The sequence below is a fragment of the Helicoverpa zea genome, chromosome 5, assembly GCF_022581195.2.
Source record: "Helicoverpa zea isolate HzStark_Cry1AcR chromosome 5, ilHelZeax1.1, whole genome shotgun sequence".
In the NCBI taxonomy this organism is placed as follows: Eukaryota; Metazoa; Arthropoda; class Insecta; order Lepidoptera; family Noctuidae; genus Helicoverpa; species Helicoverpa zea.
The window spans coordinates 4,874,645-4,946,733 of NC_061456.1; the positions used below are offsets into that span (position 1 = coordinate 4,874,645).

Consider the following 72,089-nt stretch of genomic DNA (forward strand, 5'->3'; position numbering starts at 1 on the left):
AAGCCACGTATATAAGCTGTTCTCAAGAGTGATCACGAACCGACTTGCGCGAAGACTCGACGAATTCCAACCACCGGAGCAGGCTGGGTTTCGGAGCGGATACGGCACTATAGACCACATCCACACAGTGCGGCAGATTATACAGAAGACCGAAGAGTATAATCAGCCCCTGTGTCTAGCATTTGTGGACTATGAGAAGGCCTTTGACTCGGTTGAAATCTGGTCTGTTCTGGAGTCCCTGCAGCGTTGTCAAGTAGATTGGCGATACATCCAAGTGATGAGATGTCTCTACGAAGCCGCTACAATGTCCGTCCAAGTACAGAATCAGCAAACAAGGCCCATACCGTTGCATCGAGGAGTGAGACAAGGGGATGTTATTTCCCCGAAACTGTTCACTAATGCAATGGAGGATATGTTCAAAACGCTGAACTGGAAAGGACGCGGCATCAACATCAATGGCGAACACATCTCTCACTTGCGATTTGCTGACGATATCGTCATCATGGCGGAAACGCTGCAGGACCTACAACAGATGCTGAACGACCTGGCTGAATCTTCTCTACGCATCGGCCTACGGATGAACTTGGACAAAACCAAGGTCATGTTCAATGAACATGTTCTACCGGAACCGATTGCGATACACGGCGCCGTTCTCGAAGTTGTTCGGAAATATGTATACCTCGGGCAGACATTGCAGTTAGGTAGAAACAACTTTGAGGACGAGGTGAATAGGAGAATTCAGTTGGGTTGGGCTGCATTTGGGAAGCTACGTCGAGTCCTAACATCGTCGATCCCACAGTGCCTAAAGACAAAAGTCTTTAATCAGTGCGTCCTACCTGTCATGACTTACGGAGCCGAAACGTGGACACTGACGGTACGGCTGGTCCACAAGTTTAAAGTCGCTCAGCGGGCTATGGAAAGGGCTATGCTCGGCGTTTCTCTGAGGGATCGCATCAGAAATGAGGTAATCCGTCAGAGAACCAAGGTCATCGACATAGCCTATCGAATCAGCAAGCTGAAGTGGCAGTGGGCTGGCCATATTAGCCGAAGAACCGATAACCGTTGGGGTAAACGAGTTCTAGAGTGGAGACCGCGCCTCGGCAAACGTAGTGTAGGACGTCCTCAGGCACGGTGGAGTGATGACTTGCGCAAGACGGCTGGCAGGAGCTGGATGCGAGAAGCCGAAAATCGATCTCAGTGGCGTGCACTTGGAGAGGCCTATGTCCAGCAGTGGACTGCGATAGGCTGATGATGAACTTTTGTTTTCGATTATCGCTTGTAAGTTATGTAAATAATACCTATCAGATATTATTCGGTTTTTGGATGCCTGATAATTTGGTTTGTAATAAAACATCTTTTGTTACAAAACCTTTACTGAACAATAATTCTTTTTGTTTAAAAATGCTCAATTTTATATATCTTTGAATTCTAGTATCAAAGTACATATTTTTTCACTTTTAATTGAAATAGATTACATAGGTAAGCCATTGTATATCTTATCAAAGCGATAGGTTTTCTATTATAAATGACGAATGAAGAAAAGCTATCATGTAATTTATTTTATAAAGGCTGTCAAAAGGTAAGGTTTATTGCAAATTACTTTCCCTTAACTAATAAGTAACTCTTACCTCACAGATCATACATCAATATTATGTTTGTTTGAAAGGAGAAGTTAAGAAATGTTCGTTTTTACATCGTTTTCGCCATTTCAGGAAGTATCTATTTTTCAGTTGCTGTAATTGCTCGACCTGGTACTATTTACATTGAATGAAGAGGAGCTTGATTCCAAGTATATATTGCAGAACAAACTTAAAAACACTGTGGAGTTATAGGAAATAGGTGTACTTGAAGCTGTAATTTGTCATAGCCCGAGCATTCTCAGTTAAGGACATCAGTCAGAACAAAATCTTGACTTATTAAAGTGGTCTGCTTTCTGGTAAAAAATTAAAATTATGTATATATTATGGCAATTATTACGACAAACCTTTATAATATTGACAATAAAAATTAAACATTTAATTTCTCAGCATGTTTGGATTTATTTATTATGGCATGCTAAGACAGACCATAAGGGTCTAATTGTGTGCCTAGTTTATGGTAAAAGTGTAATTTTATATGTGAAAGAAACAAATAAAAAAAATAAAAAAATAATTTAAGTTCATAAATATTAATAAATCAAGTGATTTATAGACTCTTAGCTAATCGGTGAGTACTTAGAGTAAGGCCGACAGCACATCTTTCAATGTCGCATACGCAGGTGACTTTACTTATATGGTTAATTGATTAATATCACATCATAATTGAAAAGGCATTACAGCAATGCCTTAACATGTGTAAATGTACCTAATGAAAAACAAGCTCACCAATAATAATTAAACAAAAAAACCTGCCAAGTGCGAGTCGGACTCGCACATGAAGGGTTCCGTACCATTATTTACAAAACTGACAAAAAAATCACGTAATTTTTGTATGGGAGCCCCCCAAAATAATTCTAGTTTTCAGTTTATTTGTTGTTATAGCGGCAACCAAAATACATAATCTGTGAATAATTCAGCTCTCTAACTATCACGGTTCATGAGATACAGCCTGGTGATAGACGGACGGACGGATGGACGGACAGAGGAGCGAAAACAATAGGGTCCCGTTTTACCTTTTGGGTACGGAACCCTAAAAATGTAATAGGTGCACCTATAAAAAAAAAAAAAAAAAAATAATAATATTATAATGAATCGTTTCTCTTTACTTTCAGTGACAGGTGATGTCATAATGTAACTGTCAGATGTACAAAATCGGACGATTTGACGTAAGTGTGCAAGGTTTCATAAGATTCATGTAAGTTAATCATTTTCAAATTCGGTTATTTTCGCGAGTTTGGATAAATGACTGTTAAATCAAAGGTTTATTGCTATAACTTAATTGTGAACGACACATCCTGTATATAGAATTAAATCTTCTGATATTAATCTAATTAGTGTGTTTTTAATTCCCAAATAGTGCGTAATGGGAACTATCAGCACATACCCAATACATTAATAACACTGAAAGTAGTTTTATGTAACGTGGAGGTAATCGAATGGTCCGGCTTGATTTGAGACGTGATGGGGCGCTGCAACGGATGATATGTTTGTTGGTAATAGAAACAAGTGAAACAGTCGCCAATCAGCATCTTCATACATACCACCTGACATTCAAGTGCAGACGAGTACAGACTGACTATCTATACTAATATTATAAAGAGGAAAACTTTTTTTGTTTGTTTGGTTGTAATGAATAAACTCAAACACTACTGGACCGATTTTAAATATTCTTTCACCATTAGAAAGCTATATTATCTGCAAGTAACATAGGCTATATTTAGTGGCAGTAGCTAGGCAGTACCGCGGGAAAACGGCTAGTGAGTTATATTTTTCCCCCAATCACTGAGTTATAATTTATCTATGATGTCATTAAAAATAAGTAAACTGTAAAGGCCTAGAAACATTCGTATAGGAAATATTTTCGGCAAAAAGACCATTTTGTCCGAATTGAAACAGTAGAATAACATTTCCACCAGTAGGACCACTTTAACTAAATTCTTTTCCTTAATTTTCATTTAATATATGCATATAGCAACACTTACATATATCGGTCAATGTGTACCTACTACCTACTGTTTTATTTGGCCGAAGATTGAACATGTGTTATCGACATAGCTTGTGGACATACAAAAACTTATTAATTATTATTTTTGTTACATGTGTGCTTTGTATGCTAATTTGGCAGTTCAGTTTTTGTACCTACTGAGTCGACTGAGGTTTTTTAAGAATAATACACATACATAGTTATTATAATACCAGCCATATGAAGTAGGAATGTTATGTACGATGTTCAAAAACTGTATATGATGTGTACGAATAATTTTGTATATTTTAACACTTATGTAATTAAAACGAAGGCTGTACAACGACCATGGATAAATTAATATATTTTTTCGTTTTAGAATATCGTATTAGGTTGAACATATTAAAAAAGGTTGCTTGAGATGAGTCATCAGCCATCGGGTTTCCTATTTAAATAAGTATTTCTAGAAACGTTTAATTTCAATAAAAATAGTCAGTGTTGAATGTTAGAAAGTAACAAAATGAAGCTTGCATAATGTACTCATGGCGCACCCTATATATTCCCTTTACCAAGCAGTTGCACCAGTTGCAAATATTTACTATAATGACGGACACTATTCTTAGATAATTGGATCAACTACAAGCAAGAGAGATGTATAGGGAAGTTCAGGACCGATCAATCTGTGCTCAGAAGCTCATGCATCAGCCACTCGTTCCCAGATAACATTATCAATAATTATAAACGATTTACATAACATCGTATAGGGCACTAGTTTTCCGGTAAGGCTGTGGTTACACGTAATCATTATTTAATCTATGTTAAGTACGATTTATAGTTTCCCCGTGTAAACTGTTATTAAGCCGCTTGTAAGAACTCACGCACATGTTGGTGCACGAATTAGTTTATTTTTTTCATGTCTTTAATTGGTCGATGATATAATAATTGCTAGCTAATTAAAAGATGCTTTCTAATGTTTGGTACCTATGATTAAATGAGATGGTTGGGTCAAAGAGTATGATTTTAATTCAATGAGTCGGGCTGATGAATATTTCGACCCGATATTAGTCTTGTAGAAAATAAATATTGTAAGTATTATTTGAAAAGGTGTATGATCTGGCTGTCTTTGAATATCTTTCTAAGTCGTTACAGGTTAAGAAGCCAGTAAATCTGACACCCAGTCTTAGCAAGGAGTATTGGGCTGACCGAGTAGGTAACTAGGTTGAGGAGGTCAGAAGGGCAGTCATCATCATCATCATCTCAGCCATAGGACGTCCACTGCTGAACATAGGCCTCCCCCTTAGATCTCCACAGATACCTGTTGGAGGCGACCTGCATCCAGCGTCTTCCGACGACCTTTATAAGGTCGTCTGTCCAAGGGCAGTCGCTCTTTGTAAAACACTGTACTCAGCTGCATCTGGTTAGGCTGGAAGCCGACCCCAACATAGGGAAAGGCTCGGGAGATGATAATGATTTCAAAACAAAGGTAAGTGCACAATGAGTAGGCGTAACTTCGAATTGAAATTCATAATTGGAATAATTTGACGTCATTCTGATACCTATTGTCGAAGCTGATTCCATTTCGTGGTGCAGTCACCTTTTAAATTACAAATGTAAATAGCGCATTGAAAATGGGATTAGGCTAAATAGATAGATTATCTTTGTCGTACTGCCTGAACTAATTTAAAGTAGTTTTTTGTGAAGTTTATAGTGGCAAATTAGAGCTTGAATTACTTGATAAGTAAATCAATATCTATTAGTAGTATATTTTTTCGTATTTAAATTATAGCTGCATGTATGACCTCTGAATCAAAAAGAGCGGGCATTATTATGTCTGTAATAAACTCTTGAATTACAGTGACTTTAATACTGATTAATATGTATTAGTTAAATGGAGTGTGTACGTACTAATTTCGCGTAAATGCACGTCATACCTGATACATATAACATTCCTACGTAAGCAGCGAATGGTCTTGATATGTTGTCGTTTTTTACTTTTTATGGAGTACATAATATTTATGCTACAAAGTTTACAAAGATCGGGTGCATACTTTATCTTCTTATTTTTATATAAAAATGAACTGATTTCCGTAAACAAGGATCCAGTTTTATGAAAAAAATAAAACATAAATTATTCAGTTGGAACGTTACCCACCTACCTATTATGTGCATATGTACGGCATTGAATACAAGACTTTAAGCTATTTGGTATCATTGACAGAAAACATATATTTTTAATTCATATACCGGTGTATCATACTTCTGTATCACTCTTTACTACATCGTATAGGCTTGTCTTTCTTGTAAAGTGTCAGACTTGTTGTTGTTGTCTTGATAAGTGATGACAACCCATCATGTTCCTTCTGAAGCCCTTATGTAGGTACCAGGGCAGTGGAAAGTCTTTCGAACAATCGAGCTCTTAAGTTAAGTATCGGCAGAAATTCATGAAAAAAATGGACATTTGTGTGATTATAGCCTGACAGGGGACTTGTTTGAGGGCTAAGCAGTCTTTGAAAAGTAACTAACTAGTTTTGTGAAGTACACTGGCGTGACAGACAGTATACTGAAACGCCACTCACCTCAGTGCGTAAATAAAATAGAATCGGGAACATCTCCCATTAAGGAGTGCGTTATTGCCTCACTGCTTCACACTACGTGGCAGGTTACAGGTCAACTATAGGGCAAAAGCAGTGAAAGGTACCATCATTAATTCCGTGTTCAAATAGATTCACATTGCGACAGTTGAACATCGAACGGACCACACAAATCAAGTAGTCTGTTATGAAATAGTGTTTTTATTATACCTGAAATCGTCTAGTTTGTAATAAGTTGGCCTATAACGCCGTTTAGTATTTTATTTTTAATTAACACTCTGTTCTCAGTTTGTATTAGATAGAGATTATATGTAACTGTTAATTTTATAGTTGATAACACATTCTAACCTTTTAAAAGTTTATCTGCAAAGGACTGTATGTATATAGCAGAAGAGATCTTTTTTCGTTTTGATAAAACAGAGCATATTTTTCCATTCGCAATAACGAGAAATTCAAAATAATTAAGGAAAATCTGAATTATAATATGAATCATAAAACAGGCGCCATATAATATTTTTTATAGTCTGAGTCTTTAGTCAAAATTAAAACTATCAACATAAATGGTTGAAAACTTTTTATACGAGGCCAAATTAAATCACAACTCAAGTTGCTCAGTTTGACAGCTAAATTAGTGTGAAAGTAAATATATTACTTAAGCTAAAACAACGCTATCAGTTTACATCTAATGCTTACGAAAGTTCATTCAACAGGCCTAAAAACATTATAAAAAAAATCTTAAGAGTTACTGCTTGATTTCGACTCATAAGACATTCGGGGTCATAGTTCTATGGCTTGAGGGTTTTACAATCACCAGTTTGAATGAAATAGGTATAGGTTTTTCCTTAAATTAAATATTGGTTATAGTACGTATTCCCAAGTCCACTGACAACATAAATGTTCGTTTTTCTTAAAACGGTTACTACAACGGTTTACTCGGAAAATTGATTGTGAAAATTCATGGCAAAGAAATGACGATGATGTTGTCGGTGAATTTGGGACTTAGTATGACAAAAATATACAGAGAATTAGGCATTTTGTACAAAATATTTTAGATGCTTGATTTGCTTTATTTTCAGGACTCATTCAGTTATGAAATGGAAAGAAGGCAACAAAATTGTCCTTAGCTTTCATTTACCTGAAAACTCGCAAGTATGGCATATAATTGAATTCAGGTATCCCGAAAGATGGATTTAAATGGTATTTGTATGTCCCATTAACTTATGCAACTATTTTACTAGCCTTCCTAAAGCTCTCACGTATATTTTAAGCCCTTTCAACACGTTTATGGCCACAAAAGGTCGTAAAACGAATTTATTACAAAAACTTTCGTCACTGAAATCCCAATAAAACTGCACGGCTATTGAGCGATAGCGAAATTCACGATATGCATGATAAATTTCATATGCAATTGAATCAATAAGGATGAATCGATGATTGTTTCGAAAAAAAACAATGCGTATATTGTTAAAAAAATGATGTAAACTTGAGTATTTGAGAAGGTATTTAGCGGCAGTTTTTTGTCGTACATGTACTCAGTTTATCCGTGGTAGCTATCGGTTATCAGGCGAGGCTCGGAGTCGCGCGCGCGCAATCCAACAGTTGATGTTCGCGCGTCGAAAGGAAGACACATCCGCTAGCCGCCTAGTGCCCCTGTGTGACTTGTGATCGAAATACATCGCGTGGTGATTACTGATCTAACTCTAACGTGAAAGCCGGTCAAATATTTTGAAAGGGTGCGTGTGTTTTGTTATTTTTCCATTCAATATTATGGTGGTTTGTCCATATCTGGTACCTATGGTAGAGGCCTTGGAGTACGTATACTTAGTTTTAATGCATGCCAGTTTTAAGCTGAAACTCGAACATCTGCAGCGAGGATTACCATTTTAGTACGCGCCTACGTACGACAATTCATGTCCATAATCCGATTTTAATAGTACTTGCATCTGTTTTAAGTTGTAAACGATATGTTATTGTTTCATTCGTGCGGAGTTAATACTTTTATACTCTCTTGAACCGTCTTGCTGTGACATCTTAATATCGCATTCCAGCCTAAGCCGAAGTTTTTGTGAAAAATAAAAGAAAAACCATTTTTCGTTGACCAATTTTATTCAAAAATTATATAATTCACATTACGAGAGGGGTATAATAAGCTTTCTCTGTATAAGTATATAAAGACATAAAAACGAATGCAAAATCGTGGCCCGTGAAGAATATTTTATGCGAGACATCAGAATACTGTTATACATATCTACGTATGTGGTAACGCTATTAGAGGGGCACTGGACAATGTAATGTACGTACCAACAGAATTATAATACGAGTCAAATAAAGAAATTGTAATAACTCATACATATTTAAAACCTTTAGCAAGTAACTGCTCGTAATTTCATACTTCACGCAATATAAGTACACTTACAGAGTTTAACATTGAAGTGTATGGCAATTCTCGAAGGTGTCTAAGTATCATTGACCTTCATTACATTCAAGATACACCATAACTCCGCCGTGTAATCTTTAAACCTCATCGGATCGCGACTTTTTGCGCGAGAATGTCAATGCTCCACTCAATCGATTTATAGTAAAAAATAAAAAGGCGGCTCAAGGTTTTTCATATCAGAATTTGATTAGTTCAATCGAGAAAAAAAATCGAAATATATTTAATAATATAGTATGGAAGATGATTTTAAAATATGCATAATAATTTAGCATTTTTTATTGAGCGGCGTTTTGTTGATCAAAGGCAGGCAAAGGTCATGACCTCGCCAAACATTGCCATCTGCTTTTCTGATGGATCACGAAGACATTACGGTGGAAGTCACTAAGTACCTGTAATGACTTTGATATTATAATAAACACAATGTTTTGTGTGCATTAAAAAATAAGATACACGATTTTGCGAACTGATCTTTATTATGGAGAAGATCGCAAGAATCGATGATGGGGTATGGAAAAATGCTATTTAAAAAACGTAAAAACGAACAATGATAAACCCAAAAAAGTACCTAATATAGAAGCTGTGATAAAATTCCAAATTATATTCACATTTTCCATTTGTTTTTATATGGAAGCAATCATTCGCTTACTCCCCCGCAGCGATAAGTATTTCGGCAAGCCAGTCTCATTGTACGTAACATGAATATGATTTCAAGTCACTTTGATCTACAATTTTAATTGTTGAGTTATAATTATGTAAATTATTGCTAAGGCGGTACAAAAAAGTGAATAGCGTTGGCAAACAATGTTTGTGCAGTTACTTTTTTGGAGAGGACCAACTTTTTGTTCAAAATTCCACAAAAAATATTATAAACCTCTGTCTCATATGGACAGCATAAGATTACATGTGAATAGTTTTTTATTCAGAGGATTAAAATTCAATGCAAATTAATTCACTGTTGTTATTACAATGGGATAAGTCTGGTTTCTTAGAGCTAAATATTCATCATGAATTTAATTAGAAGGCAGACTGAGGAATTATTCTAAATTAATTGTAATAAGATACTGTAAATGCAATGTCATTGTCAAAGCAAATTAAGGCTGTAGAATCCTTTAAAGCGAATTATGCATGCCTTTAGCACGAGCCCTTAGTGTTAAGAGTTAAGACTATGGAAGATAAAACCTTAATTATACTCTTACTTTGTTATGTATATTTATTTAGGATGGTAAAACCAAAATTCACACCGCCTCAAGAGTGATTGTTTACAAAAATCACTCGAAATCGAAAAGTAGGTATGGCAGTTGAATGATATTTCTCAAAATGAGTCTATCAATTACTCATAAATTGGTAATTGAATGGCCTTATTCTTCATTAACTCTCTTTATAGAACAATAGTCATTAGTTCTTTATTGAATACGTTTAATTGTATTATTTACGCGACAACTGTATCGTTTTCTTTTATCCATTGTTTGCCTTATTTGTCACCCAGACTAAATATACAAAATTTTCGAAATCTAGGCTCACACACTGCACTTTTAAACTTAAACAAAATGAAAACGCCTTCCATAACACACCAAAAACGTTCTCCTAAATCTGATAAAAGCTATGCTGAAAACTTAATCAAAGTTGGTTCGGCTAATTGGGAGATAATCGCGTTCAAACATATAGGTACATACACACATACATACAGGTCTAGGTACCATGTGTTTGAAATTAATTGAGAGCCTATTTTTTGAAGTCAGTTATAAACTTTATTTATTTCAGCATTCAGAACAATGATTTATAGAAAAAATAATAAGAACCTTCGATAAAAACAAATATAACTTTTATAGAAGTGTTTACTTCTTGCTTATCAACTTCGTGCGTTACTGGCTTCCTCATTTCTTTCAATACGTTTTAATTCCATACAATGTGTGTTGTTTTTTCTGATTTTTACCTTCAATGCCTTTTCTTCATTAATCTTTATTTGTTTTGTTTGTATTCCATTTTATGATTGATTTATTGTTATGGATTGTTTGTCTGATTGCTTTTCAATGTTTTGGTTTTGTATTATTATTTAGAAACTGGCTCAGTACAGAAGCACTATTTTAAATTGGATTCAATCAATCAAAACTGTGCCTTAGGACAAAATAGACTTGAATCTTTAAATACAGACCTCAGTTTTTTTCCTAACTGATTTAATTACAGCTAAACTTTTAGCAGTGCACCATTTAATAATTTTTGATCTGTTATAAATATAATTATACAAACAGTATCTAGTACTAATAAACATGAAATAAATATCACTGACGTACAATTGCAGTGATTGATATTTGAATTATAGTGAAACCGTTATGTTCTGTAATTGCTACTCGAATTGAATTTAAACGTTCATTTGTTTTAGAACGGAACGTAATTTTTTACTCTCTACACTTTAATGAGCTGAAGAAACTATTAATTTGGTTTATTATGGGTACGGAGTGAAGAAAGATGAGCGGAGGTATCATAATGCAGGTAGGTCAGGCGCCTTCTTGTAGGTCAAATGCGTACGGTGGGCTTGACCAAACCGATCAATTACCCGTGAACTGAAGAGGCGTTCGTGTATTTTGAGACTATTTTCAACGACTTTCAGTATTACAAAAAATGACGTAAAATGTATAAGGTAAAAAGCAACTTATCCTCTGCTTTTTGGAGCGATAATGATGTCTTGAGAGATTTTCGGTTATGGCACCTCCGCTAGTCATTTTATTCTCTATGGTTACGAGCGTTCAAGTAGTTAAGCATCGTTGATCTTTCAGCAGGCTTTCCTTATAAAGGTGCAGCCGCTATGATTAATTCATAGCGAGTATTTACATATGCAATAGACGTATATCAATTGCACTACACTTCCTTATGTAGGAGAGATATTTTTCCAGAATATTATGTAAGCTGTTTAGTGGGCCGAATTTGTTGGTAAATCAGTGATTGATTCAAGTTTTTTTTAATGAATTATACTGTAAACTTCAGCATTATTTCATTAAGCTGATGTCTTGCCTAAGAAAGTTTATGAATCGAGACCAAGTTAGGTACTGTCATTCTTACCGTCAGTTGCAGGTCCATTTAAGTTTAAGCTTCATTAAATCTATTGCTGACTCTTTCTTTGTCATCAAGATAAAAAGTTTGAGCAATAGATTCAATTAAGCTTTAATTTTATGGGTGTTTCTATAACTGACGGTTAGAATCATCAAGAAAATTTACAGTAAAACCTAAATTACTTGTCGCTTATCAAATTACACCGGAGAAGGGCAATCAGATAAATTGAGCGTGACAGAGATTTTTCATAGTGTACAAAAAAGGTAATTTGGTTCAATTAATGAATGCCCCTTTGGTAGTAAAGACAGGCGCGTGGTCGACGACGCGAAGCGCCGCCGGACAGTCATGATATCATCAAATTACTGTTTAGTTTATACTGTAGACTTTTTTTTGGTGTTTAGGGTTCTGTGGGCCTCTTGAAATATTATATTTTTCTTATAATTATAGTTGGTTTTTGAAGCCATATTCGCTACTATTTATGCTTGCAAGATTTTAGCCGCTTGACTGGTTACAAGGTTTTCCTACTTCATATAAAGTTTGATAAAATTATTTGGCATAATGATATGTGGATAAGAAAATATTTATTTGTTAAGGCGTAGTGGTTTGATTTAGGTTCTGTGATTAATAAAATTAATCTAAGTACTTTTTTCCTAAATTCAGTTCGATGAAGTGAGGATACTGGTAAGTTTTGACGACAAACAATTAGTTGTTATTAGTAACTATTCTTATTAACTTGCTTAACTATAATCTAGCATAACACCTATGATATTTATAACGCAACATAAACAAATGAAACGCGGCCTCATTCATACCTCCTGGTTACTAGGTGTCTTACCACAGACATTCATCATCTAACTTCTAAATTTATCATCATTACGTACAATATATTTCGTGACCATTGTTTTAATTTCTCATCTCCTGAGCGTACGGTCACAAGTTCACTACCGGGTAGCGTTTTATTTTGTTCGTGACTGAGAAAATCAACAGAGTAATAAACAAGTAATAAAAAGGTATCTTCACGTGTAATCAAATTAATATAACATTTAGAACTTATAATATATCATTGGTTGTTTTGTTTTATAAATAGGTACCTACCTCCGTTTATTTCAGGGCTTTAAAGCCGCCATAATTTATTCATTTGATAATTATTATTATCGAATAAATTAGACATACATAAATTACAGGTTTTAGGAAAAGAAGACGTTTTTCTACTTTAAAATAAAACAACTTCATAAATATGTAGTAGTTATATATAAATAGGTTTTTAATGATCTAGAAATCTAGAACTATTAAAGTAAAATGTCACTGTCATTCATTATGTTTTTTTTTTAATATAAAACAGGTAATAATGCTACGGAACTTTTTAGAATTTATTCAAAGAGCGCGTGATTGAGTAGTTTCTTGTAGTTTGTAATATTTGCATCGCTTTACTTCGTTGTTTAATTAATAACTTATTCTATAAAAAATACTGACATTTGCTAACAACATACGAAATTGAATGGTAATAGAAGTAATGGTAATGGTAGTAGTTGCTACATCGTGGTCATGAACATTTATGGATGGTTATATTAAATTGTAGATGGAACCGTACACCTAAATAATTATGTTGGACTACTAAGTTCTTAACTTTACTACTGAGTAAAGAAATACATTAAAATTAACTAATTTGACAAACAATATGACCTTGATCTACAAATGGCAGCAAAAACTAGACCAGTAGGGTAAGTAAGATGGGTTTTATTTTCCACTGAAGGCTGCTTAAACAGGATTCATTTTTTTGTAAACAGCACAGTTTTATCAGAAATTCCGATAGGTAATAAATAGTTTAGACAATCGTGTGTACAGTTCAGAAAGTCAAAACAATGAGCGATAAGCAATCAATTGTTCTTAACTCGGTGATAAGCTCTCGCTATGTTATTGTTTAGTCGTTTTATCAGATCTTACCTAGTTTTTCTCTGCATATAGGTTTTTAGGTAATATATGACTGGCTTTTAATAGACTTATTTGGTGTTTTTCTTTGTTAAATATTTATACTTAATCTAACTTTCAGTCAACGTATTGTTGTAATTGATCAATAAAAATACCTGTTCATAAATATTACCAGCTCCAAGCTCCAATGTATAAATAAAGCTGCTATTTGTCATAAAAAGTAGCTCAAACACATAAATTTCAATTAAATCATTATTTATCACATTTTAAATCCGCAGCGGGTTTAAATATCACATCCATTTCTATCTGTCGATGTGCAATCCTTGTCATTACATATTCGTAATGAGCAGTTACTCAGCACACATAAATAGAAAGCTAATTATTTACATAATCCGTATATAAAAGTTAGGTTCACATACCTACGTACGTTTTTGGATTATATCATACATATTTAATGAAACATACTGGAGCATGTGAAATCTTTTAAAATGAGACATACGACAGACAAATATTCTGTCTATTTCAAGTACGTATTCATTAATTAACATTCATTTTAGGCGGAAATTCAACTCGTTCTGTTATGGACAAATTCAATTTGTTGATATAAATAAATTTGTGTGATAATTTGCTTATTTGTGGCGTTTATATTAAATAGACCATTTTGTAGGACGTCTGGCTAATTAACATTAGAAATTGAGTGTTAATGCATGAATTAATTTGTAAATATGGAAATAAATATGTTGAATATTATGCAAACTAAATTGGCCATGTGCTTACTGTAAAGTCAACGGTTAGCAAGGCAAGTGAAATGAAAGCCTGTAAAAAGCTGCAAAAATACTTAAGTTGAGTCCATCCGTGACCTCAATTGGTGTAACTCAGCTGAAACGTCGAGAAAAATAAAAAGATATCGTACCTTTATATACAGTTCCTATTATTTGTAAATAAATATATATGTTTCTTGAAAATCTTATTATATCAGTCAATTTTCATACACTAAACGTGAACGTATGTCAGGTTTAAATCAATACAATCGTAACTATTCTACTATTGTAGTAAAGGCAAAACAAGCATGCATTGTTATTATGACAAAGCAAACAATAATTTGTATTTAATTATCAATAGGAAAAATAGGTATTTCTTTTTTAAGACAATGACAGAAAACTGTTTTTCTTTTTCTGAAAAAGAAAGATTGGATCACTTTTCAATTGCCTTTAGTTTTTTTTGTATTGTACCTATTGTTATTCCTCTTATACCTATAGAACCCGTCAGTTTTCGTGTGTTTGTTTTAATTTTAACCAATGAAGTTAAAAAGTAAATTAATAGATCCAAATTATTGATAACAGGAATTTGTTTTTAAGGTTGAGACTGTTTAAAGTTTAAAGGTATTTCTCTAGATTGCGGAAGACGGTAAATGTTGTTTTTGTCGCAACTTGGGCTAGGCTTAAGTACTTCTGAATCAGTCTTTAAAAGATAGATGATTTGCTATTCAGCCTATTTAGGCGTGGTTCGCAGTAAGCCTTTAGGTGCTACTTTTTCTCACGTTTCCAACCACAATTACGAAATTCAACCTATCTTTTTGAAGTACTATTGATAATGTGACATCAAAACTTAGATTTTATATTTATTCAAAAAACGCGTAATTTATTAATTAGGCGTACCATACGACAAACCTTAATTGTTGCATGGCATTATTATCAAAAATATGTACGACACTTAATACTACATATTTGAGGCTTGCACTTCGCTTGACCCGCGTCGCTGACTATGCTTTGTCGGCAGTTACAACATCTATCGACATGCATAGGAGTAACTTGTTAGTATTTCAGCATAATGTATGTAGTATGTAGGTATTTTATTCTTAAGAAAATAAATTGACACATTGGTTTGATAGATAAATTAAAGATTTTGAGTATATTTGGAAAAATGTACCTTACTGTTAAGAATACACTAGATTTTCCCTTTGCCTTACACCTTTAATTTTTAAAGCCGATTATAAAGGCAAAGGCTTTTTATTTTTATTGTCAATTGTTAGGTGCACGATTCCATGGAATGGGTTTTATGGAGAAGAATCAACAAGAAACTCCGTAGACACTCTTTTCAAAACTGAAACTTTCAGTTTACTTAATTAATACTTTCAATGAACACCGACAAAACATCAAACAATGTTCTAAAGTATTTTGCACTGATTTTGTAAGAACTTATATGCCGATGACACGCTACCAATTATTTAGGTTAGAACGTATTAAATGATTTATGATTTCGATGCTTCCCTCTAATAACTGTTATTTTCCTGTCGGTGTCTATTACAACGCTAAGTACTTATAATTAGTTTTTCATTAATGTAACATTTCGAGGGCATCATTAATCCTGCAATATCGTACAAAATATATTTAGTTCAAATAAATGGACAGTTAATTTAAGGTATTTTAAATTATTTATTATTTAGGAAGTGTACCGATTAAGGTTTGATCTAGGATACAAACAGGATATCTTTGACAGTTAAATCTGTAAGATTAATTTTGATCGACATTCCTTAATTATATTCTAAATGTGCAATTACCATGTGACGCAAGTTCACCTTTCTGCAATTAATATAAAACATAATAAATGTGGCTGGTCAAAACGCCTAGGAATAAAAAAATCTCGAACTTGGAAAGTAGGTAGGTCCGACGTACTAAAGTAGGTATAGGTAGTATGAATAAAGCCTACGTTGACTGTATAACTGTACAAACACAAAGGTGTAATTAGTGTAGGTAATTACAGTTCAGCAAGTCAGTTGATTTGGCAATGATTTGTGATTACAATTCAATATCGATATTTTGATAACCGTGCATTCCATATCAGAACAAAACAGTTACCGTTTACTGTTTTCTTATATGAAAAATATCTAGTTTTCTAAGGAGTGCGCAAAGGGCAAACCAAAAACGGATATGTCACGTCGATTTGAGACAACACAATAAAGATTGGTAAGGCTATCTTAGATCTTGCTTACATAAAACATCCTGCTACGAAGAAGATAGTATTAACTTTCTAGTTTAAAGAGTAAGTTTGTTTACATCAAAACGGAATAAAATCCACCGAGTACTGAAAAGCCACCCAATTTTAAAGACAACTCAAACAAAATTCTGCCTCTGATACATGTTAAATTTCTGCGTCAGAAAGACTTCTAAAATATAAAATTAATTCTTTTTTGAATATTTCGAGTATAGATTATAATTACAAGAATTTAAGTGCTAACACAAACTACAAAAGAGTTTCTAAGTGCACAATTGATCTCACAAAACGTGTTGACATCAAATTGCACGTTCACCATTCATCACCGACAAGACATAGTACTTAACATTTCAACAATATATTCTAAGCCTTACAAGAGTGTAAGCGGCCCTTTGTCCCTTATATCTCATATCTGTCATCTACACAGCTGTTGGATAACTTCCTTCAACCATGTATGGTGTTGCTAGGAAAGCATTTCTCCATGTGTAAGTAGGACGAGCTTGTTAGCCACATATAGGATTTTCCTTTTGGTTAAAATGTCAGGGATAGTTGCTTAGATTTATGGGTAATGATGTCTCATGATTCAGTGTTTGTGTTAGATGTATTGGTTTTGATAGTGGTCTTAGTTAGGTTTTACTTACGTAAGTGAAGTGTCATTTTGAGGCATATCCACGATCGTCAATTGTTTTCTGCCCCTAAAATATACAGTCAGTAACATATCAATGTGATGTCAACAAATGTGTATGTCAACAAATCTACTTATGTATTAGCAAATAGCAAAGGTACAGTCACGACAAGAATGGGTAAGCAATTCTAATCAGCGGTGCCTATTACAATCTCATTCTCAAAAATATTAATTGCAAGAGTATAAAAATTAGCATTTGATTATTCAATGTAACTTGACCGTTTACGCCTATTAAATTAACGGCAGAAATCTGAGGCGCAGCTATTAGGGAGGTGTCGTAATAATCGTTCGTAATATTATATCGTAAAAGTATAATTGCGTTTCCTATTGTATTTTGATTAATAGCAGTAGCGTGGATATTAGATTCCGGAAGCTGAGATTCAACTTACTTTTAAGTGCGCGGTATAGTTATTTAAATGTCAGAATAAAATAAATCGCCCAGCCGTCAGATTCATTGTAAAGCACGCAGTTCAATAGCTCAGCATAATCCTTATTTTCAGTCAACTGAAATTGGTTAGGCCTTGCCCTTTCCCTTTTCATGCAAAAGCAAACAAAGTTAAGAATTACCAAAAAATATAATAGAAATAGATACAGAAACATGATACAATCTGTAAGAGCAAATCAATAATGTCATAAACGCCAACATCAAAATCAATTACAGGGGCTCAAGCAATTGAATATCGTTGTTGACAGCACAATTCATAGCCGTGTTAAGTTCACTTCACTACGTTATAACATATATGTCCAATATAATGAACGAAATGCATTTCAATTTTGCTCTATGGTCCGCACGTGTTGCTTCATCTAAGTGTAAGACTACACTCACTGCAAATTTTTAGTCGGCCGATTGTTTACTGATATGGCACAGTATGGTAGCATGCACACTACAGAGATCAGGTATTTAGCCGGTATCAGACCGACCGAAAACTTTGATTGGTATCAAGATCGCCATCCATCGGGTCAACTGGAAGCTGACTGTTTTGTCCGCAATGTGCGGGTAGTCTAAAGCTATGTACAGACTAATCATTCCTACTTCGTGTAGGTTATGCGTTCATATCGAACGTTAGTTGAGTTGAGTAGTTAGTTGAGTCCCTAGTCCACATAAATTTGTGTATGAATGTCGAAAATTGAGTACGCCTAACCGTCCGTCTATGCGTACATTAGATTGCTGATCTGTACGTATCTTAACACAGAATACGTGAGCTCTTACACCCAATTCGATTTCATCATAATCTCTTCCCGTGCGAACAAAATGTCTTTTTGATTTCACAATTCAATTTGATATGATTACTCATATTAGTATTACCTTTATCTCTGTCATCGGATATTTGTTAAATGCACGGAATTGACCTTCGTTCATACATTCTTTATTTCATAATTTGATACCTTTGATGCAAAGTATCGTGTGATGTAATTCTAATTGCATCTTAAGGTTGTTTTGATATTAAAAGTCTTTTTGGTCCACCTCTTAGGTGCTACACGTGTTTTTACTCATTTATACAAGACCTTCAAAATACTTTATTAATGAATGGCATAATTACTTATGTATTTATTATAATAGTGCCATTTGTATGTTTTGACTAATCCATAAGTTTGTTTACCTTTTAATTCTAGGTTCATTAATAATTTAAAAAACTGAACAACTTTATTAAAATACTTCGATTAAAAAAGTTACGATCAATAAAATTATCAGTGTCGAAAAATCGATTAAATTTAATTATCCTAAATGGTCATGAATTTCTTGTACTATCAATAAAATAGCGATACTAATGAAATTCCTTTATAAATCGATGCATTGGTCTACATTGACTAAATGGCTACTTCTTACGTAATTTGAACTTCAAACCAGTAATGATCGTAATAGGCCATCATAAACTAATGGGTTTTGACTGTAATAACATGTTTACAAATTTTCTGATACATGCACTAATGATAGTCTTGGTTTTAAACAGCTTGATTTATGATATCTTGTCTTTGCGATTGACTTCCGCATAATCGATATGGACTATTTGATTCGTACATTGGACATCTAATAATAGTTCTGAACTAATTTTCAGGAACTCAATAATTATTATCCTTCGTAATTGCATAGGTTTAATATTAGCTCTTTAATTTGTCCGTTGAGTTTGACGTATTTGATTTCCTGCTGCTGTGTTTATTTCAAGATTAAAATAAGCAGAAAATGTACACGTCTCATCTGATTAAGTATTAATGTACAAAATCAATATTCTTCTCCAAATTGGTTGTAATTTTCCGCTAATGACGGTCATTATGGCTCGTGATGCACGGTCGCTTGCAGTTAATGATGATGGCATTCCACCAATACCCTGCCTGATTGAATCTTCTTGACCTTACAACCTTCTTGGTCTTTGACATCGAATAATGTCATCAAGTCCAAGGTACTTCTAATAACAAGCTTTTTGCTTGAGGAAAATTAACGAAGGATTTTAACTACAAAGCAAATCTTCTATTGCATTCTCAACTGTAAGTTCCAATTCGCCTATTCTAGTCAAGGGGTCGTGGGTTCAATTGGCGTATCGAAACAAGTATGTCTATGGCCTAAAGACATTTGTTCAGACTGATTGTTTGGACACTAGAATTTGTGTGCAACCATGGTTGATCGGAAATCATAGAGAGATAGGTACCAAAAAAGTTATAATCGAAGGTTGCCTTTGGATTCCTCAGCCAATCAATCAATGAAGGTTATGTTTTGAATAAAGCCAAAGGTGAACATAACATTATATTAACAGTAAATAAAATAAGTATATTCTAGAACAAATAAATGGAAACAAGACGAACATCAATCTACCCATCAAAGTGCCCAAAAGTTGGCAATTGTTTGTCGCGTAACATTCTTAAGCAATGTATTCCAAGCCGACTGCTGGCATAGTTTCGGCCGATCAATGAATGAATCTAAAAGCCGTTGTTACATAAACCTCGATATTGTAATAGTGGTCTACGATCGTAATTCAATAATTTCACGGTTAAGTGTTTAACTGCCATTGACCCTATTCAAGTATTTCTTGTTTTAGTTTATTGATAAGGGCTAAGGTTGCTAGTTGATTGAACTCTAGGTGTTTGCTTTTAGTGCATTTCAAATTGTTTCTGCTATCAAAGTCCGTGGCCTATTTTCCTAATTCATTGTTTTAATTTTGAATGGCATGTCACTTGAAATAATTTGAAGTAACCTAATTGTTTTGTTATGAATCATTATCAGTCCGTCTGAAATCTTTTGCATTGTAGTTTTTGATCCTCGTTAATAATCGTCTGTATCATGAATCTTAGTGTTAAAAATAACAACTTTAACATGGCCCGTAATATTAGATTCGTGAACATAGATTTCATGTTCTAGCATCCGATTATTTGATTCTAATTTGCGTTAATAGCTGTATGTATTAGGATTTGAACGATCTAATTGACACGGCAGTGAACGAAGATGTTAGCGTTTTCGTGTTACAATGTGGTTAATAATATCTTAATTAATATTCGAAACTGATAAATTACGGCAATTTAAATTGTCTTCTTATCACATTTTCGATGTCTAACTTAATATTGATGTTCTGCTAACATTAAAACCATAGATACATTGCAATATTCGTGACCGGAGTTTCGAAGTAAAATCGTATCTACGTACTTGTACAATTCCAAACATTATTCCTTGGGTATGTCTTCCAGGATACAATTATTTACGCAATTACCTTCGCTAATAGGTGCTCTGTAGTTTTGACTTAATGACGTCCAAGAGGGTTATTTGTATTTACAAGGTGTAATGCAAACAATTTTGATGATGTCGCTGCAATTACGAGGTTCTTAGATCCAGTTCCTTTACCTACATAATCGTTTTCTGCCCATGGTTGCCATGGTTATAATCAAAAATGCTATGGGAAATATTATTGTGTATTTTCAAATCTGGTGACGCAAGTACATTTATAATTCGCATTTATTTGATAAAAGTAGATATTAAAATATGGTTTCAATCAATACAAAGATTGTATTTTTACCCAAAAGATTATTTGTTTCTTTACCGAGACAGAGTAACTACTGGAAGGGATATCAATGTAACAATAATGTATAAAGAAAAGACGTATCCACGAAATGATCTTGTCATTATTTGTACATCGTGTGTAATATCGGATTACTTAACAGACGTAATGTAATGCTTGTTTTAATTCACTCATTGCACATAGCTCCGCGTCTGCCCATTATATGCTAATTGGAAGACGACACGCAAAATTGCTACAGACAGAAAGTGGAATTTTTGTTACTACTATGGCAGTGGGATGCCTAGTATTAAAAAGTCAACAAAATAGTACTCTCTCTCTTCGGTAATTTTATAATATTTTTATCATCAAGTATAATCGAATGAAAAATGTGGTATATGGTTTCTTTAGAAGGATGCGAAAATTGTTTTTTTTTTTTTTTTTATAACATAAATCATATAAGGTATCATATAAGTTCATATAAGTTGTATTTTGTTTAGCTTATTGAGGATTAGTGACAAACTTCTTTTGATCAAATCCTGAGCTCTGACTTTCTTGTCTCTCTGATTTACTTGACCACTTCTTCTTCCACTTAAACGTGACCTACACCTTATTATTATTATATTTAAACTTAGAACCATTACCATAGATGCAATAACAATACATAAAAAACTTTGGAATACTGGCCGCTAAAATAATATGACACGTAGTACTCATCCAAAAAGAATAGACAAAAGTTATTTTTTCTTTACATAACCATTACCTTTTGCGTGTAAAGATGTACTATCTTGCGTCAATGGTAGCGTGTAACCGTGGTTCGGAAACTCTTCAATGGTTTTTGGTACAAACGGTTAGTTGCAAAAGTTAAGGGTTATGCAAGCGTTACGGTTAGACGAGGGGTGGACGCGAGGTGCATGCGGACCAAATTGCATTTCGTGACGAATTCTTTTTTGTTTTGTAATTTATTTGGTGGTACTGTATATTTTCAGGTTGATAAGGTGTTAGAGAAATGGGTGTTATTGGTAAATGTTGGCGTTGATTGGTCCGGCTTTTGGTTTATAGCCTATAGTTCGACATACATCAAGAAGGTATCCTTAACTTGAAAATGACTGTGTGAAAGGAAACTTTATAAACTCTCTTTCTTAATAGAAGCTTAGTATACAGCGGTGTAACACTGTCAATTGACAATTTAAATCTCACTAGAGAGTACAAATATACGAAGTGTTTTGTTTAGATTATTTGTAGAACACAAACAGCCGCGCAATCATCGTCTAGCCGCATCAGCTAGGGCTGAAGTAGACGCTAGATTATGATGATCACGAATCCATACTTACTATTCAAAAGACATTAATTGACTCTATTACTGTCGGCACAAAGAGGCAATCACATAAATTATGTTCGACATCGAGGTGAAAGTTCACAGTTCGCAATATTTCAATTATGCGGTCGCGTGCGGTATGGCCCCACATAAAATATTATGATGTGCTGCGGTTTGTTACAACAGTCTACTATAATTGCATATTCTCTGCTAATTCTATTGTTTGCAGCCATTTAGGTTTTTAACTTCACAGTCGTATATTTGAAGGCGATTTCGTAAATTAAAATATACGGCCTTGATACGCTAACCTCTTCATAATGTGTAAATGGTGGTATCTTTTTTTTTGAAAATGTTTTGACTTTTATTATAATGTAAACTAGAAATGCATGAGATATGCTTGTAAGTCAAGGTAATTAATTGTCTACATTTGAGAATATTATTTTATTCAACACCTTTTACATTATATTATGTTTAGTTATATTTTTGATTCTATAGTATTGGTCACAACATGATGAGAGTTGACAGGTAGCAATGAACTATTGTGTAAAGTAAAATGAACCGACGACCTCTTGGCGTTGGGCCATAATATCAGCGGATTATCTATTTAATTTTAAAACAAACAAAAATTGGTTATTGATCCCATGACATGTTTGCTAGTTTAACTTGAAAGTAGACGATAAAATATAATTCTTAATTTCTGCGAATTATGTGCGAGGTTATTGTCGGAAGCCCTCTTAAACAAATAAGCAAAGTAAATTATGTCAGTTATTTACTAACTTACACAAAATATATACATTAGTGAGAGTTAAATTACCTACTATGATATTATGTAGAAGCAAGCTATGCCGAAACATAATTTTGAAGATCGCGAATTTCATAGCCAATCGCAAGTGAAATAATAAACTAACCTAGGCGCCACAGTGTACACGTAACGTACTCTTTGACCTCCATCAACGAATGTTATGCAATATATAAGTTCCCATGTCAACAGTACTCACCTATTTACTCGGTACTCTTATGTAATTCGCGATACATGATGCGTAGCGACTTACTTTCTTAAGATACGAAAGGAGTTAATCGAGTCTAGTCGGGTTTGTAACGTGGAGGAAAATCTTGTAGTGGTAATTTTTATGGTAGAAATTGGGGACTATACAAAAGTTGTATTCGAAGTAAGCTGGTCAGAATAGGGCCGATGCATAGGAAATTATTATTAACCAAAGCTTTAAAAAGTTAGAGTTTTAAAGGTTAAACTTGACGACTAAACTTGACACGATCAAAGCGCGGTCTTCTTAAAGGTGTACTTATTAAAGGTGGGGTATGGTTCATACAGTATAACTGTACAATGAAATAATGTCCTTAGATTAAATTATAGTCAACGCCAAACAACAGGCCTTTAAAAATACATCTAGATGTCAATTGCAAAAAAATGCCTAATTAAATCCATGCTAATTACAAACTTGAAAAATTCACACACTATTCCTATTTTGAAAGATTAATTTAATTTACACATCGTGCTGTTACATGGGTTATTTCTAAACCGTTCCCACTCTAAAAACATTTACATTTAAAGTTTGAAATTCACAAGTACTTGCAAAATGTAACCTTCCAAAGATTTATGGGGTATCAAGATTGGTATCGGTTTTATTTGTTTTCTACTGCATTGGCGCGTTATGCAAGACTGGCTTGACCGTGAACTCTGGCGCAGCGTGTGTATGTGCCCTAATAATGTGTACCTGTTTAATTGCCGCCTTCCCGCTATTGTATTCCAATGTAACAACGTGCTAACGTTAAACTTTTTATAATCACACATAGCATTGTGTTTGTAGTTTATGTTACTAGAAAAAGGGATACGCGTCTGTTTTGCGCAACTGTGCGTGCGTTTAAAAGTAGTCGAGAGCAGTGATCTACATTATGCCATATGGGGAGCTAAATATCTCAATTCAATAAAGCAAGAGTGTGCTTAATTGATTAGTTGAATAACTTGCTATGCAACTTCTGCAATATCAAATGTAGAACTTATTCAATCGTGTTAAGAGTTTATTTTGTGCTAACATAAAACTCATTTGATTAACTCATCATTAATTAAATTCCTTCAATTTATGATATGAATCGCATAATTGTCATTCACATCAAGTACCTAGGTAATATCGGTTTCTGCAGAAGTTAATATTCTCCTCTTAATTATGTTTTTCCGTCAGAAGCGCCAGTTAGTTATATCATCATATTTAATAATTAATAGCGCTTATGAAATATCTAAATTGATTTCTCATAATATCCTAATTGAGTCTGTTTTAAAATATTCCAGTAAAATACTTTATATAAAATATTTTATTAAAATGCCTCATAATTTGCTTTAGAAGTGTTAACTTATAATTTTACTTGATTGATTCATGATACCCGACGCAGCGACCTCGTTACAAACCAGTTTTTCATATAATTCTCAGAACAAACGAACATATTGTATTGGATCTTTTCTCATCTTTTCCCATGAACATGAATATTTAACATGCTTAGAAAATAATAGAACCATCGATTCATTCTCAGTTTTCCATTGTGTTGCAGTTTTTTGTTACGATGGGTTTTCCATCAATTAGGTATGTTTGTAAATTAATAAAGAATCAAAAAATTGGGTTTTACTTAGAATTGGATGAGGTAACCTTCATAAGTAACTAAAAATAACACGTTCACTAAATCGAAGTGTTTAATACATTAATTTGCGGTTTCAAATTCTATAGTAGCAATTTAGCGAATCATTCCATGTAAAAAAATCTTAATATTTTCGCAGAATAAAGTTTCAATACCAACCACGTTACGTTTCTTGCCTTTATGTTTCTTTCCTCTTTAGAATTCCTATTTATTCTAGAGGTAGGGGTATGCAAAGCAGTGTCATTTAAATCACCAGATATGTCGTGAAGGTACGTCACACTTCAGGAATTTCGTCCAAGCCGTCAACTTAGGCCCAGGCAACATATGGACGCAGTGTTAGTTAGCTCACGCGGAAGTGTTACAAATGGGTATCGTTTGCAATCTTGTGAGACGGCGATGTGTTGGTATAAGATCAGAAATAGAGCGTAAATTTAGGTAGGTATAGGTTGCTGGCGCCGTATTAACACGTACCTTCTACATGCATACTTATGTCTGTGTAGTTTTGCAAGAGAATACTGCTGCTATTTGTTATAATGGCTGACAAGGGACATTCCGAAAGGACAAATTCCATAATTATATTAAGATCGTCTTCGTGTGAGATATAAAGGTTTTTCTATTACTTGTGAAAAATATTAATGTAAAATGAAGATTGACTCTAACCTATCTTTTAGGAATTTAACTCAGGATCCGATGAAAAAAAGAATTTTCGGTTGTTGCTAAGTGAGCCCTTCCATTAACGCAATCCAAGTTTGCAGAAAAAATATACAGCAAAGCAAAATAAACTTAGTATTTTATCATCCAAGTAATCTCACATTGCTTACCAAGAACACCTTTACTTTTATTTAATATTTGCTCAACCGCGTCACGAGGAGTTAGCTTCTTAATTGAGCATAACTTCGAACTAAAAGAAAAACGAATGAACGTAGTAAGTTCCTCGTTGCATGACTCTTGAGTTACGTTTATGTAATAATAACATTATTTTTGTTTTACATTTTAAACTATTGTCTTCGAAAACGTTCCCAGTATTTTCTACAAACGCTGCCAATTTTTTAAGCAGACATTATTACGTAACTCTTAGAAGTTTAACTCAAGTCTAAAGTATTTGCAAAATATTTTAACTAGGAGTAATATGAGGAATTAATTAAGTTAAAATAAGTACCTACTCCTATGAAACATAACTATGCTAAGCTTGATATGAAAGAAATTCCCATTGTGGAAAAACTAATTTACTTTTTATACGTTAAGCTAATTCTAAGTAGTTAGCAGATAACTTATAAATGAAGAATATAATTACTTCCTTGTTTTTTCCATGCATTTATACTGTAATTATGAGCTGAATTAAAACAATAGCTTGTTATAAAACAATAAAGCGAACAACATTAATGACATGTGTTTAAGTCCAACTGTATGTTTTGATACGAAGAAGGTTTTATCAAAAGGATGTATGTGCTTATTTTGTTAACATTGTTTTGTGGCAATCAACTTTGTAGTCTTTCAATTTATATTTTAAATTTTGTCTGACTTTCCTGCATCCTAAGGGGAAATAATCAAAATATGCACCTTATGAGTGGCAATGTCGGATTTATAAAATTTTTATCGACAGATTGGTTAAAAAACTATAAACTTATGTTTGAAGTTTATTAGACTTTATTTTGTGACTGGCCAAGTATAATTTGGCAAATTGGCTATCATAACCTCTTCTTGTTGAAGTTATAGACGCTTTTAATGTTCTGATTTAGATTTAATATTTTATGGCAGCTGATATATTAATATTATATGATGGCATATAATAATCACCATACACCTTATGTGCTGGCAAGTTATAAATAAAGTTACGATCAAGTTAACTACCCTTAACGAGCAAATCGATAAACTGGATTTACAAGAATATCGATAAACTCAACAATTTTACATATATTAAAGGAGATGTTAAATATTTATGTAGGCATAGAGTTGACTACTACAATGTTTCAGTTGTATAGAATAAGGCTGTGTTTATCAGGCGAATTAATATCAATATGGTAAATTTTCTGTGAAAGAAGGTAATTGGAAAATGATGGATATCTCCTGAAACTTAAGAAAAAACATTACGTAGGTAGTTATTTCTTGTTCAGTTTTTTAACACACACTATTTGGGATACATAATTCTTAGTAACTCCCAGAAATAAACGTTCGTTATTTACTTCAACATTGTAAATTGATCCTTGCATCTTCATTCTAAACGCAGCTTAAAAATAGCCTTACATTACAAGAGATAAGGCTAGATGGCCGTTAATAAAGAGATTATTGCAACTGGTATAGGCGCCTACATGTTCAAAGAAAATGACACTTACCGTTTTGGTCCAACGTTATACACCCACAATTTGAAAATTATACTTAGTTGGAAACTTCACTGTTACTAAATTAACACTTTGTATGTATCGATAAGGTTAAAAATAGTTCGGATCTATTTATTAGAAACTTTGTGAAATAAAACTGCATACCTAACACGCTTGTCTTTAAACAAACATCGAGAGTTATTATTCTCCAGTGCTAGAGATTACTGTAGTTAAATGTATATCTACAAAAGATCGATATTTTAGTAGATGTGGAGACGTAAAAAGCTGAGAATCTCTTTTCAAAGCAATTCGAAAGATACATTGAAAATAATAGTTAATTCATGACACAAAGGAGGATACAGAATAGATATTTTCACGAGCTTCGTTCCAAAAACGTTACAAGACAAACTGCAGTCAAAGTTTATCATTCTACTTGTTACAACAATCTGCGTTTACTAACTCCTAAACGTGATTACATTACACGTTTTGCATTGACTTATGGTTTAACGTGGATTCATTGAATACCAATCGTTTGCAGCGATGACTTACTCATTTAAATAACTGTTTATCCTTCAAAGGATCTGGCACACAACTGTAAGATAACGACAATGACCAGTGTACTTAGATCCATTCCATCGTGCAAGATGTATAGTGGCTCAGGTCTGGTCAAAGTAGTTAAGTGTCATCAATATGCACTTTGGATTATTTGCCTTATTTAAAAAGATTAATGAGGCTTAAAGAATCTGAATAGTCTTTGTATGGACTGGTCAAGAACGATTGTTGTTACTTTAGAGCTAATTAGGGTAATGACTAATTGGGTAGTAGTTTTGTATCTGATCAGTATGATAATTTAATTAAGTATTCTTTTTAACATTTAATTAAAGGTAATTTATCTAATAAAAGGCAAAATTATTTATATTGTGCCTTGTGTGAATACTTGACATAAAAACTTCTTAGTGCATTATGCGTGCCAAAATATTTATGACCCCCATTTAGTAGGCCTTTTTCTCCTTGCCAATAAATTAACTAAACATTGCCTAAATGTTTTCACACAGTAATTACAGCCATTAGACACAATGGTTGTAATTAAGAGAAGTGTGACGAAAAGGGTACATTCGTCATAGAGTCGGGACTAGGTTTCAGGTCATGCGTGGCCTTATTCGTCACGCGTACAATACGCACATTTTATCAATTTGCTTTTCAATAGTGCTTCTTGCTTGTGTAAGTGAGACAAGGTCTGAAGAAACTGTGGACTGTATAATGTATTCACGAAATACTGTTGTAAGTATGCGTTGAACTAGACGCCCATAAATTCGCGTATGCAATGGAAAGTGACAGGTATGGTCTCATTGTTTTTGAAGAGTGGCAAGCCTTTTGTATTCTGGTAATAAATAAAATTAGAGTTTTCTGTATAGTTCGTACTTACCTTCACAGTATTTAATTTAAATTTAAATTAATTTGTAAAATATTATTTTGTTTGTACCCACAAAAACAAAATCAAAATCTTTTTATTTCACATAGGCCTTTGCAGGCTGCGGGTTGTTCGAAAGCTGCGGGTTGTTCGAAAGAGATACCGCGGCCCTGGTACATAAAAGGCCTATGACGGAACACGACGGTTTTTAGTTAGTAAGAGTCTGACACTCCCTCACCGCTGCTAACCCACAGCGGGAGGGGTCATTTGATGATTTTTGGAAATTGGCTAGTTTCATATTATTAATTATTATTAAACTTCATTTATTCAAGTAACAAGACTCAAATTTGTTAGTAATACAAAATTCTTACCCTATGTTAGTAGTTATATATCCTAGGAACACAATATCACACTCAACATATTATAAACCCGAGTCATCGCTGCTCAACCCCATGCGAGACTTTACAGCAATGGCTCAGGTAAGGACAGTCCAGTCTGTCTGCAATCACGGCCAACATGCTGTTGGAGCTAGCCCGCACTCTACGCACTAAGGAGGCACAACGCTTACGCATTGTAGCGAAAAAACAATTTACATTCGCCTCCGCAAACATTCCAGAGGCACTACAAAAGCGAGGTAGCCCCAACAGCACCCTGAACGCGTTGTTGAATTGGACACGGATGGAGCTGTATGTTTTTTGAGTATATCTAGCCCATAGGCTGCTCGTATAAAAAGATGTGCAATAAGCTCTGAAAAGAGTGATTTTTACTGCTTTTGAGCATTTTGCAAACCTGCGGGCCAGCATGTTCGCTCTCACCGACAACGCCCTCCGCTCCCGTTCCACGTCTTCATCGTCCCTAAGCTCGGGGGTAAGAACGTGCCCTAAGTATTTGAAACGGAATACCCTTTTTAATGGGTACCCATTGAGTAGCAGGTGTGGTATCAAATTATGGCTTTTACCCCTAGTCTCAAAAACCATGATTTAGCTCTTTTTAACATATGTTTTTAAAATATGTTTTTAAAATTTCGTATATCAGAATAAAAACTAAATAGAGAAATACAAAAATCCCAATATAGAGAAAGACGAAAAAGAGAGCTCAATTATGAAAAATTACGTTTAGAGACGAATAAGTAGTCGTAAGCGAAATAAACCCATGACATAGTATTGACGAGCTAACCTTGTCCCGGTCCGTGACGTCACCTGACAAATTGACGGACTCATTACATTCATTAGTGCATTTAAACACATTAAATGCACATACAAAATTAATTGCCGTTTTCAACTGCGTAAACTCACGCAGACTGCACTCAGGTCGTTCACATCTCGGGTAACTTTAGTTTATATTTTTAGATTCTTGTTACGTATTATAAACTTGGAAAAAATAAATTATTGAAATACTTTTTACTGTTTTTCATGTGTGGTTTATCTTCACATCGGGACTAACTTCGTATGTCTAGTTCTACTAATTACTTTTCTATGTTGGGTCTTGAAGTATAAAATATAAATTTAAAGGCAAAAAAATATTTGAAATGCTCTCAAATACTTATATAAATATGAGCAGATACGATTTTCGGGTCACGGTCAGACACTAGTAAACATTCTACTGAAAATATCTCACCACTAAAATGAAGTTTTTCTAATTTTAGAGTATTTATCAAAAGTCTACACTCTCAACAAATGTAATTAGGGTTCCGTACCCAAAGGGTAAAACGGGACCCTATTGTTTTCGTTCCTCTGTCCGTCCGTCCGTCTGTCACCAAGCTGTATCTCATGAACCATGATAGTTAGAGAGTTTAAATTTTCACAGATGATGTATATCTGTTGCCGCTATAACAACAAATACTGAAAACTAGAATAAAATAAATATTTCGGGCTCGCATACAACAAACGTGATTTTTGCTCGATATCCATAAATATTTATAGAATATTAGTTTGGATGGTACGGAACCATGCGTGCGCGAGTCCGACTCGCACTTGGCCGGTTTTTTTTTGTATTTCAAAGTACTAAATATAAAGTAATTTATTAATTTATACTCTTTAATAAAAATAGAGTGTTGTTAATGACTAATTTCCTTCAAATCTATCAGTTATTTTAACTAATAACCGTTCATGCCTTGAACTTTCGATAGATTATTATTTATGGCGCTAAATATAAACAAAATCGAGGACGACCTATTAAGATGAAATAAATCATCGTGCATAATTATTGAACTTTTCTTAGTTACATCTACTATTTAAGAATTGATAGGTTTAATTAAGTTAGTCTTTGATAAATAGGAACCTATTATTTTTTGGGCATGTGGGTGTCATAATATAAGCTTGTCTAGCGCTTGTTTTTAAGAAATTCCATTTTTCTACCCATGTGGTAATACTAAAACAGATTGTTTTCAATTCTTTAATATTATAAGGTTATATATTTCCAACCACCCCTTATCGCCTTATATATTAAAAATGGCTGCAACATTGATCGATTGATAAAATACACATACAGAAAGAACATGCACTTTTAAATATCATATGTCTAAACGCTCACGCTAGAATAAGCACGTAAGGCGAACAGAGAAAGGGCGTGTATCATATAGACTTACCCTTCCTTGTACAACCTGTCGGTTACGTTATGTTACGAGTTGTATCGTGTAAGAAATCATACAGATATGTCGCCTGAGTCTACATATGATTAATCATCTAAGTGCTACACTTAAAAGGATTGAATCTGAAACTGAACAAGAAACGATCTAACATAAATAAATTCATGTTGGTGTTACATAAAAATGCATGTGGTTTGTAATTGGTGATTTGTAACTTTTTAGCAAAAATATGATTTTGAAAATATCAGTAGTAGATAGTTTTTGTCCACAAGGGCCACGGTAACTCCTTCGAACAATCCCGCAGCCCCGACTAAAATAGGGCTTGTATGAAGTTAATGCAATTTTATGAGCTAATTAAATAAATACAGAACGATAATCTTTTAATCTGGCGCCAAGCTCAGTTTAACAGCTTACAATTTTAAATCATACTCATATTAATATTACATATTCATTATTCAATGCTTACATATTTTCTTGAGAATATTGATACAGGTTATACTTATCTGATTAATATATTTTATGGGAATTATATAATTTTCTGAATTACAACGTGTGCAAATTGAGTATGACTATGTTTTATTCAATAGCTCTTACAATTTATTGTCTAAGCTTAATTGAATGCCAAATAATCAGATGCTTGCTAAAACACGTACGAACGGTTTGTATTTTATTGTCCGTATTCCCATTTCAATGGCCATTAATAACGTTAACGAGTTTCCGACATTAGCTGTTTAATATTATAACGTGAAATGCGTTTCAGAGTTATTTATTGAAGCCAACACCTTTTGGGTCGTTAAAACGTTGGGAAAGAGCTAGTGGGGAATATGTACGAAGAAATTGTTAGGATCATTGAGATCAGGACTTGTTGCCATCCAATATGACAATCAGGTGTAGATAAAGCTCTATAGTATGCACAAGGGGCTTCTTCATTTCTGTGTATGTAATGATTTATATAAATACATGCTTTATACCATATTTTAGAAGCCATACTTCCCCATTCGTGGAAGAAATAAAGAACATCCAAACTGTTCCATTTTACTTTTCTGCTGTAGGCACAATACAAGCCTATCTCTTAACATAAATGAATACAACCAATTTCCATGTACTAAAAACTAAACGGCAATTTGCATACACATGTAAAAACTTTTATACCCAAGAAGTAATCTTAGAACGCGTGCTCCAACATAACTTGAGCATAATGTCTTCATCTCCTTTGCATTTCCTACACAATAAATCTTTACAAACAAACTCTATAGCCGATGATTGACAGAATAGATACTCCTATCGCATTAATTCGATACGGCGCGAAACTAGTTAACGGGCGACAGTTGCACCTCTATTCGAATTTCGAACCATTGAGTAACATTATGCGCACGAGTGGGTGGGACATTTACATTACCTGTCCTGACTAATGTTGGCTCTTTGTTATTTGACGCACTGTCAAGGCGCAGCCAAGGAAACAGGCCAATTATTATTGTAATGCTTCCTCGGTTAGGCTGGGTGTATACTAGACCTATTTGATCTAGACAAATTGTGGATATACTTCTGTTTACTGAAATAAAACTATAGCTTGATACGAATGTCGACTTTCATGTCTTATGAATGAATATTGTAATTTATGAATTGAAAGGAAAATGATGATTCATTCATTACAGATACATAAGTTTGCATGCTAAAGTAACGTTTTACATGTAAAGTGTAGGATAATAATACATATATATGTCAGAAAAAAGCATTAGTCTCGAAAATCTAGTAGCCGGATAGAACACCTGATTATAAACGTTTATAGTACTACTTCATTTAACAGAAAAACATTACGCAGATCTTAAATCCACCTTTATTACATAAAATACTCAATTTATTTGTTATGTTAGAAATCCTATTGACACTTATAGGCATCGACAGTAAATGACAAATTATGATCGAGTTCCACTGCCTATAACGGCCGATATCGCATCGATATTGTGTAACTAGCTTTAAATAATGCGTAACTATAAATATATTGTTGTCACACAAATAATAACTTTATTCTTTGTACTTAAAGCTCAAATTGTATTGTTAAAATAAAACCTGCAATTCTTCAGTTCAATTAAATGTATGTTGAAGGAATTCCTAGAGGAATGTCGTAGAGAAAACAATTGCATCAATATGCATGTTGATGGATTGAATCAATTAATTAATTCAATTAAAATGTCACTGTACTTCAATGACATAGATTTGTAATTGCGTAGGAACCTTAGCTTTCATTGTGTTTCATTTGCGTTTCAACGCTTCATAATTAATTAAAATTAATGCCAGCACCTGTACCTGTACGGATTATACCTACCTTTGTATACTTTCGTGCTAAAGTAGGCACATATATTACGAAGATTAAACATAAAAGTCTCTTCGAAGTATCTCGATGGATACAAGAAAAATTAATATGATGAAAATTGGAATGAAATAGATATAGGAAAATTCATACAAGGAAATCGGAACTTCTCCAACACAATACAAATATCGATGACAATTGCGGTCAGAATGCATTTGAGAAAATACATCGATAACCACGAGCAGTTTCTCCACACCGCAACGTAAATGGCACGCGTCGAATATCGAATTAATACAACCAATTGTAAATAACATGAAGTTGGCAGCTAAAACCGTTTCACAATAACACACATACAAGGCAGGCTTTCCTAATTTATACTAGAAAAGACACAGCTTAAGACTTATAGAAGCAAATTTATGACAAAATTCTTGTTCACATTTAGGGAAAATACGCCTCTATTTGGCTTCTAACCATAGCGTTGACTAATAAACTTAATTTAATTTATCACATCTCGCCGACCGATTGACGTGTGACATCGAGTGACCAAATAACGCGTGAACTGTGATCGAATCGATAATGATAGGTACTTGTTTCATGTTTCCACATTCTAGAGTACTCGCAAAGTGCAAACTTTTAGTCGGCCGATAGTGTGTTTGCGCTTATAAATCAGTATGAAGATGAATGGTAGTACGCACATTACAATGATCTGGTATTTAGCCGGTATCTGACCGGCTGACAACTTTGATTGAAAACAAGGTTTTTTTCGAAAAATATATTTTTGCCAACCATCGGGTCAATTTTCGGCCGACTTTTAGGTCTGCAGTTACTGGAACTCTTAACATTAGGTTTCGAGTTTTATATTCACTCGAAATGGGTGTACTGGTTCACTTAACAAATTGATATTCGTGATCTGATACTCTGTGGGAAAATAGGAAAAAAGTTTATAAGCATTTAACATCTGTTATCTTAAAATATACAGTTTATTAAACATTATTAGAATCGGTGCGGTGTTTTGAAACTGGATTAGCACGATCTTCCAAATAACGAGATGTTTTATGATTCAATCAATCGGATTCCACTATTTGTAAACTAGTTATAGGTACTTCTATTATTATTTAATTAATCATTTAAAAGGATGTGCTGAAGTACACTCGAGATGCCCATAGATTCCACTACGTCTAGCCCCTTAGCGAATAAGAGCGTGACTATAATTTCCATATCGTGAGTAATTAATGAAAAACAAACAGTAATTTATTGCCTATCTTTACGCATTACTTGATCGAAGGTTGCATCACCGAGTAAATGAACTTCGTACATGTAAATGTGTTTACCTTTTTTACACATGAATGAATATTTATCACTTAACCAAAACACGTCAACAAAGTGGGACCCACTTAAGCATTTTGATTGCAAAAAAACTGTAAATGAAGCCAATAAAAGGTACTTAAGGATTTTTAAATCTTATTATTTTATTTTTAAGATCCCGAGATACAATCAAACTTGCAATACTGTTTAGAATATCGAAACAACAAGTCTATTACTTATTGATTATCATAACCAAACTCGTGACTCGGCTACAAATCGCAGAACTAATGTTGAATTAACTGCGTTGTATTGTAATCGCTACTGTTAAGCAAATATTAACAATTGGTGCGGAATAATATAGCGTCAATACGCATGGATAATTACCCGTTAAGTAATTTGATTTTAATTTTCATTCATACTTGATTTATAGTTATTACAAACTTGAATATAAAAACACTGATTAAAAATGAGTAAAACAAATATTAAATAGTTATTTCGTTTAGGTATCATTAGCCAATATACATTCGAAATGTCTGGGCAACGCAATTCTTCTTAAGTACTTTTCTATTGGCCAAAATTGCGCGGATGTTTTCCTTCTCCCACATAAAAATTATCCATTAATTACTAGCGCGAATTGTGCCATTACATTCATACAAATGCAAATTAACTAGAATTATCTACTCATGAAATTTGTATGCCAACATGATTACTCACTTTGACCTTACATTAAGTAAAAGACGGTGTACGCGCACCATTTTTGGATCGCAATACATTTCTTTATTAAACATATTACATAGGTACAATTACTTTGATTAAACACATTAAAAGAAATTACAAGATTGGTACAGTACATGTGTAATTGACTTTATATTTCAACTGACATGGAGTCACTCAACCTTTAGCGATGATATAAAATTTATATTAACCGATTCTCCTTTTTAAGTTCAAAATAAGTAGTCGTAATGTATAAAATATTTTTTATTCAATGCTAAATGTAGGCCTTTTATAACATATGGCCTGACGAAAAGGAGAATTGTGGCAATCACTGAATACTTATTAAAAATTCAACACATCGATGTGTATTCTTGGCACGAATTTGTGTCGAGCTGTGTGCCGAAATACGGACGTTGGCACTTAATATTTTAACATTTTGGTGCAACGTACATGCGCAAATACTAATAAATTACTGAAGCGGTTACGTCAGTAACTATGTCAATATGTTTTGTTTTTATTAGGACCTATTTACATTTTGATCGACATTAAATATGTAAATTATCTCTTTAGTGTAAAGTCTTGTTACCATCAATACGATATTTATTGCAATTCATCATAAATATAATCCAATTCGCGAACAATGGATCAATGGCAAAACAATGTTCAGATTGTGATCCAGATCTTATCAATTTATTGTATTGCACTGTTACCCTTTCCTATCGTGCAATAGATCATAGTTGTTAACTTCTCTATGATTAAGTTTAGCAATAAGTTTATGTCACTAAATGGGCTGGCCATATCCGTTGAAAGATTGATGATCTTTGAAAGCACAGGAATAGGTTCGGAATAGGTCTTCTTTTAAGAACGACAAGGTCCTCCATTTGTTTTGCTTTATGGGGCCAACACAGCAAAAGTTAAATTCTGTCAAATTGGACAAAGATGACGAAAATTAGTTCTTCTTCACCTTCCCCATAAAAAAGAGTCCATTCAGAAGTATCTTTCTTACGCTCATCAATTCAAACATTCTTATTCACTTTACCATTGTCCACTCCACCATTATACCCACATTCCTAGACTAAAAACCAACCAGTAACCTTATCAGATACAACCTTGTTAACCATGTCATCGTTAAGTTATATTGTAAGTGTTACACCACATCTATTACCAGGTAGCAAATGCCAGGCTCTATTTACTGGTAGCATTGTGATGCGTGCAAGATACGCTAACTTGTTCACCTTTCTTCCTTTGATGTTTCAAAACAGCTTATACCATATAATGATGTACTTAGGCTTAATGAAACCTGTCTTTTGAGGTACTGTAGTGGTTTCTCGCTCGATTTTGTTTTGTTTTTGGCTGTTAGACAAAAGACCGTTGATTTTTGAGGTGTTGTGACATTTTGATTGTAGTCTGCATTGTTTTAAATGCATTTTCGTTTGATCCATTTTAATTGTATTATTCTGGTTTATGAATAAAACTAAAAAACTGTACTACCTATCGTTACTTAAAGTTATTAAAAGATATTTCGAAACTGAAATCTGCCTCAATTCAACTGCCTTAATCTGTAATAATACAGTATGGACACATGAATTATCATAACAATATTTTTTGAATAACCTGTTGATAGCTGTAATTTCTTGACATGGGTTGTAATTATTCTGACAGTTGTTATTTCTGAACTGTAATGAGATGTATCATCAACATTTTTGACTCGCCAACAAATTGTACTCATTTATTTACCGTTGTTACAGGGAGCAGTGACGAATGTCAAGGTAGTCAACACACAAACAAATAAACATGGGATTCTCGGCGAGGTTACAGGTATGTAAAACGGTAACTTTATGATATTATCTAATCTTAATGAAGATCGTTCGCCCCTGAATGCTGTGAACCAATTTGCTTGTTAACAAACATTCGTCTAACTCAATCTTTGATGCTCGACTTAAATAAATTCGTCGAGATGTCTTGATAACGCTTTCGTACTTTATAATCGTAAGTTTGGCAACATATTGCAACATTCCATGTGCCAACTTAACATAGACAATGGGGACCGGTAAGTAAAAAATGTATGCAATTTACTGAGCATTTAAAAGATAAAGCTTTAGTGAAAAAACTAGCTTTTAGATCTAAGCACGTAATGTGGTAAAAAGATGTTCGCGTGGGAAAGATAAGAGCTGAAGTAAGTGCGTCAAGGTTGTGAGATGAAGATGTGTGATACAGATTGAATGAAGCTGTCTTAATTAAAATGAAACTTGGCGGAAACTAGGTAGTAGGTATATTTGCATGAGAATGGGGTTTTCATCGTAACCTAATCTAGTGATTTATCTAAAGCGCTTAATGTTTATTTATATCTTTAGTCGTTTTTGTCAAGTTATTGCGAAGATTGCAAATTGTCACTGACAGATCTGTTTATTTTACTTCTAGTAGATTAGATTCCATTTTAAAAGAGAGTACCTGTCTGTAACTCGATTTGATTAATATTTTTATTCGCGGCCTTATTATGTTTACAATCGATTAGTCGACGACAGAATGTAATCAATCCATAAAGACATTCTTCTCGTCAATACCGAGAATTTCTACAACAATATGCAATAATTTTCCTTTAATCGCATACCATTACAAAGTTGTCGCCACTACTTTATTAACGTTATTTAACATATCGATTATTACTTGGATCGATAACTCCGGTAATCGATTCATAACAAACTGGTTTGTTCCTTTGAGTGGCAAGCAACATTATTCAATGTCATTGGCAAGAAAACGTGTCATTAAGTACTGAAGTGCAGTCGTAATTATGCCAAGTAATGTTATTGAATACTGGCTCCTACGCAGCCCATCTTGGGCTTAATTCGACTATAATGTCTTTGAATTTAACGAGTTTTCGCTTGGGAGTAGACTTTTGAAATTATAGTAGCAACTTTTGAAAAGACTTTCCTTAAAGGACTGGTAGGTTTCTGAGATGGCTTCAAAAGGCAGCGTCTTTTTAGTCAACTGAAGATTTTGAAATGTATTTTTTTGGCGCTCGAAAGTATTAGTTTAAAATTCGAACTTTTTAAATAAGATGCCTGAGAAAATATAGGAACTTAAAAAATATAAATTACTAGCTTTCGCCCGCGGTTTCACCCGCGTCCCGTAGCCGGATGGTGACAAAAACCTTCTCCCGGGTCTAAGTTACCTCCCCTCTAATTTTCAGCCAAATCGGTCAAGCCGTTTTCATGTTGTGTCGTGACAACGGAAAGCGGGTTTCATTTTTATAATATAGAAGATGAGGTACTCTATTTGAGTCTCTGTTCAAGAGTTTCCACAGGGCTTCTTCAGCTACTTGAAATAAAATCACTTTAAATAGAGTTAAAACCGAATTGTTTTTAAAGACGAGTAAGTAGTTTAATTCAACAGGAAATCTTTACTACAGTGGGCACACGATATTCATCGCTTAGAACTGTGTTATGTGTTTTTTTTGTTATAGTGATGATGAAATCTTTGAAGGACGTTATATTTGTGTGGACTTCCTCATCATTTAACATAGTTGCAAGGTCAAAAGCATAATGAATATGTATAACTATAACAATCAGGTTAAAAAAACGTCTAATTTTTAGTTTTTTGTTATGTAAATAGAGTTGATCTCGTTGAAAACTTAAAAGACCTATATAAAAAATAATAAACTTTTAACCAAAAAGCTTCAATATTATAAATGTAAAGTAAAATGTAGTAATATAATATAAAGTCGGTACCTAATAAAACCTTCTCCTAAATCTGACAAATACTATGCTGAAAACCATAAGGTTATACGGAGTACTACTTTTTTGTATTACTGTGAAGTTAGTTAAATATTCAACTAACTATTCTATGATTGCTAGGTACAAAATAATATGAGGTAAGCGACACTGAAATATATGCTAAGCTTTCAAATAACCGATTCTAATATGTTTACTAAGACGGTTTAGCAAATTCAATGTCGCCTACGCGTGCTAACTTCGAGTATTGACGTGAGCCAACTTTATGGCCATACTTTAACCATAGAGCTATGCAAAATGTTTACAATGATAGGTATTTAACCTTTAGCTGGAAATATGTATAAAGCAAGAAAGTTATTGCAAACTTTCAGCTGCTTGCATAGATACCTAAATTGCGAGAGAGTTGTATTAAAGAAAAGAAAACTTTTAGATTTACTTAATATGTAAAAAAATTAAGCCTGTACTATCAACATATGACATTGTATAACCCACTTTGATTTATGAAAATCGATAGAAACTGCCAAACTAACAACATCTACCGTTCTTTAAAGTACAAGCCGAATTTCGACCTTATTGTACCTATTTGACTGTCACTACGAAAACTTTCTTAAAAATGTTCGTACATGCTTTTGGTTGATAGAACATACCTATCAGAGAGCCAATTAGGAACACACAAAATTTCAATTTAGTCAATTTAAATATTTCAATGCATCTTTCTTTCCACAGTTGCTGACATGCCTGGTGCTGTACGCATCAAGCGCACACGCAATCATGGTGAAGTTCGGCACTAAAGGAGGTCCCATCGAGCCCCCGACCCCGGAGCCCTCACCCCCTCCGCGGCCCTTCCGGGAACCCGCGCCGGTTTGGGAGGAACGCTCCAACGACACGCCCGATCCTAATGCTCATTGGTAATATTATTAATCCTTCTAATTTCTTTCAATAACAATAATTTCTTTATTTGATGGCCAATTTCACTGGTTACGGCTGATAGTCTATCAGGAACTTTTCTGACAGATAAACAAAACTTATGGTTTCATGGGTCTCGAATAGCATCATATCTGACAGATAGCATTAACTATTAGACAGCTAACTAACCCTTTATCGGTAGCCAGTGAAACTGGGCCTTGTTAATATTTTTACCCATCAAAAGAATTGGGAGTTTAAAGTTAGCCTATTTGCATTTGAGGGATTTGTTGGTCATCACTGAAATGTTTTGGAAAACACTAAATCAATAAGGACTTTTAATAAGTAATCTGTAACTTATCTCATAAGTCTAAATAATAATTTAGATAAAAATCCTTTAACAAATAAGGCACTTGGGGATATTAATGCAAGGATGGGAATCGAAAAGGAATTAACAGTCAAAGGAATTCATCTAATAAGATCAGAAGGTTATTGTTATTCCGGGAAAACCGCGGGTGAAACTAGTTCACTATAATTATGTTTTTTATGAGACTATGATGAATATTTAAGATATTTAAGATTAATCTAACACTTTTGGTGAAAGGCTAATCTTTTTCTTTTGTGAATCTAGGAGAATTCATGAAGATGCATTCTATGACTACTTCGGTGAAGAGTGGCCGGCCTCCAAGTGAAGATGACTTTTCCTCTGTTTTTTATGTTTCTAAGAGCGCGCGCACACTACAAAGATTTAGTCGGCCGATACTTGATTCTTGCTCATAAATCAGTGTGAAGATGAATGTTTCTTTCGGTATTTTGAATATTTATTTTTTTCCTATGAAAGGCCGACTAAATAGTTGCATTGCGCGGACTAAAACTTCTGCAATCATCTTTTGTTCTTCATGAAGCTTTTTTAAATGATATGTCGTGATCAAAGGCTGAAGAATGCATAATTTTTAACTCCCTATTGTAGTTATAATATATGCTTGACTTCTATCAAAATAATATTCAGTATTAAAAAATAATGTTTAAGTGTTATTTATATGTATTTTAAACAAGATTGCTAATATTGCGACTTTGAATTTTTTATTTAACTTCAATAAATCACCTGAAACTACTGAATATGTGCATGTATTTGTAAATTAATATTTTATTGTGATAAATAAAAATAAAATTTGTAATATTTATTGCTTAGCTTTACTGTAAGTACTAAAGATTTAAAAGGTTGTATCAACTATGTTTCTATTAAATTATATTTGTAGTTCCAATTAAAATACTCATATTTATATATTGTATTGTGATTCTAAAAATATTATTTTATTAGTTAAAGCTATGAAATAAGAAAAAAACATAGTTACCTAAGAGAAGACATGAAAAAATACATGAAAAGAAAAACACGAGGCCTTGACCTATCTCTGAAAAGAGGTTCACTAGGTCGCAATAAAAAAACAATACAATAATTCAAATTTAAATTTGGAACTCTCTTTCCTCAGGCGGCCCCCATTCTTCGTGCCCCAGCCGAGATACACCAACGTGATCTACAACTCTCAACCGTCTCCTCAAGCACCTCAAACCAATGCGCAACGTTTCGTCAACTCGTACATCCCTATCAAGCCTATACTTGCTAGCACGAGAAGCCAAGCGACCCCGAACATGCCAGCATCTATCCTTGGCTCCCAAAACCTGCCAGGAGTCGGAATCCGCTACTTCTTCCCAGCTTACACAGTTCAAAGGAAGCATCCAAGACCTGATGATGCTAAGCACAATATGATTGATAATCAGGATGTGGGAAATGCTGGTGTTGTCGATTCAGCTAGCGATTTCCAGTGGAAATATGAGAAGGACTCCACGCGGCGGAACATCAGAAATTCTAATGAAGTAAGTTGAGAAATATTGCTTTACAATTGATTTTGAATAGCATGGATAGGAATATAAACGTACTTATACAAATTTTAAGTATCGTTCGGTAGGTAATAAGCACGATTTTTCACATTTTCCTGCAGTTTTACAATTTCAATTTCTGTGTTGTAAGTGTTGGTTGGGTGCCACTTCCACGTCATAGACAACACAAACGTCAGCGTGTTTGAACATACATTAGGTAGGTAAATATGGAATCTAAACTTAACAACTGTATTGATACTGACTTTACTTCCAGGGTACGGCACGAGCCCCAGCATACCAATGGCCTGCCTACGTCGCCCCACGGCATCACTAACGTTACTAAGTTCTTTGCAACATGTTCATCATGTCGACAAATGAACGCCGAAGTAACTGTGATGTTTAAATTAAGAACTAGGTTAAGACAAAAGTGCCAGATGTATCTATGTTTATACAATACTAAAACCTTAAAGCGTTGGCGGCTGTAATACGATATGGTCATACAGGACAATAAGAGTAGCCGCAAACTGCAAACTTTTAGTCGGCCGATAGTTTGTTTGGGCTCATAAATCAGTATGAAGATGAATGGTAGGACCCACATTACAAAGGTTAGGTATTTAACCGAAATAAGAATGATTAAAAACTTTGGTTGGAATCAAGATTTTTTTTTTAAAGTTGCGTACTGTCGGGTTCCCATGTCGGCCGACTGTTTAGTCTGGAGTGTGCGGGTACTCTAAGTCTAGATTTTCATATTTATTGATGTTAATTGACATTGCCAGATAGCACGGTATTTTTGTTGCATGTTCCACAAAGTTTTATGCTTGACAAAATGAAATAAGGATTATCTTAGCACGTGTGAATAGAATTAATGTTAGATTAACACTATAGAACTGAAAAAGGGATACCTAAAGCAATATTTTTAACAAGGTTTTACAAATGAAAATGTCGTTGTGTACAGTTTAGAGTTTACTCAATTATTTCGAGTAAACATAGCTTGAACATTAAAGAAACTTCTTTTGTTTCATTTTGTCGAGTAAAAACTCAAAAAATGTCGTCTAACCGCTCTAACCAGTGACTTAGTTTTTGGTATAAATCCTATTTTTAGGCGCTGCTAGATGCGTATCACAAAATAGTGAAGTACACAAAGGCGTGTCCGATTTTTTTATTATTTTTTTTGTGGTGACCTTACATTGTAGGAATAGGTATTTTTTAGTAATGTTCTTGTTTTGTGTTAATTGTTTCTTTTTGTACATTGTATTCAGACAGTTCCTAAAACAAATGAAGTCCTTAATGAAGTTTGTTAGGAACGAATTCAAATTTCTACGCAATACTTTGCCCTTCACGGCTTCGTCACCGCCATAGACATCAAGAAAACCGTATTCAGTTCCTGTAAATAAAAAGTTTTGTTGGCTGCCAAGGTCATATATTGTAAATAATTTAAACGATATACATCTAAGAATAATATTGCCATTACGTAATTTGTATTGTTCTTGCTTACTTTATTTGGTCGTTTGGTGCAAGAGTAACATTTTGTCATCTAACGACTGGAAGAGCGTTGAAAATAAATACAAAATTAGTTTTTAAAATACCGACGTGACCATTAAGTCCAGAGAGTGTGACGGAAGTTCTTTGTTCATCGTGGTGAATCTCTATTGCAGTCTATTGCTGTATAGAGATGTAATTGTTCGGTAATCTTCTTTCGAACTTTCTAAGTTTTAATTCAATCTTAAGTAATTCCCATCTAATGATTTTTTATTCCAATCTCGCATAGTTCATTATTGTTATACATTTAAACCTATTTTATGTAATGAAAGTAGCTTTCGTTTCGATTTGTTATTTCCTTTTAACGATTTTAGTTGACTACTGTAATGTGTTTGATTACTATATGTATAACTTAGCTGTAATTATGCTTGTAAATATGTAAAATAAATAAATATATAAATTTTTGATTTTGTGTTTTCGTTTATAAAATACTAGCTTCTATCAGCGGTTTCACCCGCATCCCGTAGGAACCACGGCACTAACCCGGATAAAAAGTAGCCTATAGCCTCGATAAATGGGCTATCTGACACTGAAAGAATTGTTCAAATCGGACCAGTAGTTCCTGAGATTAGCGCGTTCAAACAAACAAACAAACAAACTCTTCAGCTTTATAATATTAGTATAGATTAAGTTTTTAATTTACATAGTATATCAGTTTAAAAGATAACAGCGCAAACAGAATACAAATCTACAATTTAATAAATACAACTACAAAAAACTTACTTTCTTACAAAGTATTAATTATATGATGCCTATTGACACCAATTCTAGATAGATAGATGGCATAAATCTATCATTAGCATGTCACTTATGCAGACATTAGTCTGCCATCCCACGCGGATAAGTTTGTACTAACATCCAAAATTTCAAATTATAACACTTAACAGTTCTCTCAGTCTCAACACACACCTAACTAAATACATAATGACATTAAGTGGTTAAATGCCACAGATTAAAAAGACGATGGAGTAATAGGTTCAGACATATCTTGGATTTACGCGGAACTCTTAAATACCCACTGGGAATTCCAACGTCGATGATCTTTCAATCAGCAATTTTTGTCTTCAATTTTACACTCCATTTGATACGTACTCTGCGGTTACAAAATTGCCGAGTCATCAACTTAGTGCTGCTAACGACGTCACATTGAGCTTACAAATCGCTAAGGGAAAGGAAAAAAATTAGAAGCAATTAAAAATAAATTATTACCTAAGTCCTAAGTAAAGTATACTTTATCTCAACCAAAGAATAGCTGGTTCACTGTCAATCAAGTCAGATAATTATCTTCAGGCAAAATTTGAAGTTGCTCCGCAGTCACAATGAAATTATGAAAGATTTAATTATGAAATATTTTCCAAATTGTATGTTATCATGATTGTCAAATCATCTCAAGGATTACAGTAATCTGTGGATACTTCTGCGACACCTTTGGTATAAAATAATTTTGTACGGAATGTAGACGCAAATGTCCAAATAGCAGTAAGTACAGGTGACTCAACTGTGTACGTGACTGTACAAACAGTTTGTGTCTAATACCACAAACAAATGTTTGGTTTATATGCAACAAACGTAAACAACAATCATGATATTTCAATATACATATTTGAGCAAATTAATACTTATCATTTTGAATCACTTTGTACTCACGACTACAAACTTATTGGATCGTCTCCGTTTTTGTAAAAATTCTACTACGTGCTTATTATTTATCTTCATTATTTTCCTCATTCATGTTCACTATCAATGCAAGTTCCAAATGAAAGCCTTCAACAGCTAGCCAATCAGTTATGTGTACTCAAATGATCGTAACAACAGTAAACCACGCAATAATAAGATAGCCCGAAGCTACCACCAAAACCTCTTCAATTGATGAAGCATCCATCATCGTGACTCCAACACGTGAAGATCTTCAATTTCGTGAACATCGTGGTTCGTGATGGCTGTTGCACAAATTTCGCTTCCTGGTTACATTTGTATGATCTGCAGTAACGATAAACTAGTGCTTTTCGTTAGATAACTTTTTATCTCGATGATTTTGTTAATTTTATTAAAGTTTTTGGAAATTGACTTGTGACTGTCAGATTAGCTGGTAGGAAGTAAGTCGGATTTCGTGCTTTTTGTTCTGATTAAAATTGTTCGGTTGTTACGTGTGGAAGTTGTATTTTAGTTACTTGATGTCAGAGCTTTCTTAGGGTAAGTAAGTAGTCACATTCTTAATGTAAATATAGATTATGCTTTATTGTACACCAAGAAAAAAGAAAATTTACAACACAGGACATCACAATACACAAAGAAGAGTACAAATGGCGGTCTTATCGCTAATCAGCAATTTCTTCCAGACAACCTTTGGATGGAGTTTATCTGCAGAATAGTTTAAAAATGGGTAGTTTAGGGTGTACATATAATTGATAAATGTACGATAAATACTAAAGATATAGAAAATAAATAGTCAATAAACGATAAAATATATAAAATACATGTAATAATAGTAGAAAAAATTAAGATAAAAGAATAACAATACAGCGACAGTAGTCATTGAGCCAGATAGTGATCCTTCACCATTTTTTTGAACACTGCAATCGACTGCGCCCGTCTTATTGCCACTGGCAGTGCATTCCACAGACGAGTGGCCTGCACAACGAACGATTTGTCGTAAAATGACGTGCACTGGCATCTTCAGTTTTAGATTTTCTGATGACCTGAGTGATCTTGAATGCGTATCACAAACAAACTCAAAACGACTGTTGAGATAAGCGGGGGACGTAGGGTGAAAAAGAATACTATATAGCAAGGAGAGTATATGAGCGTTCCGGCGAAGTCGTATTGGAAGCCACTTGAGCTTAACACGAAATTCTGACACATGATCATATTTGCGTAAACCAAATATGAATCTTATACAAACATTCTGAAGGCGCTCAAGTTTATTTAGCTGGTCCTCTCTGAGATCAAGATAGCTGGCATCAGCATAGTCAAGAATAGGAAGAAGAAGAGACTGTGCAAGCGCAATTTTTGTGGCAATGGGTAGGAAATTTTGTAGCCGTCTTAAGGATCCTGCAGATGCAAATAATCTTCGACTGGTTTCCTGAATCTGCGGCTCCCAGGACATTCGGCTATCAAGGTATACGCCCAAGTTCTTGACCTTATTGCTATAGGGTATTTGGACACTATCATACAGGACTTGAGGGAGATTAAACCAGTCAATTTTGGAAACCATCCGAGAGCTGCCGATGATAATCAGCTGAGTTTTTAACGGGTTGATTCGAAGCCCGTAGCGCCTGCTCCACTCAGCTATTTCGGAAAGATCTTTATTTATTATTTCGATTGCCTCGGACAGTCCCCCTAACTGGGCTTGCGAGTATATTTGAAGATCATCTGCATACAGGTGGTAGTTGGAAAGCAGTTTATTTGAGATGGAATTTATAAAAATTGCGAACAGTAATGGAGATAAAACGCCACCCTGCGGCACACCAGCTGTTGTTTCACACCACGAAGAGTATTTATCTTCAATGCGAATACGTTGCCGGCGCCCGTACAGGTAACTATGAAACCAATCAATGGCCGTTGGAGATATGTTAAGAGAGCGAAGAACACCAAGCAAAATGTCAAAATCAACGGTATTAAAGGCATTGCTGAAGTCCAGCAGCGCCAGTACCGTTAACTTCCCATCTTCCATGCCCAGCCTGATGTCATCCGTAATATTGACCAAGGCTGTTACTGTACTGTGACCAGGACGAAAACCGGATTGGAAAGGATTAAGAAGTCTATTCTTGGAAAGGAATGAACTTAACTGGTTGTGAATAAGACGCTCCAGGACTTTGGATAGGAATGGTAATATAGATATAGGGCGATACTCGGAAAAGGATGTGGGATTGGATTTTTTTGGTAAGGGGGTAATTTGGGCCTCTTTCCAAGCATCAGGAAAGACACCACTAAATATGGAATAGTTAAGGATGTGACAGATGACGGGAAGGATTTCGTCCAGGATAGGGAGGATCATTTTACGGCTGACACAGTCACTTCCAACAGCATCAGAAGTGATGGATGCAATGCTCTTCTTAACATCACAAGCAGCAAATTGATTAAAGACAAAAGGTGGATGGTCAGGGGTTGGAAGACAAGACAGATAGTTTAAAGTGTTAGATTTGGTTGTCCTATTAAAGTTGGACGAAGATGAGAAATGTTGATTCAATGAATTTATATTTACATCTTGAGAAATTTTATCAGTACGTGATTTTCCAATCCCCATTGACCGTAGAAATCTCCAGACCTTAGCTGGATCCTCGTTTTCAACTGACGTATGAAAATGTTGGCGTTGTGCAATTCTACACACCTTGTTGCAGCGATTTCGTGCTTCTACAAATTTCTCCCAATTTGCCGAAGTAGAACGAGCTTTGTACCTCGACTTAGCTGACACCTTCCTCGCCATTATCTGCTTTATTTCTCTCGTGAGCCATGGTGATGGCAGGTGTCTTACTTTAACAGCGCGAATGGGAGCGTGAATGTCGTAGAGAGCTACTAGACGTGAAGTAAATATTTCCACTTTTTCGTCGACTGACTCGGAATTCTCAACAGACGTCCAGTCCATGTTAGCTGCGTCCGCACGAAGGTTTTCAAGATCCATGCCATTAAAATTGCGCTGCAGAAGAATTCTTGCCTTTGCTTTGGGAGGACGAATTTTATAAGAAATATAGATAAGATCATGGTAAGAAAATGCATCAGCCGAACACTGACCATGCTTAGCGACGTGATCAAAAGAAGATACAAAAATTAAATCAAGAAGAGAGGGGGTAGAATGAGGGAAATGGTGTGTTATACCATGTTGAAGCGTAGACGATCGAAACATGAACGTGTGAGGCATGTTTAAATTGTTTATTTAAGTAGTTCAATTAAATATGTTGGAGACAATTGGCACAACTACACACAAAATTCACCTAAACAGCGTGAAACTCTTCTTTTCGTGTAAAAAAATGATTTTAGGTAAATGCTATGTGTACAGCCAACCATGATAATATCATAAAAATCGGCCAAGTGCGAGTCGGACTCGCGCACGAACGGTTCGGTACCATTATTTATAAAATGAGCAAAAAAAACACGTTTGTTATACCTGTGGGAGCCCATCAAAATATCTATTTTATTCTAGTTTTCAGTATTTGTTGTTATAGCGTGTATATATATCTGTGAAAAATTCAATTCTCTAACTATCACGGTTCATGAGATACAGCCTGGTGACAGACGGACGGACGGACAGAGGAGCGAAAACAATAGGGTCCCGGGTACCCTTTGGGTACGGAACCCTAAAAACCATATGCATGTGCTGCAAAAGCGTGCATTTTACACTGCATACATATAGATAACTTACAGTTATAACCGTATTTATTAAGTTGTTACCTAATGAAAGATTGCATTCATTACAAAACATATGGCAATGCCTTAAGGCGACCAATGTGATTTATGATACTCATAAAAATGTCAATGAGAAGATTTGTAAAGATATTAATAAGTATGAACAATTATCGTGATGATTAATATATCTCTTGAGTGACCAGAGAAGCGTTGAATGGTTTGTAAAGAGATCTGACTTCAAAAGGAGTGAATATTATGATGATGGTCAATGGAATCGTGTGCATGAAAATATAATTGGGTATGTCGTGGTTCGTCCAAATGAATTGGAATAAGGCTAGGATAATGATGCTCTGTGAAATGAGAGGTCATAGTTTGGTTTGAGAAATTCAGATTTATGGTTCTGTATCTTTGATTTTTGTGATGCGAGTTAAGATTTCTGAAAAGTATTTTTAAGTTGCCAAGAAGCCAAATTGCTTCTTCTTTTTATTGCAATGAACATAAATTAATTAATTATGAGTAATAATTATTAAAGGTGCACTTAGCAACTAAAGCATTATTTTTATTGAAAATTATTTTGAATTTTTATTGGTGATAGACATATTCTTATAATAGGAAGTTCATGGCAAGGTGAAAAGATTATCCCGAAGTGAATTCTTTAAGTATTGTTCTGTATTGATGCCAATACTTTGTCTTTCAAGTAGAACATCACGACCTGTCGTTCATCCGAGTTTTTGTTATGAAATTACAATTCTTTCCTTACAAAAATAATAGATATTATTTTAAACATGGTTATGATTTTAAACAATACAGAACTGTTATTAGAAAGACGTAAAAAACAAGACCAAAGTAAACTATATTTATATTAGGCAGATAACTTTGACAAGCTTTTCTATTTATGATAACTTATGGTAATCTCAACTAAACTGGATAAGTGGATGAACTTTAACACTAACTTTAACATCAGAAAGAAGGTGAGATCACCCCATTAATTTAAACAGCCGCCAAATCACCGAACATTAAATAAACACAATATAAAACCGATTACGACCAGCCAGTTGAACCACATAACCTTTGAGATTCGCGCCAAGCCTTCTCCGAACCAACTAAGTTTAATACCTATGATTTTCACTAAACAACTATAATAACTCGGCGTGGTTTACAGTTATTATCGGGACCAGTTATACTCTCCTAGGGCTAATATGTTTTACAGTTTCGAAACGGAACGTGAATGTACGAAAGTACTCCATAAGTTTGGTCTGACGTATTGATCTGTCCTCGACGAGAAATCTTGGAATCGTTCTGAATGGCTCATTTGAATTTATTGTGGAGATTTCACGGTTAGGTTAATATATCTGGACTAGTCTAATACTTGTCTTGATGCTTACTACTCGTATGGTCGTAAACGATGTAGAGGGTAGTATCGATACGACTGATCCAAGGAAATCTCCTCGTATCCTTGTAACAGGCGAAGGTGAAAATTGTAGGTAATTATTAAAAAGTTATTTATTAATTGGTTCACATCTAACAAATTTACATTTGTTATTTTGCAAATATTAAGACAGTAGCTATAATGTTTATACTTAATGAAATTATCTTAGTGTCATTTGAGAATATAATGAATGAAATCTTAAAACAACGAAATCTTTAAGTCCTTGCACTTCTCTGTATGTAATTGTATCAGAAACCAGTTGAGTTTTTTGAGCCAGTTGCTACATGTTCTTATAAATAAGCGCATTACCAATGTGTTCGAGATTCATCAACCTTGTGGCGCCACAAATAAAAGGCATCAGTTTGTTCCTCGTTTATCTTAAGGTTAACATTTAAATGTAATCAACAATATAAGTAATATGTCGTTGATATTCAAGTTTTATCTTCCTGAGTTTATTGAGAATGGTAATTATTGTGAATATACTCGTATGTACGTAAAAATCCTTCGTAGGTAATTGACGGCGTTAATCCCTTTTCTTGAAGCCCTTTCAATGCTTTATCTGCATGTTTAAATGTGCTAGTAATTCGTGTTTTTGTGTGTATCGCTGACTTTATTTTGCTACTGGCTTCCACCTGACCGCTTTTTGAATGCGTGTCCTGGGGACTCTTCCGACGACTCGTAAAAAAGTAGCTTATATTTATTCACCATCATCGGAAAGATCTTTTCTCAGACGTCTTACTTCTGTAGCATTTTTAAACGGTTTTATATACCTACAATTTTAAATAATGAGTAATCATAAGCTCACATTTTTAATTTTCGAGTGCCATTTCTCGAACTGTCTCAAAACTCAATCAATGGGCTCGACGCCTTGATGCTGGTAGTTGGCGCTACTATCAAGCAAGATAGCTTCCGGAGTAGTTACGAATATAGGGTGAGAATCAATTTGCACTTCTCCAGACAGTAACGCGGAATAAACAAATGTGCTAAGATTAGATAATCTGACAACAACCAGGAAAAGTGCCTTAGAAAGCAATGATCTAGTGCCCACCTACGCCTTTTGATTACGTGTCGGTAATATGCTTCACAGTTTATGAAATGTTTATGCAAAGAATACATGGTCGGGAAAATGTTGAATATTAAACTTGACATAAAATCAGTATCTACTGGGAAAACATCCATGTAAGGTTTTATCGTATTGGCTATGTGCATAACAGTAGTTGCCCTCGGATAAGGCCAGAGATTACTCTGGGGAAACATAGCTTTCATACTCACAAATAAATAATTTAGACTTGTATTGGTAAAATATCTGTTTGCTATGTGGTCCGGATTCAGAAATAACAATGCTTTACTTTTAATCTTCAAAAAACATTTAAGTTGTACTTCAATGCAAACTAACACAGTACCACACAGTTATTAGGTAAAGAATTGCAAGAACTCAGCAAAGTCTTGCAAGACCATTATAACATTTTACTTAGCAATTAGAAATGACCTATAATTGCGTGGCTTTATAAGCATTTCTTGTTTCTAAACCCACTGAATTAGCTGCGGCAACAATGATTACCCACGAAATGTGAGGTAAAGTCTTTTAATTGGTGGCTTGCTATTGGTTATTATATCTTAAATGGTCCAATGGTAACATTTTGTTAGGCTCTGGTCTCGCAGTTGATAGGCAGAGCGAATCGCTATTTAGACTTTAGATTCCGAAATGATACTCAAAAGAAGGTCTTGGTCTTGAAAATTGAGAAGGGAAGCTTTTTGTGACATTGCCTATGCCATGATGGGTTAATTATAACAGAGCATTTAAATAATGAAGTACCCGTTATTGAGCAACTTTACTTTTCTTTACCTCCTTTATTGGGACCCCCCTTGCATTCAAATTCTATACAAGTCGCTTGCAATTAATTGAATTAAAATCGCAAAGTTGTGTCCCCGCTGACAATCGCACTTATCCCATACAGAATCATGTACCAGCCCAAACCTCTGTTTCGGAATTCACAATTTATTTGCAGACTTCTCAGAATTACTGGCGGCAACGATTCGGCTTATTTTATATTATTACGTCTCATTAAAGTCATACGGTCAAATGCTTAATTGGCCTACATTTTCAAGATAATCAGCGGCTATCCCATATCTTAACACGTGAGTTGTGTGTGAAACTAGACATGGAGTGAAGTGCATGGCGACGCCTCCATGTCATAATTATGGTCACTGATTGGTATTATTACTGCAACTATGTAACTTACATATCAATACTGTTTTTGTTCAATCACAACCATATAAAGTGTTAATTAAGCACATTCGTCAGAAATTGTCGACAATTTTATTATCATTACGTTTTTTTGTTCGATTTGTAAAGCAGTACCTGTTCTCCTTTTCCCTGTGATTGTTCCTTTCCGATCGTAGGTCAGGGTGATGGATTACCTATGACCTCACTCAAATATGCTGTATAAATAGAATACGAGTTTTTATCCGCCTTTGGTGCTCCTGACTTAGCGCATTGCTCGCAAGTAGTAGTTTTTATATTGAGCTCTCAGCTCCTTTGTATACCTGCCACTCCGTGTATTACCTATGCAAATGAAAAAAAATAGGTTATCAAATATTTAAAACGGCTATTGAACTATGTTTGGAACTCCACGTAAACAACGCCTCTCATCTTCAAACGTCACACGAAACACATCCACCGCTATCAATCTCGCGAAACGTCACACAGCATGACGCTCTCCGACGCAAGCCTGACGTCAACCGCGTCGCATCGACCCGCCGAAATATTAGATCTACTTTCGCCCTTTCACTTTCATTGAGAGTGCAAGTGATCGCGACCTACCCTAACTTGTGACGCGAATGACGCATCACTTGCACTTATAATGTGTCTTTACTTTCTCGTCACGTTAGGCCGAAAGTAAGAGTGAATTGGTACATAACCTAGTGACATACTTTTACGTTAAAACTGTTACTTTCATTGTATTTTGGCAGTGTCGAGTGATTTGGGTGTTGTTGCTTCTGTCTTTTGTTTTATTGTTAAACTGTGTTAAAGTTCGGTTTGTTTTTTTATTTCAGATCAATGTCCATGCATAACAGCATATAAAAACCAGATTACAACATTTGGAAAAATACTTTCAGGATAAATTAGTTTTCCAAAAAAGTCCATTCAATTTAAAATTTACAAAAATTACTTCGAGTTTATTCTTTATAAATCTGTATCTTCAAATTAAGTAACTGCACTATATCATCATAAAATCGATTATCAATATTATAATTTGTATCATTTACATGCGACTGTTCAATATCATTGCAGTAAAATGCATGTTATTTAAGAACTGGTTCCATCACTGACTCATCATTATGCACCGCAGATCCTTGACCCAGTAACATGACATTCATATAATCATTTTATTGTTTACATAAGATTTACGATATTCATAAAGTATATTTCAATCGTCTTCAATAGTTTATGTAATTACCTGAGTACCTATCTGGATTAGATTACGTGAATAAAGTGTGAAGCAAAAAGAGTGTAGAATAGGTACGCAGAAGTAAGTGTTCTTTTGAAATGCGAGTTTTTGGATGTGCCGAGTAATCTGATGTCATTTATCATGACTCATCATGTTCATGAAAATCAGGCTCTTTGTCGCTTTGATTTGATACAAAGAAATGTCACTATTTATAAGACGGAGTTTGACTTTGAACTTCTTCGTATTCTACAATCTTTTTGGTATATTTATTTATGAGATACGGTTAGTTTGCGAGATCGATAAAAAGCTGTGTTATTTATCATTTCGGAGATGCATCTTTAAGTATGTCATTTAAGTCAGCTTTTTGTATTAGAATAGGTGGTCATATTGGTATGTATATGAATACTATAATTATCAAACTTAAATATGAAATTAAATAGACACATTGCATGTTTTAGTGAATGCTTGTTCTACTATTTAATCGGCAGTTTACCAAAGATTGATACGTTTCATTCTGCACGAATTACACACTTTTAAATAGGTTAACTATATTTGTAACTTAAGACTGATAAGTACTTGTATAAATCAGAGTTGACTCACACCGTTACGGTTAATTTGATATATTGGTTCTTAAAATAACGTATAGGGTATTATCAATATTGTGCCAGTAACCAACACCAGATGTTGTTAAGTATTTCATGATAAATGCCAAGCTAAATATGTCAAGCTTACTTTACTAGGAAGAAAAAACAGTGTTTGTTTTCAAGCATCGTACTCTTATTGAAACTCAACAATTAACTGTGTTATTTATGACTTTGACATACAATGACGTTATGCATCAATGGCTGCAGGACTTAGATGCAAACTTCGAGAACGGGGACACAAATTATTTAACAGTCTCACAATTTTTCTCTACTCATTAGACACTGAAAAATAAATACACACGTGCTACATCCACAAAATGCAATTCTACAATACAATTATACAAACAATTCTCATCAACACAAAGCAATTAAATAACAATACAGCATCTATAAATCACATGCAACTAACGTTAATCTCAGTTTAATCTTCCGATCATCACGCGACAAGTTTAGACGCACAATAGAATATAGCCCAAGGTTCGCTTGTGGCGACTCTTGCATAACTCGACGTCATAGAAGGCGTACTGATGGGCAATAGTGCTGGGTCGAGGGTCACCAGGTATTGAGAGAACAATGGACATGGTTTGGAAACTGGTTTGCACTAGTTGGTGGAGAAATTGTGATCAGATGGGATTAAGTGGACTACTCACTTAAGCCATTAAAAGATTTGCACTAATTGTTTTTACAGATTTTATCTAAAAGTTATCCTACTAGCGAAGCAATCAGTGCAGGAAACATTTTGTCACATCTTAATTTTTTAGTGCCCTAATTTCGGCAAATGGAGTTTTGAATTTAAAAAGCCGGTTTCTTCAGACAAGGATAGTGAAAAAACGATTTTTCAATAATTATAAAATTGATCAGTTTTTATTTTTTTGTTTAATTTAATGCACCTTTCCACCTTATTCCTCCATGCATTTTCGTTATAACAATCATATAGGTGTCCACCTAGTATACGTACATAAATAAACCCACTATCCCACTTATCGGTAAATGTTGGTCACCGGGCGATGTACGCTGCGCACGAGACGATGCGCCCGCGCAAACCGGTCCTGTTACACGCCAGTTTTATTTATAACTCAGTGCAAACTTTTACGATCTTTTTACATGATTTTAACTTTACTTTTAAAGATCCATCTGTTATCTTAATGTTGTATTAATTAACTTCTACAATAAAATGTGCAGTTGTAGTAAACATTAATTAGTTATGCGTGCATAATTTTAAATATTCTAATTGATTTCATGTATTTATTGATCAATAATTATGTAAATGTTAGATAAAAGGACGATTTGGGTGAATTCTTATTCAATACAAATATCAACATGTAAATAAAAGCACTATCTAGATGCAATGGCATTGATCTCTAGACAAATGCATGAATAATAAAATAAGGCAGCTGTATAGCTCATTTTATTGTTTTTGCAATTCCTATACTTAAAATAGAGATTTCTAAATTGTTCACAGTTTGGTTAGCCTACAAGTTAATGTGTAAATGCAGACACACACTGCATTCATTTAAAAAAATAAACTGATACATTTTAAAATCTTCGACGTCACATTATTTAGAATTTTCATATAACTAATTGTGACAAGCTTGAATTCAATACGTATAAGTCAAATCACCTAGCTCCTGACTCATCATCATCATCATCCTCCGTCGACCTCAACATAGTTGGGAAAAGGGCTCGGACCATCCATAAGAAATATTGAAGATCTTGGTGCAACGTAGAAAATGATCTGACCACGAACCGCTTAGCTTTACGAAGTACTGAAACCAGATTAGGAGTAATAATACAGGGGCGTTCCTTTCCAACTGTCGAGCCTGTCATGACCTATTCTCGTAGATATATTGGTAATTATTTACAATGATAATTGACTTTATCGAAATCAATTATCTTGATAAACTAAAAGACACTTCGTAATAGACTTAGGCGACGAAGTAATCTAGGAGTAGTAAAATGTGGGTGTGTCAAATCTTGAGGAATGATATTGCTTATAATCATTGATAAAAGGGTTGCCTCTGTGATTTTGTAACAAGCCAATCTAGTGACATTGAGATCCAGTTTTCAATTTCAGGGTCAAATTGTTAGGTTTATCATTAGTAATTTTATCCTCGACTCAATCACATACTAAAAGATACCTTTGTACACTATTGAAAACCTTATGATTTACTCAAGAGCAAGCATAAAACAAGATGACATAACCCGTAACCTTATGGTCGCCATATAATTTAAAGAAACAAAATACCAGTCATCATACACCTCCGTGAGAACAAAATGAAGTGATCAACGAAGAGAAACGCGTACCTATAATTACGTACATTTCGTATACTTACTTAGTAAATAAACATCCCTGCACGTAAAGTAATGCTCGGGGGTACATTTACATGTTTCTTAAGCCGAGCCGTTGCAACAGTGTGAGATTGCACGAAGCCTGATCAACAATACGGAGATGGGCTAACACTTTTGTTAAAGTTAATGTGTTGTGAATCCCGTAATCTTGCTTACTAATATTATAAACGCGAAAGTTTGTACGTATAGATGTTTGTTGCTCTTTCACGCCCAAACTAGTGGATTTAAATCAAACGTGGCAGTAATTTTGACTACGACCCCATGGTTGACAGTGGTCTGGGTTTTGTAATATGTATTTATAAGTTTATCAGTTGTCTTAGAACTCAAACACAAGCTAGTGAATAGCTTAACATGGGGCTGACCAGGTATGTGTACCTACATCAGAATAACATAGGCTGCTGTTTATCCATATAGGTAAGGGAAGTAGTTGCCTTAAGGACGCGGGTGAAACCGGTGGCTGAAGATAGTCTAGGTAGTATTGGAGTGTTGTGACGATATTACTCAAGGAATGTGGAGAACGTGATGGTAGAAGTTTAATGATTGTCGTAGTGATTGAAGATATTTACATGTGCAATATGAAGCGTTTAAGTTTATAGTGTAGCGGCTATCGCAATATTTCGCCAGGTCTTTATCGTCGTGATAATTTAAGTAAGTGTTTGAACATCTTTAGTGTGAGAAAAGGTCTCTCGAAATGCTAAGATATTAAATATTTAATACCACGTTGAAGTACAACATCTCAAACTGTGTTTTCTTTCATAGTCATTTAGATTCAATATCGCAAAGGTCAAGAATTTTCTTCCGCTAATTTGATGTGATTTTTCCAAAATATAACATTGATCATAGATATTGCGAAACAATATTTCAAAAGCAATAAATACATCTTCTACCCAGGCCAAGGACTTCAGTTTTTAAACATTTTGCAATGAACTTATAACTAAGAAGTGTACACTTTAATTACTGTAATTGGTATCTCAGAACGGCTTTCAATGAATCAATCTCGGTTCAAGTCGTTTTTGTAATGTCAACAAACGATTAGTTAACTACATGATTATGTAGGAACTCATTTGAGATGGAAATTATAGTGTGCGTGTGAATGGCATGTGCAATTATTTAACGGTAAAAAATAAAGGCTTACTTTGTCGTTTTATTCAACGAGATAGAAGATATGTGAGGCTCTTAGCTCAGTATGCGAGTGGATGGATCAAGATTGGAATATGCTTGCCGCAGGTCATGGTAGATGGATGACCACTCATGTTGATGTGGTTTAGAAAGATGCTTGGCTGATTGATTGTCATAATGCTCACATTTTTTTAGTCCAGTACGAAGGACCAGTACACAATTATACACAAGACTAACCCATCGTTTAAGACCAATAATTCTATTTAAATAAGTATGTAGTTTTCGGTATTTGTATTTAGACTGTAGCTTAATTATCAATTTTGTATACAAACGCCGACAAGCATAAAATCGAATGCTTTACACTGTATTTACGTCAAAGTCTATTCAAATTCCTCGCAAAATATTCCGAGATCCATCGAATTTGTTATTAATTGCATTGTAAATTAGTAAATGTTAAGTTTCTGGTGTAACCAGCGCCTGCAGGGACGGGCATCGACTGAGGTATTGCGATGTAATAAGCGGGTAACACGGTCTCGACGGTAAATCATAATGCTTGCAAACCATCTCGGGTTTAAGTCGGTTGAACTTGACGACATTGCAGATTTAGAATCAATTTTGTAGTAGCAGCTTTTATAAGGTTATCAATTAGTATTTCTGTTGTTTTCTCGTATGACATTTTATGGTAAAAAATTAAACTTATAATTTTGCAGCATAAAATTATATTAAGTTCTTTGATGAATCCAAAAGTCTGTATCCTCACTGACTGTAGCAACGACATACTCCACGCTGAAATAAATATAATTCTATACCTCTCGACGCAACTCTATACCTAAAACTATGTAACTAAACAGATACATAGTAGTATGGTCATGAGAACGTGAAGGATGTTTCAAAGGATCAGTTTCGGCGTCTCACGTTGGGATCGAACACCAAGGATGGTTGTCACTGACCCTTTATGGCGAGGCCCGCCAGTGAATTCTCTATTCACTTTAAACTAAGCTTTAACTTGAAAATAAGTCTTTAGTCACACTAGCGAAACAAATATTGTCTATAATTACTTATTTATTGAAAAACAAAGTTATAAACATACTAAAGCTTTAAAACTATTTAAGTCATCATCTCCTTGGCCTTTTTCCCAATTATATGTTGGGGTCAAGTTCAAGTGTAACCGAATGCGGCTGAGTACCAATGTTTTACAAGGAGCTAGCTATCTATCTGAACTCTTTAACCCAGTTGCCCGGGCAAGCCAATACACCTATGCAAGACTGAAGTTTGTTGTAAAGGTATGAAACCTTTAAACCATTTTAGTGATCCTCTTTTAAGATAATTGTGTTATATTAGCCATAAAAAAATATTTATGTCGTGTTAACTCATTATGATTATATTGTATCAAGGGTTTTTGTAGTGTGAAACAAATTTTATAACAGGAAAGGATTTTTTTTCTTGTGTGATAAATCTCACGATATAGGGACTGTGCTGATTTTCTCACGGGATACTCAGATACTCCATGATAATGGTATAATGGTATCCTGCAGAACTTATGATCGAAACATAGTACTTACAGTACCAAAATAGGCCCTATTAAATCGATTATGATCGAATAATTCGCCAACGATGCAATCAAATTCCATATCTGCATCAATCCAAATCGATAGATTCCGCAGTCGGAATTTCATATTTCTTAAGCTCGACACACCGTTTACGGTCATTCACGATTGAAGTGGAAATATTCTTCGTGACAGACCAGACTTTGTACATAATTCGAAATGACCAATGATTAATACATTGTATAATTTTGCTTGAGGTGCTCATTACAAATTGGAGTGTGGTCAAACCAATAAATCACGTACTTATTATAGTGGATAATGATATGCTTTCAAATGTGTTGTATGTAATAAATACACACCTACTCGTATTTGGTAATTGTTTAGATAAAAGTATAGGCGGATCGTTGATAACAATGCTGTATAAAAATGATTTGATTATGAAACAATAGGATTAAAGTTATAAAATGATTTATTCACTGGGGGTCATTATGGGTATCTAGTACCAAGAAAAAATTGAAGAAAATGCGAATGATTCGAAAAATTTACACTTCTGCTACTGTCATTGCCATCAAAAAATCTATATATTGAAACAAAAACCAGTGCATTTTACAAAATTATTTCGGAGTTGCAATAAAAAACAATAACGAATAGTGATAAATTTATTGTTACGAGTATGTTGCAAGGAGTGTTAACTGAAGAAAATTGGTTATTATTCAATTGAAACCCATTGAAACTACACGTTAGACTGACGTGAGAATTAGGTACGGATGCATCGTGATATAGTACCTCGTAGACAGCTTATTGCATAACTTTTTATCTTATATTGTATAAATAATGAAATTATTCGACAGAAAAGTAGATTCAACACATAAGAAACAAAGTCTGGGCTGATCAAATGTCGAGGTAAACAGTTCACAAACGATGGCCTGGATTCTATTAAAATCCTTATTTGTTTTTGCGTAGTGTAGTTCTCAATAAATTCAATTCAATCCGATTATAATCTTCAAATGTTAAGCCTTACATTAAGTGAGTTAAATCATATTTCAGATGTCAAAGGCATCAACTGCTCAATATCGACCATCGACTTCAATATGCTCTAGTTTAGGATCATTCGAAATCCAAAGCTCAACATTGTCGTTTATTATACTTGTTTACAGCCAGTCTTAAGCAACTTTAACATAACCAGATATATACTAAGACGTGACAAGTAGGTGAAATAATTCGCTAGTGTGAATCAGGTTTTACAAAGGTAGGACGAGCACCATAGAAGTACAGACTTTGGAAGCGCCCGCTGGCCTGCATTGTTGAATACTAAACAGTAGGAGCCTTATTTAGTAAATAGATTCCATTCTAGATAGTTGTCGCAGTTTACTAGATAAAATTAGTAAGGCCATATTGTGGATTGAGAACGATGAGAAAGATTTTTTGCAATAAAGTTGTTCATTGCTGATTTGGTCGAGTTTCCAAACGTTTAACCAGAAGTTAATTTTATCTGTATTTTCTAGGATTAACTGATTTTTATCTAATTAAATTCTGTTTTGAGAATCTGAATAAAAATTAAGTTATACATACATATATGTATGTTTAAGGATTTTTTTAACACTTGGACTTATTTGTTTTTGCTGCAGATATTAGAAATGGCTTGACTAAAGTGTGCGCTCAACTGCTGTTCCGTAAACTAAGAATCCGTGGAGAATATATCCCATCAAATTATGCCAATTACGTTACACATACTTACCTACCAGTATCATCTAATTTACATTATCACTAATTTAGTTTGCAGCAATGTACCGAGATAAATAATACTATTTATTATTTAAGTATATATGAAATTCATTTAAGTTGGTACTTCGGGTTGCAAGAAACATTTTGTAATCCAATATTCTGCATAATCGCTTATAGCAGAAATAAGTAAACTATTTACTGGGTGAGTAGCTTTGATATTAGCTTCTGGCGTTATAATTTTCTGTATTAAACCTAATTCAAAAACTCATAATCACTAATGATGTAGTGATAGGTTCAACCCAAAGAGGGTTGCTTTTGAATTAACTTGTTAGGATTCCAAGCAACAACACTACTACGAACTAAGTAGATTTTGTCTTAAAAGCTTTTCTTGGCTATATTTTTTCTGATTTTATTCACTACCAGCGATCAAATAACTTTAGATAAACTTCCATTTCATTAACATCAAGAACCATCATCAGCAAAATGTACCAAATATAACATTTATGGAAAGCTGATACTTAAGCGAAGTTTCTCATTTACCAATGACTATTTAAAGGAGTATCAATATCTGAATAATATTAACGGACACATTCCCACAACATAATGTCACATAAACATTTAAAATCTTGCAATATATTGCTGCGCCCTAATCGATGTTGATATATTCAGCATTCGGTATCTTTAAAGATTTATATCGAATAAGCCTATCATCATTTTGAGATTTAACACATGAGGATTTATTAGTTTGTACGTTTGCACCTTGTATCATGATATACACCTTACTGGCCATAAATTGAAAGTATTTATTTGTTAATTTATTCGTCAATATACCTATATACGTAGGCACACAATATGCAAAACTAAACGATCACTTTGAAAGCTTTACATAAAATGCAGACACAGACAAGAGATTGAAAGATATGTAAATTGATTCTAGAAAAGGAATTTTATTATTACTTACATTCCTGTGTATAAATAAAAAATATACAAGAATGATAAAAATCTGCATTTTGAAGCATAAAAACGCCTATTTCGTTTCCTTTAAAAACGAAGTGACATTGAGCATGCGTTGACAATGAGGTAATTTGCTTCAAAATTGCATCATCAAGCCGTTCCTATCTTAAATGGAATATTACTACTGAATTATAATTTATGAATACACGTTTTGTCAGCTGAGCTGTACGATTATTCAGTCAAGTAGCCGCATCTGGTTACATTGGAAGTCAGTTAGATAAAGGGGAGGCAGATTTCGTAGTTCGTTTTAACTTGACTTACAATTTATTTAAGACTCGGATAAATCAAACTCATTTTTTTTTTCAAATGAGAATACATAGCCCATGCCCACACCCTCACGCACACACTCACACACGCACACACATCCATAAGTACAAGTAAATGAGCCACACCATTGGTGCATCAGCTGACATGAAATCTTCAATTATTGTTATTCTGTACGTCTTACTACTACTGTCACATGTTCAAACTGTAACGGAGATCGCTGGCATCCTAAACACAAGTTAAATCTTACATGGGGTGCCAGAGCTCATCGATAATACGTAACACTAATAGTTGTAATTTGTATCTTGTGTTATCTGTGTACAATTAATTGTGTGAATAAAATAGTTTTTTTTTTTTATGTTCAGCGCGAAGAATATAGCTTCCTAATAATGAAAGAATTGTTAAAATCGGTTCAGTAGACCCGGAGCCTATTGAACGCAAACAAACAAACAATTAAATCTTTCCTCTTTATATATTAGTATTGAAGCATAAAAAAGGGGTTAATCTCAAACTCTATACTTTTAAAATATGACTTTTATTTCCAAATCTGTAATATAATTAGCCTAGATCATTATCAGAAAAATATGAGATTGAGAACTGATTTGAATACCTATTTAAATAAACTGCCTACATTTGTTTTTGCGATTTCGAAAGTTATTTGTGACACATGATTAATTTTATGATAATATTGGTGATCAGCTGCATATCAATATTTAATACCCATTATTAATAGAACTATCCGAAGTATGAAAGTTTCATGGAAGGCGATGTCTGGGTAAACTGGATTGTACACTATGTATAATTTTGTAGAGTGTAGGTACTTATGTAAAGGGCACTTGAAGTTATTCGCCAATTTTAATTAGCTATGATTTCTGTGCAAATGTTCATGCATATAACATTACTATTAGTAATAAAGATTAGTGAAATCAGTTCAATGACTATCAATTTGTGGTTGATCTAGAAATTACACGAAAACCTGATTTGTGGGTTTATATTGAGTCTAATTTCCTTGTCTGATGTTGCAGTATGGTAATAAAAATATTATTTAATTACAAAAACTATTATAAATTAAAAAAGTCGTAAAAATTATAACTTTTAAATGCTACCTACCGGTCTGCGCTTTTAACGAAACATGTCCACGGGGCTGAACTTATTTATGTATAAAAAACAGTTTCATGGGCAACAAAATCCGTGTCCAATTTTATAATTATAGAGTACGAGTTTTAAATAAAAAATAACGTATATCCTTTCTAAAAAAAGTACTCTTTACCACTGAAAGATTATTTTCATCCAGCAATGATCAGTCCAGCAATAATTCCTGAGGTTACAATTAACTAAGCTTTGAATTGTTTATTTACTTACAAACGTGAATAAAATAAAAACCGTACGTATTAGAAATACCAAAACTAGTAGTGAGATTCTAAACAATTCAGTTTACAACTTACAATATCTTCAGAATAAAGGAAATCCCTTGCATGACTGTTACTCACTGTCCTGAATACCAAACAACTAGTAACCGCACTTTATGACAATTTACTTGGAAATCCCCAGTAAAACACGACTCCTAGAGATACTATCAGATGAGAGTCATCATCTTGTTGAGGTGAGTGAACCAGGAATTAAAGATAAAGGAACAAAGTAAACAAATATAGAGTATGCCTTTAATTAAGCTTAGGTAAATAATATAACATACACATCTTAAAATATGTAAGTACCTACATTGGTAACCTAATAGATTCGACATTACGTTCACTACCGAACCAAAAATTTAAGTTTTACTATCTAATATTTAAAAGCGCAAAAAAGACAGTCTGTCACATTTTAAGACGTCAAAAACAACTGAAACACTTCACTTTCTCTCAGGGCCTTAAAAAGAACAAGACTAATCCGGCTACGGTAAGTATAGTTCTCTTGGGACATTAGAAAAATCTCGATGAACAAGAGTCCTATCAAAACGTTGCATAAATGTGAGTATAAAAGCTAAACGAATCCTAGGGAGTCTCTTTTCTGCCTGTATTCCAAGTTCATATTCTTGAAGAATTTTCAACAGCTTGTCTAAAAATCATGCGGGGACATAAACGGTGGTACATAGCAAACGGCTATTAGGACGAAGGTTTTCTCAATTCCAAGGTAAGTGTGAAATCGCACTCATCAACATCTAACCTACTTTTGGAGCAAAACATTCTAATCGCGAATTTAGTAAACAAAGTAGGTGTATAGGGTATGTGCACTATTTACATTATTTTAGTGAGCAGGTACTCCACTTAATTTCTATGAAAAAATACAATACTTTCAAATAGAAAACGTGTGTTTTTTAATTGTTTAAAAACTCTATGCAGTATAATAATATAAACAGCTACATATTTTGAAATAGGTACCTACACATTCTTCGAACGATATAATTTTTGTGCAAATCATTATGAAAACCTACAAAAATAATACAGGTATTTTTGCAATTTTTAATTGCTCGTAACTCACTAATTGGTACTGACCCAATCGATAGACTATTTAAAAACATTTGGGTGCACATAAACACAGCTTTTTATTAGCTTCCTTCCTTTTAGTTTAATTCAATTCCCGTATCTGATATCGTAAATCATAATTATCCTTGAGATTAAAGACGATTAATAAACAAGTATCTATTTACAATTCACATCGTGTGCCCGTTCTTTCTATCGAATAATTTTTTTTTTTTTTATAGTTATATACAGAAAACAGATATGGTAGATCAAGTGCATAATGTAAATAAGCTAGAATCTGCCACCTGGCTCTTAGATTTCTATCTTAAATTGCGTGTTAATTGTATCATTTTGATGTAGTGTTTTACATATAAGGTCATAATGGTAACTTGAATATGAAGTTGTATTCCTTATTTGCTTGATTTAGGTTTGTGTTAACAATATTCAATTATTCACTTAAGGCGTCGTTTGTCATAATTTTATGGCTTTGCTCCTGATTTGGTATGGACGATGGACAGATAAGTGAACTGTGTTCTTATTTTAAAGCTGTCATCAAGGGACACTATTTTACTGTCCCACCTCACTAGATTTGTGTGCTGAGAACTTAACACAAATACAGTTTTAATTTATTTCAGGCATTTATATCATGTTAAAATTTCATAAGGTTCAAAGGGATTTACAATTCTCATTACAAAAAATAATTTAAAAATATAACCGTTAGGTACTGCACGTTACACAAATACGACGAGCTTGTAAGGCATAATTAAAATGTTTATAGACATAGATATTATGTTGATTGAATATCTATATTCTATACAAACTGCTAGTATGAGCGGAGCGACATCTTACAGAAAGTTAAAGTAATACGTTCTTTGTATTCTATACAACTCACAACAGACAAGCCGCTTGTAAAAGTTGCAATGCTGCAATGCTGCTTTGCGCCAGCGCAGTCTAAGCTTTACGCGGCGCGCTGTTGAAATTAGTTTAGGAAAATATCGAGAGATGGCGTTGTTTACAGATTTTGAAACCAGTAAAGCTTAGGGATTTATGACTTTTAAAAAGAAAGCATTGTAGGATTCAACATTGTTGAACCCATCATAAAATGTTGGCTTGACCATTATCTTCTCGATATTCCATTCGATATCCAATAAAATAAATTGTTGTTGCTGACATTGGATTATTAATTCTGGTGTTTCGCAACTATCAAAACAGAGAATAAAAAACTGTATTGGAAGTGATAAACCCTACACCTATAGATGTGCCTATAACCTGTAGGTAAACAACGACATTTGTATTTCCATATTTGCAGAAAGTTCGTTAATTCAAGAAATCGGTTATGGGCCCAAGATATCCATGAGTCAGCACTACTACTTCACAGTCATGTCTTCAAACAAGGTTGTTCTTGGTCTCTCCGTGAGAATATAACTACTCACGCGTCACGCCCTACTTTCAATTTCATAGTGCTAATAACACATTGTGCGTAACATTGCTCAAAGTACCAATTGAAGACCGTTTAAACAAGATACTAGTTCGGACTACTAAGGGCCTACGGAGTTATGTTTTATTCCTTTGAACTGAGTCTTATTAACCTCTACATTTTGCATATACGATTTATTGACGTATTACTTGCAGCAGTAAGCTGAAAGTATATAAGTGTTGTTTCCGGTCAAAGAACTTTCTTTAAGTATAATAAATAGTCTTGTATTTTTTCATTGTTGATCAGCCCTATTTTTCAGAAAGAAAAAGATTTAAATATTTGATACCTATATATTATGTATGTGGTTGAATGATTGACTAAACATTATTTTCATTTCTCCAAGTACTGTACCAGCGTCAAATGCGTTTTTTTCATTTCAAACAAACATACAATTAACAAATTACTGATTTTGATAAAAACCGACATATCCATGTGAGCGTAACATACAATCAATTCGTATAAAATCATTGCCAATAACACAATAAAGTTGTATGTACCTTTGCAAGAACGCCTACATAATAGTCTCCGATTGTACGATTGATACTCGTCGTGTACAATTCCAAGGAATTTTGTCACCCAAACATACCTATAGATTACTCAACAGCTTATCAAATATCAATGAAATATTTTTTTGCTATAATTCTGATGTAAACAGGCCGATATAGTTTGTCACGCCAATTCCTACTTGGCCAACCTTGGGCCGAAGTACGTGTGTCAATTTTTCACCCAGTTTCCTTGGCCGAGTATCACACGTACCAATGTGGTACATTTTTTCAGTGGAATCTTGAATTTTGCAATATTTGTTGCGATTGTAACGCGGTTAATGAGCTGTAGGTAGTTCGTTTTGTAGTTCAATGCTGATCGGCTCGGATGATTGAACGGCAATCAGTAGGGCTGTGAATGCCGTTCTAGATGTGTGGAAAAGCGTTAATTAAGAACAAATTATTGTAACACAAAGACAAATAGACTAATTCTCTGTTTCCGTCGAAATCTGTTTGATTTCAAGCCTCATAATTAATTATTCAATTCAATGACTTCAAAATTACATAAAGAGATTCTTTCATCTTCTTTCTGACAATTCTGCTAGTACCTATTCTTCTAAAATTGCTTCAAATAAATAAAAATAACACTAATATCAACCAAAAATTCTTTCTTCATAAATATATCGATAGCATAATCGATTCTCTATAGTCTATACAACAAAATACGATCCACTCGATGAGTCAAATCGATACAACGCGATTGCCGATTAATTTGATGCCCCGATAGGTAATTATGGTACTAGCTTTGTTCTTATCATCGGCTCCTCTAATGGAGGGTTTGGGTTCGAAGCCGGGCTGGTGCAATCGTTGCCTTGTTCTGATTCCGCAACCGGAATATCAGTGATTTTTATCGTATTTTCGATTGCTAATCGAAGAAGCCTCTAAGTGGTTGTTAATCTATTTTATTTAATCGGGAGCTATTAAGTACGTTTAAGTTAAGGTATGACTCAAATAGACCTGAAGGGTTTAAAATTGTAGCTTCTTTTGTTACGGTAGTGATTCATAGATACAGATCCTAATTTCTTGTTATTTTTTTTCTGGGTAGGTTAAGTAGTATATTATGTTCATGCATTTCCTATCATACTACAGGCTACCAAAGCGGAAAATTGAAAACAATAAAATAAGGTTATTAATAATTTTAAATGTTTTTTATTTTTATATTTAATATTCAAAAATGTGAAATATATGTTTAAAAATAAATAAATGAGTACAAAAAATAAGGTTATAACAAATAATTGTAAGACCGAGTAATACTTAAACTGCCTCGTTGGTCTAGTTGTCGCAAGTGCGGCTGCTTAGCATGAGGTCTCGGGTTCGATTCCCGAGTCGGGCCGAAATCGCTTTGTGGGTTTTAGAAGACTTTCACAAAGCAGCCCGGAGCCTGGAAATTGGTGATTGATGCACCCGTGCATTGGAGAGCACGTAAATGTCGGTCCTGCGCCTAATCTCTCTCCGATCGTGTCAGATTGCCGTCCTATCGGGTTATGAGAGTGAAGGAATAGGGAGTGCACCTGTGTCTGTGCAAATGCTCGTGCACTATAATATGTCCTGCGCAGTTGGCTGATCTCCTTACATGAGGACAGCCGCCGTAGCCGATTATCGGCTAGGAGGACATCATCAATACTTAAATAAAACATATAAAAATCCCAATTGAATATTCCTTCCTTTAAGAACTAAGTTTTAAAGTATGTACTATACTTAGATACATATTTGAGATGCTAGATATTGGCCCAGTTATAGATAGGCATCGTTTAACTTACCGAATAGGTTTTGTAGTCAGGTTTCGACACAATACTGACTCACAACTAAAAGATAGGTTCCTAGCTCTAACTTTAATTAAACAACGTAAACTGAGCTACTCATAAATGTAATTACAAAAGGCAATCAATATTTTGGGCATACTATTTTAACTTAAGTATTTTACTTCATCAAATTATAACAGCTTATATTGCTAAGGGCTACTTAAAAGTCCACTTATTCAAGGATTTTCAAGGTTCCTCAGAAACCGGCCATCAATCTAGCCATAGATTCCAGGGCTGCGGCAGGAAAGTTTTATGATCAATATCACAGTGCCAACATCTTTGGCTCCTTGATTGAGTATTCTTAACCTTAAACCGTGAATATATATGGCCTTACTACAAAAACTTTAACCCCTGTTTTACACTTGTCTAATAAAATTTTGGCTGCAAAATGAACCATATGTCAACGTCATAATTTGACATTTTTTTAGACAAGGCATAAACTGACGTTTAAAACTTTTTGTGGTAAGACGGATAATGTTTTATTATTTTAGTTTACCTAAAATGCGGAAAATGGATACCTACGGGCGACATCGGCTGAAGCTAGTTATGCAATAATACGAAACCGATGTTTTGATACAATATTAGGCACATGCAGAGAAGTCACTATAACTACAGAATTCGTTTAATTTTTCTAACATTCATACTTTAATTATTTCAGTTTCAATTTAGTCAAATTGTACTTACTTATATAAGGAACACTTACTCATGATTACACAAAAATGGTGCCCTCAGTAACATGTGTTCCAAATGATCAGTCCTAGATAGGATCAACTGTGCGACGATTATAGTCAATTGTGCGCAGAGTAACGATAATTTGCATAACGCAACTGAATAATGCAAATAAAGGCATACTATTTCATTAATTATCTTCAATACAGCAACTCACGTATTCAGTTGTAACAATGTGGAACTCCAACAAAATACTCTTCGTAGTTCAAGATCAAATCAAATCAAAATCAAAAATGTTTTATTTCGTTATTACACGATTTAACAGTGTTATACAGTGGGTGGCGCCTCCTTTTAAGCATATAGATGCCTGTGCCAGGAGGCGCCGCTCTTTTATATCTTACAATTTTAATAATTAATTAATAACTTAAAACTAGATAATTTTAATATTTGGTATGTGTGTGTGTGTGTGTGTGTGTGTGTGTGTGTGTGTGTGTGTAAGTGGTGTGTGTGTGTATGTATGTAGTGTGAGTGTGTGTGTGTGTAGTTCACATTACATTTAATAAAAGATTTTCCACTTCATCATAGCTTAAATTGTTAATCCATTTTGTCAGTAAAGATTTACATTCTTTAAAAGGTTTGGTATGAATGTCTATTTGTTTATTTATTTTGTTGTATAGGGTAGATGAGCGTTTGTCGTACTGAATGTTAGCGAATTCTGTTTTTACAAAAGGGATGCAGGCAACATTGTGTTTTTTCCTTCTTCTAGCTGATATATCGGAAGTTAATGGTATGGTTTTATGTTTTTTTAGTACTAAGTGTATGATATATAATTTACGAACTGATAATAAATTGCAAATTTGGTATAGCTCATAAGTGGGAAAGGTCCTTTTTTTGAAGTACATTACTTTTATTAATGTCCGTTGCGCTCTTTCAAGGTCAAGAAAACGTGTTTTTCGGGCTCCTCCCCAAATGGGGATACAATAGATGATCACTGATTGAACCAGCGAGATATATACATCATTAAGAAGATTTCTAGATATACCACTCCTTGGGACTATGTGTCGTAAAGTTTTAAAGATCCAAACAAATTTTCGTATTCTCGCGGAGATTTTTCGATTTGAGGATACCAGGACAGGCTTTGGTCCAGTGTTATACCTAAGTACTTGACTTGGTTAACTTTATTAATTTTTGGACAGTTACAGTGATGATCAACCGCACTCCCACACTCATGTATTTTTATGTTGAACTCAAGTTCTGGTTGAACGTTTTTATATATTGAGAAGCATATGTAGTTGGTCTTGTTTGTATTTAACGTAAGAAGATTAGACGAAGATTTGCGTGTCCATGCCAAAAAATGTAAGTTTGTTGGAGAGTATGTAAAAAATGTTAGGTAATCGGCTTTTAAGCCACCTGTTTTATATTATGATGCTGAAGAGCTGATTTGTAGGCTTAATTGACCGATTCTCAGGAGTACCTGTCGGTTACATTTGAGATTTTTGTAGTACAAGATAGTACGCCTTAGCCCATCGATGTATCTTCTTATGTTACGTAGAATTTAGTATTTTCTCTTTTCACCAAATCCTTACTTAAAGCGCATGAAGTCGCGGCCTTAGGTTTCTTGTTTATAAAATTGTTTACTGAATATTTTTTTTAGTAAGTGGGTTAGATTTTGTCTAATTGAGTTTATCCTGAATTAAAGTATAATAAAGTTCAAATTATAAGTTTATGATTGAAATTAAACCTGCCCTTTTGGTTAAAATATTATTGATAATAATTATCAGTTTTCAAATGACCCTGATTAGTTTTATAGTCTTAATAAGTTATGAATAACAATCTGGTTGTTGTAATACGATAGTGCAAAAGGAACCGTTTTTTTAACTTCGTGACATTTAGAATGAGGATATGACTAAGAATCGGGGATATTAGCTGCTACCGGCTCATGATGTAGATATCCTTTTATCACATTGAGACTTTATGAATTAAATTATTATGCAACAATATAAATAAATAAATAAACCATTTATTTCTTGCTTCTGCATAGTTTAAGTATTTACATTTTTTATATACTTTATGTTTATTCAGCAAGAACCCCGGATTGGGTATAGGCCTCCTCCAAAGATGCCCATGTCTCTCTGTCACGTGCTACGTCTTGCCAGGATGGGCCAGCAGTCCGTTTTAGGTCATCTTCCCATCTTGTTAGTGGTTTCCCTCGGCTTCTCTTACCCATGGGGCCTCTCCACGATGTTACTCTCGCAGTCCATCTCTGGTCTGTACATCTTGCGACATGACCAGCCCATCTCCACTTCTGCTTAAGTGCGTAGGTTTGAGC

The 72,089-nt window shown here is 34.1% G+C and overlaps 1 protein-coding gene across 1 annotated transcript; it reads left to right on the plus strand.

Moving 5' to 3' along the window:
* The first annotated feature begins 7,773 nt into the window (after nt 1-7,773).
* On the plus strand, nt 7,774-44,332 carry LOC124630602. The gene is made up of 5 exons (XM_047164566.1): nt 7,774-7,924; nt 37,623-37,692; nt 40,332-40,513; nt 41,999-42,383; nt 42,661-44,332. The coding sequence occupies exons 2-5, from the start codon at nt 37,669-37,671 to the stop codon at nt 42,718-42,720; spliced, it is 651 nt and encodes a 216-aa protein (XP_047020522.1). The 5' UTR covers nt 7,774-7,924; nt 37,623-37,668; the 3' UTR covers nt 42,721-44,332.
* The last annotated feature ends 27,757 nt before the right edge of the window (nt 44,333-72,089 follow it).

Excerpts from the sequence above, each read along its gene's own strand:
- LOC124630602 (XM_047164566.1), top strand. The coding sequence starts at position 37,669 with ATGGGATTCTCGGCGAGGTTACAG. Across the intron at positions 40,514-41,998 it reads CCCGATCCTAATGCTCATTG|GCGGCCCCCATTCTTCGTGC; the intron begins GTAATATTATTA and ends CTCTTTCCTCAG. Across the intron at positions 42,384-42,660 it reads ACATCAGAAATTCTAATGAA|GGTACGGCACGAGCCCCAGC; the intron begins GTAAGTTGAGAA and ends CTTTACTTCCAG.